General features: G+C 39.3%; 5 protein-coding genes across 5 annotated transcripts; 2 read left to right on the top strand and 3 right to left on the bottom strand.

The window, feature by feature from the left end:
* Nucleotides 1–38,376: 38,376 nt before the first annotated feature.
* LOC110925566 lies at nt 38,377–40,062 on the bottom strand. Its single transcript, XM_022169495.2, has 2 exons — nt 39,555–40,062; nt 38,377–39,150 (listed from the first exon to the last, which is right to left on the bottom strand). Exons 1-2 carry the CDS (start codon nt 40,021–40,023, stop codon nt 38,417–38,419), a joined length of 1,203 nt encoding a protein of 400 aa, XP_022025187.1. The 5' UTR covers nt 40,024–40,062; the 3' UTR covers nt 38,377–38,416.
* Nucleotides 40,063–42,910: 2,848 nt separating this feature from the next.
* On the top strand, nt 42,911–44,988 carry LOC110921304. The gene is made up of 4 exons (XM_022165597.2): nt 42,911–43,167; nt 43,322–43,392; nt 43,632–43,715; nt 44,756–44,988. Exons 1-4 carry the CDS (start codon nt 43,053–43,055, stop codon nt 44,777–44,779), a joined length of 294 nt encoding a protein of 97 aa, XP_022021289.1. The 5' UTR covers nt 42,911–43,052; the 3' UTR covers nt 44,780–44,988.
* An 84-nt stretch (nt 44,989–45,072) lies between these two features.
* On the bottom strand, nt 45,073–46,332 carry LOC110921303. The gene is made up of 2 exons (XM_022165596.2): nt 46,016–46,332; nt 45,073–45,933 (listed from the first exon to the last, which is right to left on the bottom strand). The coding sequence occupies exons 1-2, from the start codon at nt 46,232–46,234 to the stop codon at nt 45,169–45,171; spliced, it is 984 nt and encodes a 327-aa protein (XP_022021288.1). The 5' UTR covers nt 46,235–46,332; the 3' UTR covers nt 45,073–45,168.
* Nucleotides 46,333–53,262: 6,930 nt separating this feature from the next.
* LOC110926426 (probable arabinose 5-phosphate isomerase) lies at nt 53,263–55,203 on the bottom strand. The gene is made up of 3 exons (XM_022170193.2): nt 54,358–55,203; nt 53,762–53,985; nt 53,263–53,685 (listed from the first exon to the last, which is right to left on the bottom strand). Exons 1-3 carry the CDS (start codon nt 55,006–55,008, stop codon nt 53,529–53,531), a joined length of 1,032 nt encoding a protein of 343 aa, XP_022025885.1. The 5' UTR covers nt 55,009–55,203; the 3' UTR covers nt 53,263–53,528.
* Nucleotides 55,204–69,352: 14,149 nt separating this feature from the next.
* LOC110923417 (F-box/kelch-repeat protein At3g06240) lies at nt 69,353–70,739 on the top strand. The gene has a single exon (XM_022167516.2). The coding sequence runs from the start codon at nt 69,465–69,467 to the stop codon at nt 70,596–70,598; it is 1,134 nt and encodes a 377-aa protein (XP_022023208.1). The 5' UTR covers nt 69,353–69,464; the 3' UTR covers nt 70,599–70,739.
* Nucleotides 70,740–72,089: the final 1,350 nt, after the last annotated feature.

Genomic DNA, 72,089 nt, shown 5'->3' with positions numbered 1-72,089 from the left:
ACGGTCCGTAAGCCAATCGAAATTTTAGCTATAAATAGCCGACCTTGGCATTAGAATTTTGATGTTAAAACGTCGATCAGATACTGTCTGTACGTCGTGTTATATCCGATCAGTTCACCACACACACACACGATCACGAAACGCTGCCGCAATCAGGGTAATAACTCGATCGCTATTACGATTCAACGTCCGATCGATTATAACTATCCAACGATAGTCCGGGTGCTGCTCAATTGAGCTTGTACTTTGATTATTCGTCGTGATTTCGACTTGAATATTTGAGTGCTGTTCGAATTCGGACTATGCTCTGTTATTCGTTGTGAATCCGATTGAATTATCGAGTATTGCACTGATTAATCGTTGTGAGGGTTTAATCTCGTGAATTGACGTAAATGCTGTATTAGTTACTAACCTGCCTGTGTGTGCATTGTGTTAAACTAGGTGTAATCAAGGCTAATCAGTAGGCTTATCTATTTGCTCGTTAATCTGCAATGTGAGTCATTCTTCTTTTTAACTGTTTTCTCACAGTTTGTGAGTAAGTATTACAAAACTTCAAGTTATTTTCAAAGGTTATAATTACAGGGATTAAGTCTTTGTAATCACCAAATTACAGCTGGTATGTGGGGTATTGTGCACATTACTATTTTTATTACTCTAGGTGAGTGAGCCGTCACTATTGGGGCGACGGGACCCAATAGTGGTATGACCACAGTCACAGATCCGGTCGAGTGACAAATACCCATTGTAATTCCCCTTAATATTGTAATTTATAACTAACGGGTCGTTTTAGAAAAACCGAATGATTCACTCAGTATTTCCCCGCTGACAAAACCTTTTTCAAACATGTTTCAGGTGATCTGTGTGATCCAGGAAAAGTGCAGTAAAGCACTACAAGCTCAAGGAAGTGGCTCAGTATGAATAAATCAATAAAATATGTTTTGAAAAATAAAGATTTCTGTGTGAAATCAACTTATTGTAAATTATGGGATTTATCCCTTAAACTTTGTGTAATATATTAAACGAGCTTTTTACGGTGAAAAGATCCTGTAATAAAAGACTTCCGCTGTCACATAAATTAAATACCACGGGTACCACGGGAACTGCCTCGCGGCCCCCGACTCCGTCCAGGGTGGGTCGGGGAGCCGTGACATCGGGTCATGATGTTTGTTGTGATGATCATGTGTGGTCTCGAGTCGAGACTAGGGGTTCTCGACTCGCAACCTGTGTCGCAATCTATGTTCTCGAGTTATCATGTTTACGGTCTCGAGTCGAAACCAAAGGTCTCGACTGGACACCTGCTGATCCTTCACAGTGTACTATCCAATAGAGTTTTGATTTCATGCAACAATTGTGTACTATCCACTAAACATGTTTTCTTGTCTAGTTATTAACCAAAATGGATCAAACAATCAGATTTCAAATATTCATAACACATTCATATCATACTCAACAAGTTCTTCATATATTCAAGTCATGTTCATGTTGATCATCAAACTTGTTCATCATATTTTAGGGTTTTTTTAGCATTAATCATAGTCATAACATGAATAACCATCAAAACACTTGAACATACTCATCTAATGGTTTCAAATCATCACATAACACCTCAACTCGACTCTACACTAATCCGATTAACATGATACTATCTAATACACATATGCAAGCCGGTTTCATGAACATTAACAACTAATGGTTTAAATCTCATTTAAACACAAGATATCATTAACCCATCATGCAATATATCCGAAATCAAGACATGTTAACCGATTATCATCATCATACACATTAAGAACATCATCATGCTATTTCATCAAGGCAAGTAGCATCATTAGTCACATAAACACCTAGTGAGCATCTAGAAACACTAACCGATTGTGAAAGGCACCGAGATGGTAAAGAAGATGAATAATATGGAGTGTCCGAGTGTTGGTGACGAGCTTGACCGAGTTCTTGTTGATTCCGATTTGATCCGAGAGATAGGAAGGGAGGTGATGCTTGATTCTCTAGGGTTGAAGGTTTCTCTAGAGAGAGAGTGTGTGGGAGAAGGTGTGTGTGAGAGTGAGTGTGTTGTCCAAAGAAATGGCAAACATGGCTATCCACTAAGGTTATATATCCGTTCTAAGTAGTGCACCCTAAAGGGCTTTCGGTTGGGTTAAATGAGGTGCGTGGCCCATCCGGCCCACTGTTTCATTGTTCACTCGAGACCGCATGGTCTCGAGTCGGGTTCTTGGTTCTCGGCTCACTTATACATATATATATATATATATATATATATATATATATATATATATATATATATATATATATATATATATATATATACATACTATACATACAAGCACACACATAATCACATAAAAGGTTCACTTATATCGTTAATCACACAACATGTCAACTAGTTACATAACGTTCAACATGTTACAACGAAAGGTTCTAAATTTCGAGTTGTCACATTTACTGGTTATATTGCTGACATAGAGGAACCTCTGGAATTCCAAGCTCCACCGCTGGAAAAAGCAAAACCTAAAAAGAGAAGAAGATATGTAGGATGGAGGAAAGTGCGCAGAAGAAAGCCAGCCACTAGGAAACTCCCCAAAGTAGAAAACCCTATGGACAAAGGAAAAGGAATCGAAACCGGAGAAAGTTCTAAGCCATCAGAAATAGAAATCAGGAAAGATTTTAAACAAAAAGGAATAGAAATTGGAGAGAGCTCTAGGCAACCTGAAGAAATCACCTTTCAAGACGAAATAGACCGTCTACTAGCAAATTGTGATGTCATTAGCCCTATCCATAATAATCCATATCCTTACCCGGCCGAAAACCAACTTCCTGTAAATCTGGAACCAGCTATTCCAGACCCACTAATCCACACTCGACCTTTAGGCCAAATGGAAGAATGGTGGACGAATGACTGGCAATTCCAAAATATGATCAACAGTCCTTATTCCTTCCTCCCACAGTTTGATCCAGAACCTATCCCCAATCCTCCAATGAGCAACGAAAACTTAGCCGAACTTCGTCAGTTCGGTGAAGAGCTGATAGGTACAGGGAATAGGATCCGGGAAATGGGGGGAACAAATCTCCTGGAAATACGACGAAAGGGAGCGTCGCTACTAAACTGCCAGTTAACCAAAGAATAGTGGGGTTGGGAAGTATGTCTGTATAATAACAGTAGTAGAAAAATATAACTCTGTAAAATGGGAAATAAAACATTGTAAGATAAACAGTGTGTATGGATGCCTATATAATCTGTAAAACAAAATAGAAGTCGAAACATCGACAATTTTGGCTATATATATGTGTGTGTTGTGAAAAAGATTTATGTGATTACTTGCCTTTGTTTACAATCATTTGATACTAATAGTTATATCTATAATAATTATCAGATGGAAAACGCTAGTAATGAACCAGTTAATGAAGGGAATCAATCTGAGCAAAATCAGGAAAACCAATACATGACTAGACAAGATATTGAAAATATCATCACTCAAGGTATAGCTAATGCTATTCCTGCAATCATGCCTGCTGCTCAAAAACCGGTTGAACCGCAACAAATTATCCTTAGTAAACGTACTCAGGAAGACAATTTTAGTCATAGTGTAAATGGAGGCGGCAATCATGATGATAATAATCCACGACAAGCTCCACTTCTTAAGAAAATGAAAGCTGCAACGCCTGGTTGCACTTACAAAGAATTTCTTGCTTGCAAACCCGCTGAATTTGCAGGTAACGAAGGAGCAACTGCAGTACTGCGTTGGTTAGAGAAAACCGAAGCAGTAATTGCAATAAGTAAATGTGTCGAAGAAGATCAGGTTATGTATGCGTCAAATTTGTTCAAAGAAGGGGCACTAGAATGGTGGAACACCGTATTACAAGCAAAAGGAAGAAGGATGGCTTATGCTATGAACTGGGAAGAATTTAAGAATCTTGTAGAAAGAAAATTCTGTCCCGAATATGAAAAAGAGCAAATGGAAAATAAGTTCCTAAGCCATCGTATGGTAGGTGTAGAGTGTCGCGGTTATACTTCGACATTCTTTGAATATGCTAGAGTAGTACCAACACTGGCTTCGCCAGAACCGGTACTCATTTCCTGTTATGTTTGGGGATTAATTAGTGAAATCCGTAACATCGTTAAAGCTGCAAGACCTCGCACTATTGACGATGCTGTGGAATTAGCTAATACCCTAACTGATGAACTGGTACGTGCAAGAGAAGAAGATCGAAAGAAGGAATTGGCACAAAAGATTACTCAAGGATTTCGTTTGGGTAATAATAATAATAGGTTTAAAAAGAGAGGAATGAGGCAATCCGCAAATCCGTCTTTTTGCAGAAATTGCAGAAAAAATCATTTTGGAAGATGCAATGTAACCTGCAACTTTTGCAAAATGATAGGACATCGTGAGGAAGATTGTAGGAAAAAGACCAGGGTCTGCTATAATTGTGGAGAAGCTGGGCATTTCAAACCCGAATGCCCTAAATAGGTTAAACCAGCAGATAACAAAGGCAAACCAGCTGACGGAGCTACTAAGAAAAATGCTAGAGCATTCCAGCTGACCACCCAGGAAGCAGAACTCATCCCAGATGTAATAGCTGGTATGTTCTTAGTTCACGACGTTTATGCAAAAGTATTATTTGACTCTGGTGCAAACCAAAGTTTTGTCAATACTTCATTCTGCCAAGCTCTTAATTTACCCTTAACCACCCTTAGAAAAGTGGCTCAATGTAAATAAATAAAGAAACATGTTTTGAGAAATAAAGATTTCCCAGGGAAATCACGTTATTGTAAATTATGGGATTTATCCCTATATTATATATAAACGAGTAGTTTTAATATTAAACGATCCTGCTTAAAAAGACTTCCGCTGTCATTTAAATAAGATACCACGGGATTTCCTGCCTCGCGGCTCTGGACCGTGTCAAACCGGGGCTGAGGGCCGTGACACCCGGTTCGTGCCGGGTTTAAGATTAATAGACACACACACACCACATAGTATAATCCCGCGGCGGAAAACCAGTTAGTATACCTTAATAAATATGGACACATTGTCGGGTGTACGCCTACACCCGCGTGTCAAGGTCGTGGCCATTTCGTAAAATGATGCCAAGGATATCCGGGACATGGTCATTAAACTCCCAAAGGCGTAAAACAAACAAGACCAATTTTCAAACGGGTCACATTGATAATACCCAACTACTAATGAGTTAGGGTCAATTGCCCGACCAAGCGGTATTTTATATACCGTACCCTAAGCCCGTATAAGGGAAAATAAGTTAAAAGTATTTACCTTAGCAAATTTATACAATTTATCCCAGCCGTATACTACCAAGCAAGTACAGATAGCTTTTACTGTGCTCCTAAATCTGGAACGAAGGTTTTTAATAACCTATTAGATTCCAAACGGGTCTTTAATCAAGCCTAAGCTTAGACCGGTTAGCTTTAAGGAGGATACGGTTCAAAACGCATGTTAAAGCGAGAACTGGATTAGAATGTGGTTTAGACCCGACAATCTTGAATACTTGTGTCATTAGGGTAAACTAAACACATTCTGGATTTTGAGATAAAAATGATAAGGTTTGACCCGTTTCGGCTAATTTATGCAAATTAGCTACATAAGCCGATCCGAACGCGAAAAGTGCGTAACGGGTAACCAAAAGAATCATGAACAGGTTTCCTAAGTTAATATGCCTTAAATATGTTGTGATATCAGTAGGATATCTTCCGTTATGCCCAAAACGAATTTAAAACCAATTTATGTCCCGTAGGGGTATTTTGGTCATTTTAAAGGTTATAAGAGAGATTAAATATTATTCTGAGTTACAGGTCTGATTTAATCAGTAAATATACTTAATTTAATAAGTTATAACAGTAGGGTATCATATATATGTGAAATTTATTAATTATAACCATACTATGCACCGTAGGGGCATTTTGGTAATTTCACATAGGCTTAAAAAGGTCAAAACTGAAAACCTGAGTTTAAAACTTTTCCTTACTGTTAAAATATAAAAATTTACTGAATATATCAGTAGGAATCAACCCTTATATGTTTAAAATAGTTTTGATACATACTATGCGTTAAAAACGCTTAAAAAGGCGATTTGGAGCCATTTCCGGGTTTTCAAAGGAAAGCTGATGTTTTTATTATTCCAGAAGGCTCAAAATATTTTATTTATCATATTAGATCAGTAGAAAAAAGTTTGACATCAAAAGGATTTGTAAAACTCATTTTATAGCCCAAAAGGGCAAAACCGACAACTACTGAATCAAGCTTAGAACCCTATGTTATGCTCAGCCTAAAATTAAATAAAAATCTTCAAAAATCCCAAAATATTATTTTATATCAGTGGATAAAAAGTTGGTTATTAAAAATTGGGTTTAGATAGGCTATACGCTAATTATGCCGTTTAATTAATAAAAAGCTTTTCATTTACGCTAATGAGCATAACTCCTAATCTAGACCTCAAACTGATGTCAAATTTTAAGGAAAAGTTTATAAATCAGCAATAAAGATTATTGTTTTCTCACATTTTCAAATTTCTCGTTTTAGGGTCAAGAGGCACAACGGTCAACATTTAGGCATTTAACGGAAACATGCATGAACTAGGATTTCTATGGAACCAAGTTGTATAACCTTGGAGGGTTATACAAACTTATAATATGGTCCTAATGGAATCCTAAGGCATAACTAAACTAAGCTAAATTGGGTCAGAACTGAAAGTCAAAGCAAAAGTCAACTTTTGCGACTTTCGGTTCCGAACCGAGCATATACTTAGAATTGTCGGGTTAAATCATGCTTAGGCATTTTCAACTAATACTTACCAAGTTATTAAAGTGAGAAAACTGATTTTATGACTTTTATATAATAGCCATGTAATTATTTAAAACTAACCCGTTTGACTTTTATTTGACCCGACAATTAAACAAAGTAAACGTGGTAATTAGGAGGTGCCCTTTTGAGGGTTAAACACCTACCTATTTACGGTCACGTAGCCATGTCCGTTACGAACCATGGCTCAACCGTTTAAAAGTCAAAGCGTTTATCGAAGACGCTTGACTTTCGGTTATAACCGTTAAAAATTAAACTAAGCACGAAAGGACACTTACAAAGGGTCCAAGCAAGGAGGTTTGATCCTATATTCTCAGGTATGAAGAGCAAAGTCTCCAACTTAGAGAATTCAAGGATCAAGTGTGGGTTATGAAGGAAAATCAAGTGGGTATTTATAGGTTTTTGAGAACCGTTAGGATCGTTTCTCGTAAACCGTGATCAAATCTGAGCCATACACCTCATACCCATGGTTTTATAAAACAATGGGCAGCCCCTAGAAAGAATTATGTGAGTATGAGCAAAACCACAGCTGGTTTTTAAGTATTTCTGGAACTGGGCACTGTATACGGTCCGCACGGGACCTGGTATACGGTCCGTAAGCCAGTACAGCAAACCAGAACCTTTCAATATTGACATAACAGGCCCCTGCACATGATAATTGCCATTTCTGACATGTGTAAGGCTCGTTAAACCATTTTTAAGGCTCTATAATTATGTCTAACATGAAACATGCTAAAAAATATGCCGGATGTCGGTTCGTTTGGTCGTACGGTCCTGTTGTTCGGCTAATTACGACGAAACACGGTCGGACGCTAAAAACGATCCAAATTACGCGACGAATGGAATTTTATCAAGCCAAACACTAAAATAAAATATTTTGGTGCTTACATAAATTTTTGGGTGTCCGGGGATATTCAGAAAGCGAGATATGCGCGAAAGTGCAAACTTGTGCACTTTTTGACACTTTTAGTCCCTGCATGACATAAAGTTTATTTTTGCGCACCAAACACCTCTAAACCTATATCTAAGCTATATAAAGGATAAATAGGGTATGATTAACTTATGGACATATTCCGGAAGGTCCGTTATCATACGAATCGACCTACTTTTCCAGTTTAGTGACATCCAAGCTTTCCATGGCCCATAATGTCGTTTAGTGACATCCAAGTTTTCCATGACCCTACTTTTGCAGTTTGACGCAAAAGTTGACGCTTTAGGTCCCTCTATTGCGCAAACTTGCGCATCTAATCATTTAATAGCATTGAAGCCTCATCTAATACATATTAGGCATTCTTGAAAGTATTATTATTAAACATCACGATGCTTCGGGTTCGCTAAAAGGTCATTCAGAGGTATACTTAAACATATTGACACTTTTAGCCCCTCTAACTTGCGAAGTTGCGCGTAACTTTACTTATAGGCATAAAAACCTTAGATGGCCATCATTTGGCATTCCCGAGAGTATAATTACATATTATGAAGCTCCCGGTTTGTTAAAAGGTCACTCAGAGGTAAGAAAACATGTTGACGCTTTTAACCCTTTATTGCGCAAACTTCTAATTAATTACGCAAATGGCTACACTTAATCATCAAGTGGCACATTTGTGAATATAATCATCGTGAGAGGTTATTTAGAAACCTATTTTTGGTATGCTAACACTTCCAATCCTTTCATAATCAAAGTTTACGATTTTTCGAAAAATTAGTCCCTTAAATTCGATATTGGACTTTATTAGGGTTTATTACACGTGTCAATACATCATTGGACGTGATTTTTACGAGGTGTTACATTGCATAAATGTGAAATAAATGGATTCTTGCTTGTCAGAATCTTTGTTTTATTTATTTTCAGTTATAAATGTCAAAATCTTTGTTTTATTTATTTTCAGTTATAAGGAAATGGTGCTGCTAAATGTACTTCCATTTTATTTATTTTTACGGGTTACACTTCCCCTTAAAGTTTGTAAATAAATACAATTAAACCTTATATTTTCTATTTATTTAAAATTGCATTTTGAAACATCCCTAATTTTTCTAGACATTTATTCACTTTCCATAACTTAAATTTTAAATATATACGGATTATACATATCACCAACTTACATAAAAAAATTTTGCACCGCTGACCGAAAGAAAGAAGGAGATTGATTTTTTACTTTCATAAAACTTATAATTGGTTGATTAAGGTGCTGTTTGTTTTTGCTTCAAACATCTGCAAGGAGCCTATATCTTCAGGCGGGTAGACATAAGACCCTGAAGACTGTTTGTTTTTTTTTTCTAAAGAAGATCTGAATATTGCTTTTATTAGCTTAAAAAAAAGCATGTATCTAATGTCTTCACAAACATTCAGATCTTCAAAACCATCTTCCTCCTCTCTCTCTCTCTCTCTCCCCTCTTTAACCTAGCACCACCACCACCACCTCCACCTCCCCTCCTTCCTCTCCGCACACCCATCTTCCTCGCACACCCATCCCCTCCTCTGGTCTGACCTCCGGCAACCGGAGATGGATCCCGGCGCCCCTCCCTTTGGTCCGATAAGCACCCCCAAACCCCCCTTATTCTTCTGCTAGCATGTCACACCCCAACCAATGGCGGAAACATCGGGATGAGACGAAGTGTGAAGATTGCTCGAGACATCATAACACTATTTGTGACGATAATTAAATAATTCCCATTTCATTTCATAACTTTCAATTGTCAACATTACATAAACTCAAGTAACAACAACTTCAAAAGAAATACATGATAACATAAGCAAAATTGACACTACATATTAAACCTAAACGTCTATATGTGTATCTAGGCATCAACACTACTTCATTTCATAGCATCATCGTCCTCAACCTGTAACATGTTTAAAATAAAGTTCAATGCAAAAGCAAAGGCGAGTATACAAGTTTGATACGTACATAGCAAAAGATAAGTTTGAACAATTCCTCATAGCAAGCATGTGATTCAAGATAAACATTTAAACATGGCATGTGTCTAACATATCAAACCAAGAAAACGCAATATGCTCATGACATAACCGATGATAAAGGGCGGGTCGTTAATCCTATAGCGCTACATATGCCACGGTTAGGCTCGTACGAAGTTAATGATAAGTTCAACACATAAGTATCACCCAAGTTTAAAGTATCAAGTAATCAAATAAGCATGCATGTAATAGGAATGTTCATGTATTATGATAAAGTTTGTGTGTAAGTTTATAAATAACATGTTACACCCCAAAAAGTGGTAAACGAAAAAGGGGTCAAGTATACTCACAAAGTTTGCATATGCTTTCCAATTATCCAATTATTGACGAGTTGATGAGGTTGGAAGATTGAATGTGTAGGGTTAAAGTTCAAGTATGCTTAGAGTCGAGATTCGGTATTCAAAACAACATAAAAAGTAAGATATGTGAATAGCATGTGAAAATAATCATCTTCAACACTTAACACTTGTATGACACTTGGTAACCACAAGGGTTATGATAATGTTTTCATGAGTTGAACACCCATAAGAATCACAACAAGGTTTAGGTCTTAGGTGATGTTCTACTACTTTAACATATAAACATGAGTTCAACATCAAAGGTTCGAATGAGTGTATATATATATCTAGGTTAAGTACTACATATTATTTAGTCCAATAATTCAAGTAGGAGGTAGAAGATTAGAATCTTCATTTAGGCACCTCGTGTTATCATAGATGTCATGTATGGGGTAGGAAGGACATGCTTCCATTTAGGAACCCCTTGAATGTTCACCACTTCACTTGGTGTAACAACAACCAAGGAGGGTCACGAACTAGGATTTGCACAATAACATAAACAACCTAACTATAGAGAAATCATCAAATCACGTGAGGATTGTATGTAGGAGAACCCAAGTTGTTCCCTAATCACTCATGTATCAAAGGCTATGTTTGACATGATTTGTGGGTTGAAACCCTAGACAAAACACCAAGTTTATGAGGTTTAATCCTCTGATTTTAAATGTCTCAACCTTGTTTTTAAGCTTAACCAACCGTGGGATAAGTTGTAAGCATTAGGACATAGGTATGAGATGTGTTGAACACAAGTTACATAGGTATAAACAAGTTTTTGATGAACACAAAAACAAACAGAAAGTTTATGGATGATTTCGGGGCATTTCCAGGTCTGATTTCTCCAAGGAGAAGTCTAGGAATCAAACCCCATGATTATCCAAGTAAGTAGGAAAAAGAATCAAGTGATTTCGTTAAGAAATGAGTGAGTTATGCTCATTTTCGTGAAGGGGTGTCAATATGCTCGAACCCTTGCTTTCAGCTACGGTTTGGAGGAACTTTTGAGAGTTTTTAGTGTTGCAAAAGTGGAAGGGAGGCTGGTTATAAGTGGTATTTATAGGGGGGAGGATTAGTGTCACACCCCAAAATACCACCTAGGGAGCGTCCCTGATAGGCGTGTGACGTACTGACAATGAGCCACTAATTACATTGAACCCACAATTTTCAAAATAAAATTCTCAATTGTTAATAACAATTCCATCACAAGTTTATACGAAATTCATTATGTTCAGCGGAAGCAAATAATAAACCATAATTAAGTTGTTCGAAAGCCAATGTGTAAAATAAACAAATATTCACATGAGTCCCTTCAGTCGACCCATGACCACTCATGCTCCTCCAGACAGCAAGTTCCCAATCCAAATACCTAACGACCTGCGAGCATGCAACAAGTGTATCAGACAAAGCTGGCGAGTTCACAGTTTTAGAAAACGTTTGTTACCAGTTGTATGTAAAACAGTTCAATAACCAATGCAAGTAATATTGTTAATATCTCAATTCCGAACAAGACGGCTCCTGAAATACATGACTGCCCTTCCCACGTACTCCTATCTAGTACTGGGCCACGACTGGGTCATTAGTTCACATCCGTCCTCTCTAGGAGCGGTGTGAGGGTGCCAAACCTAAGTAGCGCTACCAACTAATACCCGTTACCCTCCAGGTAACATAATAAGGGACTTACAAAGATGATAGGTGAGAATATTAACCAATATACCCGTTTTTACCCAAAAGACTTATCCCTCCACGGGATATCCACTGACTGTCCCCAACCACTGGGACGCATGCTCGAATGTAGTGAACTCACCTTTGGTTTGCTCGGTATGTTTAGTTACTTGCTTATAGTTGGACACCCGAATCCTAGTATGGTTCCAATGCCAGTCAGTAACATATACACATAAATCACATATTTTTATTACAAGTAATGAACAAGCATGGCACATATTATCACCCATGTTATAACCAGTATGTGAACCATAAATATACTCACATCTCCTATTCGTATCTCCCCATGGCTTGCATCAAACAGCTCAGTTGGCATTTAAGTAACATGCAGGTTCACATAACACACCATAAACATTCGAAATCACAAGTATCACCGACTAAACAACACTTGACAACACATTACACTATTAGAATTAAGGTGCGGCCCACTAGTTTCAAGCCCAGCTAGGTGTTGTAACCCGTTGTGCGGCCCAACACAGTAAGGCCCACTTTTGCGATTGCGGCCCAAGGTGAAAAAGGGCTTCGGTGTTGCGGCCCACTCCGGGGACATATGATTGGGGTTGGGCCATTGAAATCGGTAACTAAATTATGTGGCTAGTGCCACCTTCCCACGGCCCAACTCATTTTACGTGGCCCCCTATTAAATTGTATGCCCCATAATGTGCATATGTAGATGGCCCACTTTTGTTACATCTTTTGTACCATGTAGTTATATGATTTGATCAGTAAGCTGAACATTCACAATGCCAATTAATATCAAGATTTATCAAGTAACAAAACCTTAAGATTCATACCAGTTATTATAACACATTCATCATTCAGTCTCAAAGTCCGAAACATCATTTTACGAGTCCGCAGTAACATACCACAACATTCCGTTTAACATACAATACCCCTAAATCTTTGTTAACTACCACATTCGATCAAGCATCAATTCAAAGATTTCAAGACCTACATGTGCTCGCATACAACTATTGCTTAATCGAATCCATTCCCCTAACAGTTTCTTGTTCGCCAACATATTAAACCCTCTAATCAGATATGGTTATCATGCATACAAGGTTTTCCAAGTTATGACCATCATAATAGTCTATCACTAACTAATCTGATTGAAAACATAATCACCCTCATTTACATGAATAGGTTTCAAACACCACATGCTCACAATCATTTCTTCAAGCATATGCACACATTCACACGCATATACTGCACATGCATGGCACACATTTCCAATATCACATGCACACAATCGGTTCATCATTCCTATGCACACATTCCTACACATATTGCACATGCATTTTATCAACATACTCATCATAGTAAACCCTCTAACTTGCCACCACATAACAAATTCTAATTACCAACATACATATACAAACAATCCCTTTACACAAGATAGTAATATTCATAGCCGATACATAAAGGTATGTCATGTACTCACTATCATGTATAAACAAACAACACAGACCATTGATATGTTATTCGGCCCACAACACCTTCACCATAGTTAACAACCATTTAATTCCACATAACATTCTAACCAATTGATTACATGACCGATACGTTTACAAACTTATACTGCTCGTTTAATATCCTAATCATGGCATTCAATCATAATTTAAAACTAACATAAATCAACTAACCAAGAGGGGCTTGAATAGGGATGATGACGATCCGGATAACCCTTCTGCTGTCGCTATTTTTTTTTTGGGTGAATAAAGGGTTTACAAGGAATCAAGAAATCTAGTGCATGTTATATGTAAATAAGGGGCCTGGATGGGGCTCGTATTGGGCTGCAGATCAAGGTGCAAGTAATTAGAGGATTTGGGCGGAAAACTTGATGTGCGGCCCTAACATAAAACTAATGTGGTAACCGGCCCAAATTTTGAGTGTGTGTACATTAAACTGTTGGCCCAAATACATGGAATACCAAAGACGGCCCAATCACAAGGATGGCCTAGTAATACACTCAAGCATAACCCGACACGTTTACGTTAAATAATTAATCGTAGCAAAAGTGAAGGAGGAATAACGAGGAATCAAGATTACAAGACTAACCTTGGAAGTTTGGGTTGTCACATCATCCCCAACTTGAAAGAAATTTCGTCCCGAAATTTAGCACGTAGTTACTGAGGAAACTAATTAGGTTGCATGGTTTCCTGGTTTTTCCTGTGGTGTCACATCATCTCCCCGTTGGTTTGGAATTTCGTCCCGAAATTCCGCAGTAGTTTCAGCCTCAGTAGTGGTTTCATTGTTCTCGAACAACTGGGGATATTGGTGTTTCATTTGGTCTTCTCGTTCCCAGGTAAACTCTGGGCCACGACGGGAGTTCCAACGAACTCGAACGATAGGTGTCCTGGTGCGTGTGAGAATCTTGACCTCCCTGTCCAAGATTTCCACTGGTTCTCCGACAAATCGCAACTGATCGTCGATGGTGAGCTCCTTGAAAAGGACTATGAGGGTTTCATCTGACAGACACTTCTTCAGATTCGGCACATGGAGTACGTTGTGAACTCCACTGAGTTCTTCAGGTAGATTCAATCTGTAGGCCACCATGCCAATTCTCTTCGTGATTTCAAAAGGTCCAACATATCGCCGGTTGAGTTTGCCTTGTTTACCAAAACGAACTACACCTTTCCAAGGTGAGACTTTAAGTAGTACTCGATCTCCAACCTGGGACTCGAGTGGTTTCCTGCGCTTATCAGCATAACTTTTCTGACGGTCACGAGCTGCCGCCATTCGTTGTCGTATCTGAGCAATCTTATCGGTTGTGTCTACGACGAGTTCTGGGCCAATGATTTGGCTGTCGCCAACTTCTGCCCAACACAGAGGTGATCGGCACTTCCATCCGTACAATGCCTCGAACGTAGCAGCCTGGATGCTGGTGTGGTAACTGTTGTTATATGAAAACTCCACTAAAGGGAGGTGTCTTTCCCCGCCGTTGCCAAAGTGGGTTACATATGCTCAAAGCATGTCTTCAAAAGTTTGGATGGTGTGTTCAGTCTGCCCATCCGTTGGTGGGTGATATGCTGTGCTCATGTCTAGATGTGAGCCAAAGGATTTGTGCATTGCTTGCCACCAATCAGATGCAGATCGTGGGTCGCGATCAGAGATAATGGAGGTTGGCACATCGTGCCTAGCAACCGCTTCTTTTAGGTAGATGACTGCAAGTGTAGAAAACTTATCCGTTTCTTTGTTGGCTAGAAAGTGTGCTGGTTGCGTGAGACAGTCAATGGTTATTCAGGCGATAAAGTTTCCGTTTCGAGTTATAAGTAGACTGGCGACCAAATCCATGGCAGTCTGTTCTCATTTCCATGTAGGTATTGTTGGTTGCTGATACTTCACCTTGACTTTGCCACAAGTCAATTCATCATTCACATACTTAACTAGGTGAGCCTTCATGTCCGATCACCAGTACAAGGTTTATAAATCCTAATGTCTCTCATCATAACCCAGACGATTAGAATATCGAGGCCGGTGCTTACTCAACATAAATTTCCTACAGTCACTGTATAATGAGATCCACACTCGTTCCATGGGGTAACGAGTATCGTCCAACCTGTCAAAGGTTGCTTCACCATACCCCGCATGGGTTCAACTTGAAAATCCTCCTCCTTTAGCTCTCCAGTTTGAACAGAGCAAGTCTGATCAGGTATGTTAGAGTCGATAGCGAGTTGCAGAGCTCGTGTATGTTTAGGTTTCACAGTCGTACTCATTCAGTAGTTCCATCCAGCGATGTCATTGCATGCTTTAGCTCTTTCGAACATCGATTCACGGGAGGCCCTTGTGATCGGTATAGGTAACGCATTTGGTACCGTCCAAGTAACGCCTCCAAGTAAATCCAAATACCACGGTTTCCACCGCCGGTTGTGTCGTGTAGTTCCTCTGGTAACTCTATTACGTAAGTCATCACTCTCTTGTGTTGCGTCGACGTGTAACTGGGACTCTGATTCGAACCACAAGGATATACCACTGAATCACCCACACCCTCTGGTAAGGACGATGCTCAGTGCATTGCAGAGTTGGGATTCGAGAGCTGAAAAGACGTCCTCCTGTTCTGTTTTTCACGAACACGGCACCCTGCTGTGCTAGAGAGATTTAAGCTGCGCGACCTTCGAAAATCCTGTGATTTATCTGTGATAGTATCAAGCGAGACCAAGAAATTGCTGTATCCTTGAAGGACTCTTCGGTGTCGATCAGTTTCCAACCAAGAAAGATCTTAGCGAGATCCACGTACATTCCCACTTCGCTGATTATATGCCCAAAAGGTACCTCTCGAACCCAGAAATTACATTTATCAAGACTTTGCACAGATTGGATCCTCCCTTAGAAGTTCTAAAATAAGATACAAATGCCACCCATGGCGTTCCATTCTCCTGGTCAGGATTCAGAACCTCGTCAACAAATACGGTCGATTCATGTAACACCTCGAATTCTTGTGTCCAATGATGTGTTAACACGTGTCATTTGTTTACACGTGGCATCTATAATAAATAAAGGACTAATTTTGACAAACCTTGAAATTATATAAATTCGAGGGTTATAAATGTCAACAAGGGTAAATATACTGTATAGTAACCCTAAATAACGCTTGAACCTTCAAACGAATAAATCATAGATCGTACGGAAACGAAACGCGGAAGAAAGTGAGAGATTACGAGCTACAGGGGTTAACTGTGTCAACATGTTTAATATTACCTCTGAGTGACCCTTTAACGTTCCCAAGGCTTCGTAACAGTATTATACGCTCACTAGAATATACTGTATAAATTCCGCGAAGTTCCGTCTTAAAACGAAAGAGTTATACTCAAATTCGTATGAGAAGGGTTAAAAGCGTCAACAGTGAAAGTTAAGGCTTTCCAAATAATTAATAAACTAACCGGGGACTTTATAATGCGGGTAAATAACACGAGACCCCTATCGGTAAATAACCGAGGGCCAAACCGCAAAGTTACCCCTTCAAACCCGAAAGGTCAGGTAAATCATTACGAAAGATTTCGTTATTAATTACCAGGATTTCGTAATCATTTCAAAAGATTTTAAAAATCTGAAAAACAGGCCCCACGCGACCCGCATTGCATTTGTGGTTAAGTTGAGGCGGGCCGCGAGCCTCCTCTTTTACTCGCCTGGTATTTAAATCCCAGGCGGCCCGCATTAGAAACGCATGGAACTCCCATGCGGGCCGCATTAGACGCCCAGATGCAGAAAGTTGTAACTACTTGCCTTTTGGAGCATTTGAACGACCAAACATCAATCAATGAGGCATGGGTGCCCCCTACTCGACCCATACACCTTAGGGACACCTGCCCATGATCCATGATCAAATGTAGGCTGAGTTGTGATGATCTTGAGGTCCTTTGAGCACTATAAATAGCAATGTTGAGGTTACAACATTCACACAACTCAAACACTTCCATCTGATCATTCCAAGAGCTCCCTAGCATTCTCTTCTGTTCCATAAGCAAGAACACACTTCTGTAAGTCGTTCACAACCATTTTGGTCATACATTTCCATAGTTTTAGCCTATAAACACAACCGTCGTAACTAACGGTTGTCAATACAATAACTTGCAAATGGTTCAGTCTTATGACGAATCAAAAGTAGTTTTGAGTAGGTAATTATGTGGGTAATAAACCTCTAAAAGGGTTCCCCCTGATCACCACTCTAACTATGTCAAATATCGAGTCAAACGTGCGGTTAAAAAGTCAACAGAAAGCTATTTTAGCGATTTATGCATAATCTGTAATGTATATGTTATGAAACCTGTTTTGACACTTATAAAATATGATATTAAGTATATAAACTTGTTTGCGCTCGTTTGAATCGATCATTTGCTATATTGACCCGGTTCGGAGCCGAATGTCGCAAAAGTTTGACTTTTGTTTTGACTTCAGTTCTGACCCGTTTTAGTGAGGTATAGATATACCTTAGGACTCTCTTAGGACCAGGTTACATGATGGTATAAACCTCTGTGATCGGTTCATGAGTTGCCCGAGTCTTTTGCGCATTTCCGTCATTCGCCTAAAAGTTGACCGTAACGGCCTTTTAAAATTAAAACGAGTATTTCGGACACGTGAACGGACCAAAACCTTGCTTATTAAATTATAAGCATGTCCTTAAAGTTTCACGTCAATCCGAGGTCTAGAATGAGAGTTATGCTAATTAGCGCAATTTAAATAAACTTTTGTAATAAACGGCGCAATTAGCATAACACCTATCTAAACCAAGATTTCGTCACCAAAACTTTTACCCACTGTATAAAATAATATTTTGGGAATTTTAAAGATTTTTAATAATTTTTACCTCGCCCATAACCTGCGGTTATGGCTACGGTTCGGTAAATACCGAATATGCCCTTTTCGGCCAAAACATGAGTTCTACAAGGTCTTTTGACCCGATTTCAGTTGCTACTGGTTTTAAATAATAAATAAAGTATTTTAAGCTTTATGAGCTGTTCGGGAAACTCAGATTTCCTGTAGAGCTCGAAAAGCCCTTTTAAAGTCTTTAAAATGACCGAAAAGCCCCTACGGGGCATAATATTAACTTAAACTCGTTACGGGCGTCACGGAAGGTATCCTACTGATACCACGACCCATTTAAGGCATATTGACTTAGGAAATAAGCGTGCGACTCTCATGGTTAACCGTTTCGCCTATTGCGCGCACGGTTCGGCTTATGAAACTAGTTTTCATAAATTAGCCGATACGGGTCAAATTATATTATTTGAACCCCAAAATCCAGAGTGTGAACCATTAACCCATATAAAACAAGTCTCTGAACTTGTTGGGTCAGAATCACACTCCATTCTCGGTTTTCGCCTTTTCGCGCGATTAAACCATATCTATATATATCGGAACCAACCGGTCTAGGCTACGGCCATTATAACGACTCGTTAGGATTCTAAGAGGTTAATTAAAACCTTCGTTCCAGATTAGGAGCCCCAGTAAAAGCTATCGGTGATTTAATCCAAATTAAGGAAATATACTTGCAAAGGTAAATACTTTAACTTATTTCCCCTATATGGGCTTGGGTTACGGTATATTAATACCGCTTGATTGAGCATTATATTCTTCCATCGCTTAGGTGGTTAATTAAATAATATGATCGGCTCATTTAAACAGTTTTGTTGCTTATAAGCCTTTGGGGGGTTTAATGACCGTTGTCCCGGATATCCTTGGCATCATTTTACGAAATGGCCACGACCATCGACATCCCGGTGTAGGCGTACACCCGGTATAAAGTGTCGACATTAAATTAAAAGACGTAGCCGTTGGTTTTTATACTACGGTTTTACGCAAACGTGGTGTGTCTATAAATCTTTAACCCGGCACGACCCGGGCTACTGAACGCATAAAAGAACATGTAAAACGTTCACAAGATTTTATTATAATTTTCCCAAGTTATAAAAGAGTTTGTGCCTTGTGCATTCAAATCAATTTTAATAAACATTTTCAAATGTGTCAGTTGAATGTATTTACCAGTATAAACTGACGTATTTTCCCCAAAAAGATTAAGTGCAGGTGCTAGACGAAATTGGCTGGTATTAGCTGCCTAAGCATCACGAATAGTCTCGCAAACTCGATGCCGTATCTGAATGAACAATATTTATTTATTTTGATCCGCTGTGGATACATTCGACTTCTGTAATACATTTGATATTACAATCAGAGGTTGAAATATATTTATTTATCTTTAAGCTTCCGCTGTGCATGATATAATTGTGTGGTTTGACTTTATTGTTGCCAACATCGTCACGGTAATCCCCCACCGGGCCCACTGGTGAGACACGTGGAAATCCGGGTGTGACAGGTTGGTATCAAAGCCAACATTGAGTGAATTAAACACTATCTATTGTGTTTAATCTCAATGACACAATTGCACATACTTGAGTCTAGACAAGAACTTAGGACAAATTCAAATTGTTATTCCAATTTTGTCTTTTTATTTTATTATTGGAATTTAAAGTTTTATAAAGCAGGAAAATGCCACCTGTTATATTCCGAGGAAGAGGAAGGGGAAGAAGAGGCAGAGGAGAAATCGTGACACATCACGATAACGAAGCTGGACCATCAGGTACAAGACATCCTTCGATGACACGGAGCGAAGAGCCACAACGACGAAGAGATCTTTACGAACCCGTGAGGCATTCCACCTCGCACAGCTCGACGCCATCCTACCGGCACTCATTTGGACCAAACTCAGAGAATGATCCCAATAACCCACAACCTTCCTTCATACCTCTACAACGTTCGATATCACACCGAAATTACGACGACCCTACTCCCTACTACATAGGTCAGTTTAATCTAGCTGACTACATACAGGAACCTTCAGGTTTTGTTCCATTAGGGCCACAAGATCACTTCTCCGAAGACCATATGGATGAAGATACTGATCCAACTGAACCTGCCCGTGGTACGCCCACGCACCCGATAGAAGTCTCTGATGGGTCATCCTTCCATGGCACGCCCTATCAAGGACCTGACAGTTTCCAAGCGATGTTTGACCGACATGAGTGGTACTACACACCACCTCAACAGACATCTCAACAACCGAGACATCCACAGGATCCCTCTGAGGATTCACGCTTTGAGGCAGTTACGCCACCACCTCCGCCACCGGCGCAACCAGTAATACCTGATCCGCCAAGGCGTAGGAGGACAAATGCTCGTATGTCTACACGAGGAGGAGGGGGTATCCACTTCAGCACTCCTCGACATTCTAGTAGTAGCCACTATCCGCCACTACAAGAAGAAGGACCTTCAAGTCCTATACAGGAGGCGAACTCCGCACCAGCTGCACAAAATTCGCCACCATTTGGGTATGACCAACCCATACCTGCTTACACGGGTCCAACGGCTTACAAACCGTTCGAACCATCACAAGCACAATACAACTACGGCTATGAGCGCGACCCATATGTGGTGTCGGCAAGATATAATGTGCGCTACCCTGACGGAGCACATGGAAACATGGGACCACCGGACTACTCAGCTCATGGGTATCCAATACCTCCCAGACCTCCAGTTCCGCATCAAGCGCCACAACCACGTTTCTCTCCTCCTGAACAGGAAGAAATACTCCATCGACTAGATCGTGTGGAGAGAGAGTTCGAAGAAGAGAAAAAGAGCCACCGAGGATTTCTCAAGGGCTTGGCTAACCTACTAAAGGGCAAAAAGAAGAAACGTGACCATTAGCCCTTAATAGTTGTACGAATGTAATTTCTACTTTAAAATAAGTCCCTGTGTGGACAACTTATCGTATTTCAGTCCCTACGTGGACTTAACTTTAGTCCTTACATGGACATCTATCTTGTATTAGTCCCTGCGTGGACTTGTCACTTATTTTTAAACCTCTATGGGGGTATGTACTATTTGAAAGACCCGTTTAGGGCAATATGTAATTGTATTTGAGATTATGGAATGTATGTTATGAGTTTTGATAATATGTAAAAAAAAAAAAATCAAAACCATTCCTTTTATATTGATCTGCCTAAATAAAGAATCTTAAAAGGTGAAACCTAGCTTGGTGTCTTTTAAGATCCAGTCAAGATGGTACGACCTAATTGAAAAGATTCTGATTCCCTGTTAACCTCTGTACGCATGTTAACAATCATGGCAGATGTGATTCGTTAAAATCACGCACGTCATTCTTATACAATAATCCTTTAAGGATTTCAAAACCCAACTAAATGATTTATAAATCGTGGGTTAAATCACCAATGAAGGTGATCAATATTATAAAAACATCCATTAGTGATGTAGTGCCTACGGGCCAATATTATTAAAACATCCATTAGTGATGTAGTGCCTACGGGCCAGTATTATTAAAACATCCATTAGTGATGTAGTGCCTACGGGCCAGTATTATTAAAACATCCATTAGTGATGTAGTGCCTACGGGCCAGTATTATTAAAAACATCCATTAGTGATGTAGTGCCTACGGGCCAACCTTATTAAAACATCCATTAGAGATGTAGTGCCTACGGGCCAACCATATTAAAACATCCATTAGAGGTGTAGTGCCTATGGGCCGTAATAATTGTCTTATAACGACAAAAGGCAGTGGTGGTCTATGACTCCCTGTCAGAAAGAGATAAAAGAACTACGGTTCAAACCTCTATGCCTTTGATTCTCCGAAATCTCGGCTAATATTATAAAACATCATCATGATTAGGCTTTATGCCGCCAATACTATTTATATAGCTGAAATAGGATATATTCAAATCCTAATATGTAATGAAATAATAAGTTAACCAAATATGGTCTCTGTACCATGGTTGACAAATTGTCATAAAAGACAATTATATAATAATCTCCTGAATAAAATTTTGTTATCTTCTGTAACAGATTCAAGTTACAATGGCGGATCCCAATGGAGAGAATAGCCATACTAATGATGACGAATACGACAATACGCCAGTACAATTGACAGGCGCACAACTGAAGGCTCTGATTGACAATGCTGTTCAGGCAGCTATTGATCGTCAATATACTGAGTCCCAAGGCAGAACCGTGTCAAAACCACCCTCTAAACCAAAGACACACTCCAAACCACCCTCTGAACCCAAGAAAGATGACGACAAACACTCGTCCACTGAGCACAGCGTTCATCGCGATAGAGAATATACTGATGCATCAAATGCTAAGGGTTGCACCTACAAATACTTTGTATCTTGTAAGCCCCGGGAATTTACAGGGGAGAAAGGTGTTGTTGATTGTATCACCTGGCTAGATGAGATGGACACTATTGTGGACATCAGCGGGTGTGCAGCGAGGGATGTGGTGAAGTATGTGTCCCAGTCTTTTAAGGGCGAGGCCCTGGCATGGTGGAGGGCGTTGGTGCAGGCATCTGGTAAGTCTGCTTTATACAAGATGACATGGGAGGAATTTATTGCTCTCATTAAGGAAAACTACTGCCCTCAGCATGAGGTTGAGAAGATCGAGGCTGACTTTGTGTCACTGGTGATGACGAACCTGGACTGCCAGGCATATTTGACGAGTTTCAATACAATGTCTCGTCTGGTCCCGTACCTTGTGACCCCAGAACCTCGAAGAATCGCCCGTTTTATTGGGGGCTTGGAGCCCGCAATAAAGGCGAGTGTAAAGGCATCCCGGCCGACGACCTTCAGGTCAGTTACTGACCTCTCCTTGTCTCTCACCTTAGACGTTGTCCATCTGAGGACACTAAGGAACAAGGAGGCTGAGAAGAGAAAACGTGAGGATGATACCTCACGAAGATCAGGGAAGAAGCACCGTGGAAACGGTGAAGGCAAAAGAGGGTCGGAGGCAAAGAAGGATGGGCAAACTGGTGAAAGGCCCAACTGCAAGATCTGCAAGAAACCCCATTCTGGGAAGTGCAGATTCGCATCAAACTCACAGTCGCAATCAAAGACTCCTTCCTGTGGACTATGCAAGTCCAAGGATCATAAGACTGTGGAATGCAAGAAAATAAAGGATGCAACCTGCTATGGTTGTAATGAAAAGGGGGATATCAAGAGCAACTGCCCAAAGTATGCCAAGAAGGCGGAAGAGACAAAGAAGTCAAATGCGAGAGTTTTTCGCATGGATGCAAAGGAAGCGGTTAAGGACGACAATGTGCTTACAGGTACTTTCCTCGTAAATAATATATTTGCAAGAGTACTATTCGATTGTGGCGCCGATAAATCCTTTGTAGACCAGAAATTTTGCCAACTACTAAATATGCCTATCAAAACCCTTGATGCGAAATACGAAGTAGAGTTAGCAGACGGCACGATAGAAACCGTCTCAACTGTTCTAGAAGGATGTGAAATGTCCATTAGGAACCATTCTTTTCCTTTGTCTCTACTTCCCTTCAAATTAGCGGGTTTTGACATTGTCCTAGGCATGGACTGGTTATCCCATAACCAGGCCCAAATCATTTGCGGCAAGAGACATATAGTGCTAAAGACTCCGAGTGGTGAATCTCTTACCATTCGAGGGGATACGCAGTACGGATTGCCCGAAGACGTATCTATGCTGAAAGCTTCAAGATGTTTGAACAGAGGCTGTGTAATTTACATGGCTCAGGTGATACTTGAAGAACCGAAGCCGAAGATCGAGGATCTTCCTGTCATTTCTGAATACCCCGAGGTTTTTCCCGAAGAACTACCTGGTTTGCCACCAGATAGACAAGTGGAGTTCAGAATTGACATCATTCCTGGAGCAGCTCCGATAGCAAGAGCACCTTACAGATTAGCTCCGACGGAAATGAAAGAACTGAGGACCCAGTTGGATGAACTGCTGGCGAAAGGTTTTATCAGACCTAGTTCATCTCCCTGGGGAGCTCCTGTCCTATTTGTAAAGAAGAAGGACGGATCGATGCGGTTGTGCATCGACTATCGAGAACTAAATAAAGTTACCATAAAGAATAGATACCCTTTACCAAGGATCGATGATCTATTCGATCAGCTGCAAGGAGCAAGCTACTTCTCAAAGATCGACTTAAGGTCGGGTTATCATCAACTAAGGGTCAGAGATGAAGATGTACATAAGACTGCATTTAGGACTCGCTATGGTCATTACGAGTTCCTAGTGATGCCTTTTGGGCTCACAAATGCACCGGCTGCGTTCATGGATCTCATGAATCGCGTCTGCAAGCCGTATTTGGACAAATTTGTCATAGTCTTCATCGACGGTATCCTTATATATTCCAAGAACCAAGCAGACCACGAGAAGCACCTTCGTTGCATTCTCGAATTACTACAGCGTGAGAAACTCTACGCCAAATTCTCGAAATGTGAATTCTGGCTACGAGAGGTTCAGTTTTTGGGACACGTTGTGAGTGAGCGTGGTATTCAAGTAGATCCCGCTAAGGTAGAGGTAGTCATGAACTGGCAAGAGCCAAAGACGCCTACCGAAATCCGTAGTTTCCTGGGGTTAGCAGGATACTACCGGAGATTTATTGAAAATTTTTCGAGGATTGTTGCGCCCTTGACTTCCTTGACCAAGAAGAAAGAAAAGTACATTTGGGGCCCAAAGCAGCAAGAGTCCTTTGAAATACTGAAGCAGAAGCTGAGCAACGCACCTGTGTTGACATTACCTGAAGGTACTGATGAATTCGTAGTTTACTGCGATGCATCACACACGGGCATGGGGTGTGTGCTTATGCAGAAGGGCAAGGTGATTGCCTATGCTTCAAGGCAATTAAAAGTGCACGAAAAGAATTACACCACCCATGATTTGGAGTTGGGTGCCGTTGTATTTGCACTGAAGTTGTGGAGGCACTACCTCTATGGTATTAAATTTGTGATTTATTCTGATCACAAAAGCCTCCAGCACCTGTTCAACCAGAAGGAGTTAAACATGAGGCAGCGCCGTTGGATGGAGACCCTGAATGACTATGATTGCGAGATCAGGTACCATCCCGGCAAAGCGAATGTAGTCGCTGATGCCTTGAGCAGAAAGGAAAGGGTAAAACCCATTCGAATCAATGCCAAGAGCATTGAAGTCAAGAGCAATCTAATTGAAAAGATATTAGCTGCAGAGCGAGAGGCTGTGTTGGAAGCTAATTATCCTAATGAAAAGCTGGGAGTAACTGAGGAGCAGTTGACTCTTAGCAAGGATGGAATCCTTAGATTGAACGGACGTATATGGGTTCCAATTTATGGAGGACTACGAGATGTTATCCTCCAGGAAGCCCATAGTTCCAAATACTCAGTCCATCCTGGTGCTGACAAGATGTACCAAGACTTAAAGGCAAATTATTGGTGGATAGGCTTGAAAAAGTCTGTAGCCGCCCATGTAGCAAAGTGCTTGACTTGTGCTCAAGTCAAAGCCGAGCACCAAAAGCCGTCTGGCTTGCTACAACAGCCTGAACTTCCCGAGTGGAAGTGGAAATGCGTAACTATGGACTTCATAACCAAGTTACCCAAAACCAGGAAAGGAAACGATACAATATGGGTCATAGTCGATAGGCTGACTAAATCAGCTCATTTTCTACCCATCAAGGAGACGTATAGCTCCGATATGTTAGCCCAACTTTATGTTGATAAGATTGTAGCCTTACACGGCATACCTGTGTCTATTATCTCCGACAGGGATACTAGATACACATCTCATTTCTGGAAAAGTTTCCAGCAATCTTTGGGCACGCGTTTAAACTTTAGTACGGCTTACCATCCACAGACGGACGGTCAAAGTGAGCGTACTATACAAACGCTTGAAGACATGCTTCGTGCATGTGCGATCGATTTAGGTGGTAACTGGGATAAGAATCTACCTCTGATCGAATTCTCCTACAATAATAGCTACCACACCAGCATAAAGGCTGCGCCTTTCGAGGCATTATACGGTAGGAAATGTAGATCGCCTGTTTGTTGGGCGGAAGTAGGAGAGGTCCAATTAACAGGACCAGAGATTGTTTTCCAGACAACGAACAAGATTGTCCAGATCCGAGAACGTCTCAAGGCTGCCCGCGATAGGCAGAAAAGCTACGCTGATCCAAAACGTAAGGATCTTCACTTCGAAGTAGGTGAAAAAGTGTTGCTTAAGGTATCACCCTGGAAGGGAGTGATGCGTTTCGGCAAGAAAGGCAAACTGAGTCCGAGATACATAGGACCTTTTGAGGTCATTGAACGGGTCGGGTCAGTCGCCTATAAGTTGAACTTGCCTGAAGAGCTCAATGGAATTCACAATGTGTTCCACATCTGCAATCTCAAAAAGTGCTTCGCCGATGAATCATTGGTGATTCCACACACAGATGTGCATATAGATCAGAGCTTAAAATTTATAGAGAAACCTTTGTCGATTGAAGATCGACAGGTGAAGAAGCTTCGCAGAAAGCACGTACCGATTGTAAAAGTCAAATGGGATGCTCGTAGAGGTCCTGAATATACGTGGGAAGTCGAAGCTACAATGAAAGAAAAGTACCCCTATTTATTTGAGTAAATCTCGGGTCGAGATTTATTTTAAGGGGGTGAGGATGTAACACCTCGAATTCTTGTGTCCAATGATGTGTTAACACGTGTCATTTGTTTACACGTGGCATCTATAATAAATAAAGGACTAATTTTGACAAACCTTGAAAGTATATAAATTCGAGGGTTATAAATGTCAACAAGGGTAAATATACTGTATAGTAACCCTAAATAACGCTTGAACCTTCAAACGAATAAATCATAGATCGTACGGAAACGAAACGCGGAAGAAAGTGAGAGATTACGAGCTACAGGGGTTAACTGTGTCAACATGTTTAATATTAACTCTGAGTGACCCTTTAACGTTCCCAAGGCTTCGTAACAGTATTATACGCTCACTAGAATATACTGTATAAATTCCGCGAAGTTCCGTCTTAAAACGAAAGAGTTATACTCAAATTCGTATGAGAAGGGTTAAAAGCGTCAACAGTGAAAGTTAAGGCTTTCCAAATAATTAATAAACTAACCGGGGACTTTATAATGCGGGTAAATAACACGAGACCCCTATCGGTAAATAACCGAGGGCCAAACCGCAAAGTTACCCCTTCAAACCCGAAAGGTCAGGTAAATCATTACGAAAGATTTCGTTATTAATTACCAGGATTTCGTAATCATTTCAAAAGATTTTAAAAATCTGAAAAACAGGCCCCACGCGACCCGCATTGCATTTGTGGTTAAGTTGAGGCGGGCCGCGAGCCTCCTCTTTTACTCGCCTGGTATTTAAATCCCAGGCGGCCCGCATTAGAAACGCATGGAACTCCCATGCGGGCCGCATTAGACGCTCAGATGCAGAAAGTTGTAACTACTTGCCTTTTGGAGCATTTGAACGACCAAACATCAATCAATGAGGCATGGGTGCCCCCTACTCGACCCATACACCTTAGGGACACCTGCCCATGATCCATGATCAAATGTAGGCTGAGTTGTGATGATCTTGAGGTCCTTTGAGCACTATAAATAGCAATGTTGAGGTTACAACATTCACACAACTCAAACACTTCCATCTGATCATTCCAAGAGCTCCCTAGCATTCTCTTCTGTTCCATAAGCAAGAACACACTTCTGTAAGTCGTTCACAACCATTTTGGTCATACATTTCCATAGTTTTAGCCTATAAACACAACCGTCGTAACTAACGGTTGTCAATACAATAACTTGAAAATGGTTCAGTCTTATGACGAATCAAAAGTAGTTTTGAGTAGGTAGTTATGTGGGTAATAAACCTCTAAAAGGGTTCCCCCTGATCACCACTCTAACTATGTCAAATATCGAGTCAAACGTGCGGTTAAAAAGTCAACAGAAAACTATTTTAGCGATTTATGCATAATCTGTAATGTATATGTTATGAAACCAGTTTTGACACTTATAAAATATGATATTAAGTATATAAACTTGTTTGCGCTCATTTGAATCGATCATTTGCTATATTGACCCGGTTCGGAGCCGAATGTCGCAAAAGTTTGACTTTTGTTTTGACTTCAGTTCTGACCCGTTTTAGTGAGGTATAGATATACCTTAGGACTCTCTTAGGACCAGGTTACATGATGGTATAAACCTCTGTGATCGGTTCATGAGTTGCCCGAGTCTTTTGCGCATTTCCGTCATTCGCCTAAAAGTTGACCGTAACGGCCTTTTAAAATTAAAACGAGTATTTCGGACACGTGAACGGACCAAAACCTTGCTTATTAAATTATAAGCATGTCCTTAAAGTTTCACGTCAATCCGAGGTCTAGAATGAGAGTTATGCTAATTAGCGCAATTTAAATAAACTTTTGTAATAAACGGCGCAATTAGCATAACACCTATCTAAACCAAGATTTCGTCACCAAAACTTTTACCCACTGTATTAAAATAATATTTTGGGAATTTTAAAGATTTTTAATAATTTTTACCTCGCTCATAACCTGCGGTTATGGCTACGGTTCGGTAAATACCGAATATGCCCTTTTCGGCCAAAACATGAGTTCTACAAGGTCTTTTGACCCGATTTCAGTTGCTACTGGTTTTAAATAATAAATAAAGTATTTTAAGCTTTATGAGCTGTTCGGGAAACTCAGATTTCCTGTAGAGCTCGAAAAGCCCTTTTAAAGTCTTTAAAATGACCGAAAAGCCCCTACGGGGCATAATATTAACTTAAACTCGTTACGGGCGTCACGGAAGGTATCCTACTGATACCACGACCCATTTAAGGCATATTGACTTAGGAAATAAGCGTGCGACTCTCATGGTTAACCGTTTCGCCTATTGCGCGCACGGTTCGGCTTATGAAACTAGTTTTCATAAATTAGCCGATACGGGTCAAATTATATTATTTGAACCCCAAAATCCAGAGTGTGAACCATTAACCCATATAAAACAAGTCTCTGAACTTGTTGGGTCAGAATCACACTCCATTCTCGGTTTTCGCCTTTTCGCGCGATTAAACCATATCTATATATATCGGAACCAACCGGTCTAGGCTACGGCCATTATAACGACTCGTTAGGATTCTAAGAGGTTAATTAAAACCTTCGTTCCAGATTAGGAGCCCCAGTAAAAGCTATCGGTGATTTAATCCAAATTAAGGAAATATACTTGCAAAGGTAAATACTTTAACTTATTTCCCCTATATGGGCTTGGGTTACGGTATATTAATACCGCTTGATTGAGCATTATATTCTTCCATCGCTTAGGTGGTTAATTAAATAATATGATCGGCTCATTTAAACAGTTTTGTTGCTTATAAGCCTTTGGGGGGTTTAATGACCGTTGTCCCGGATATCCTTGGCATCATTTTACGAAATGGCCACGACCATCGACATCCCGGTGTAGGCGTACACCCGGTATAAAGTGTCGACATTAAATTAAAAGACGTAGCCGTTGGTTTTTATACTACGGTTTTACGCAAACGTGGTGTGTCTATAAATCTTTAACCCGGCACGACCCGGGCTACTGAACGCACAAAAGAACATGTAAAACGTTCACAAGATTTTATTATAATTTTCCCAAGTTATAAAAGAGTTTGTGCCTTGTGCATTCAAATCAATTTTAATAAACATTTTCAAATGTGTCAGTTGAATGTATTTACCAGTGTAAACTGACGTATTTTCCCCAAAAAGATTAAGTGCAGGTGCTAGACGAAATTGGCTGGTATTAGCTGCCTAAGCATCACGAATAGTCTCGCAAACTCGATGCCGTATCTGAATGAACAATATTTATTTATTTTGATCCGCTGTGGATACATTCGACTTCTGTAATACATTTGATATTACAATCAGAGGTTGAAATATATTTATTTATCTTTAAGCTTCCGCTGTGCATGATATAATTGTGTGGTTTGACTTTATTGTTGCCAACATCGTCACGGTAATCCCCCACCGGGCCCACTGGTGAGACACGTGGAAATCGGGGTGTGACAATTCATGCGATCCCTGAAGCTGCGGGTGTGTTGATCAACTCAATGGTCATGATGTACAAAGTTGAAATGACTGCATTGCGTTCGACATGTTGTTCTAAGAGCATTCTCCTCTTGGAGTTCCATCTGATAATAGTTCATTCACTAGCCAATCCTCGAATGGAAGCTTGTTCCTCGCAACTGGTTAACAGGGTGTTACTACATGGTCGAAGCGAACGGTTCCTGACTGTCACCTTGTTGAGTTCTCGGTAATAAGTACACATTTCCAACGATACAACCTATCTTCCTGGGTATAACTGGGGCTCCCCAAAGCAAAAACTAGGTCCGACAAAGCTCCTGTCCAACAGTCCATGTTGCTGATTTGACAACTCTCGCAACCCTCCTGGTACAAGACGGTAAGAGATATGAAGAATCAGGGCTGCCTCTGGCGAGAGATCAAACTGAGAGTCTATCTAATAGTTGTGGAAGTAAACTTGATAGTTCCTCCCGTAGCATACTGGGTGGAATCACGAACAATTGGTGGATCCTCGATCCCCTTTTCCTTAGCCATAACATCAGTAACGAGTGATATCATAGCGGGATAATCCTTCCGTGGACACTTCTGGCCTTTACTGCTGAATTGATGCTAACCTCTGCACCACTCTGACGCGTTAGAACAGATAACAATCCTCCATTAGGAGAGGGATACGTAGAATCTTCTCTTCACAGGGTACATCTATCAAGAACAACAGAAGAAAGGTCGATGTCGAACACTTGTCCCACCAAGTCGAGTTTGCATCCCAACGATCATATGAGGTTTCCATTATCTTGCCATCAGCCGATTCCACAACAGGTTCGGTTTCAAGAAGCATCAGGGTTAAGCAGAACAGTGGCGAAGTGATTAGTCACCAAGAACACGTAGGCCACCATGTTGTTATAATCCCGGTGTCGCCCACGCCAATCCCTAATGTCCCTCCATGAGCATCATTTCCCATGTTGTTATACTCGTTGCGAGGATTTCCTGTACGGTCGTCGTTCCCTTGGTTGTTGTCGTGACTGTTGCCTCTGATGCTGTTGTTTGAAACGGAGCTCTACGACCTTTTACCGACAGGGCCCACCTCTTCACATTCCATGGTACGTGCTACGGTACTACTCACTGTGCTGTCCGTTACACATTTCCGCACTGTGGTCAATTATCATCGATTATGTCCCGATTGATTCGTAAGAGTTGGCTCCCACGAGCCGCTGGCTAGGGTTAAAGATCCGATTGGCGCCAAATTGCTGATGTTCGTTGTTGGTAATCAGGGTCGTCCAAATACTGAAGTCGATAAAGCACTACTCTCAGGCTTTTGTCCATCGATGCTGCAAGTTGCTTGAGTAATACACGGTCTGCTACGAGAGTGTTACAGGAGTGGTTGCACTTCGGGATCTAAGGCGTCAATACATTAAGTTCCAGCCAACAGAGAAAAGAGAGGGAGGTATAGACCAATCATTTGACGTTGCAGTCATCCAACTCAGGGATGTTCGTACAAGCACCTAACAATCTACACAGTTCGCTAGGCATTCGGATGGGTATTTAGATAGTACTCGATGGCATATGAACGAACCGCCGGGAGCTCGTATGAGAGTTTGAGATTCGTAAGGATTCAGAAAGGGGTGAAAAGATCATGTTCGAGTAGGAGACAATCACTGCTATGACTCCTATAGACTGTTGAGTTCTAACATAACATCAATTAACAGAGCGAAACCCTTCTCACACTCGTTAAGCCTCACTAGGACTCACATGCACTCCACATTATTATTATGTGTGCACCCATAATAATAAGGCAATTTGCATGCTTATCTCAGTGGCTCTTAACTCGCGCTAAAAGGTTCCCCGAATTCGAGCAATAAGATCGATGACGCCACAACATAGATCATGAAAGTTCAAGAAGAGTCGCACTCTTAAAACACATAACATGGGTTGGTAACATAGAAGTTCATACTGCAGTGCTAAGTGTGCATTTACGTGTGACATTATTCATAAGCAAACACTGGATATACTATGCAATAGTAAACGAGAACGAACCTTGCAGTCTAGAGTTGAGTGTCATGGTCGTATTCTTGTTTTCAGAACTGTTCGGTTATAGTCTGGTTTTATAAAAACGTTTTAAAACCTAGTTCACTGTAACCAGTGGCTCTGATACCAAACTGTCACACCCCAAAATACCACCTAGGGAGCGTCCCTGATAGGCGTGTGACGTACTGACAATGAGCCACTAATTACATTGAACCCACAATTTTCAAAATAAAATTCTCAATTGTTAATAACAATTCCATCACAAGTTTATACGAAATTCATTATGTTCAGCGGAAGCAAATAATAAACCATAATTAAGTTGTTCGAAAGCCAATGTGTAAAATAAACAAATATTCACATGAGTCCCTTCAGTCGACCCATGACCACTCATGCTCCTCCAGACAGCAAGTTCCCAATCCAAATACCTAACGACCTGCGAGCATGAAACAAGTGTATCAGACAAAGCTGGCGAGTTCACAGTTTTAGAAAACGTTTGTTACCAGTTGTATGTAAAACAGTTCAATAACCAATGCAAGTAATATTGTTAATATCTCAATTCCGAACAAGACGGCTCCTGAAATACATGACTGCCCTTCCCACGTACTCCTATCTAGTACTGGGCCACGACTGGGTCATTAGTTCACATCCGTCCTCTCTAGGAGCGGTGTGAGGGTGCCAAACCTAAGTAGCGCTACCAACTAATACCCGTTACCCTCCAGGTAACATAATAAGGGACTTACAAAGATGATAGGTGAGAATATTAACCAATATACCCGTTTTTACCCAAAAGACTTATCCCTCCACGGGATATCCACTGACTGTCCCCAACCACTGGGACGCATGCTCGAATGTAGTGAACTCACCTTTGGTTTGCTCGGTATGTTTAGTTACTTGCTTATAGTTGGACACCCGAATCCTAGTATGGTTCCAATGCCAGTCAGTAACATATACACATAAATCACATATTTTTATTACAAGTAATGAACAAGCATGGCACATATTATCACCCATGTTATAACCAGTATGTGAACCATAAATATACTCACATCTCCTATTCGTATCTCCCCATGGCTTGCATCAAACAGCTCAGTTGGCATTTAAGTAACATGCAGGTTCACATAACACACCATAAACATTCGAAATCACAAGTATCACCGACTAAACAACACTTGACAACACATTACACTATTAGAATTAAGGTGCGGCCCACTAGTTTCAAGCCCAGCTAGGTGTTGTAACCCGTTGTGCGGCCCAACACAGTAAGGCCCACTTTTGCGATTGCGGCCCAAGGTGAAAAAGGGCTTCGGTGTTGCGGCCCACTCCGGGGACATATGATTGGGGTTGGGCCATTGAAATCGGTAACTAAATTATGTGGCTAGTGCCACCTTCCCACGGCCCAAATCATTTTACGTGGCCCCCTATTAAATTGTATGCCCCATAATGTGCATATGTAGATGGCCCGCTTTTGTTACATCTTTTGTACCATGTAGTTATATGATTTGATCAGTAAGCTGAACATTCACAATGCCAATTAATATCAAGATTTATCAAGTAACAAAACCTTAAGATTCATACCAGTTATTATAACACATTCATCATTCAGTCTCAAAGTCCGAAACATCATTTTACGAGTCCGCAGTAACATACCACAACATTCCGTTTAACATACAATACCCCTAAATCTTTGTTAACTACCACATTCGATCAAGCATCAATTCAAAGATTTCAAGACCTACATGTGCTCGCATACAACTATTGCTTAATCGAATCCATTCCCCTAACAGTTTCTTGTTCGCCAACATATTAAACCCTCTAATCAGATATGGTTATCATGCATACAAGGTTTTCCAAGTTATGACCATCATAATAGTCTATCACTAACTAATCTGATTGAAAACATAATCACCCTCATTTACATGAATAGGTTTCAAACACCACATGCTCACAATCATTTCTTCAAGCATATGCACACATTCACACGCATATACTGCACATGCATGGCACACATTTCCAATATCACATGCACACAATCGGTTCATAATTCCTATGCACACATTCCTACACATATTGCACATGCATTTATCAACATACTCATCATAGTAAACCCTCTAACTTGCCACCACATAACAAATTCTAATTACCAACATACATATACAAACAATCCCTTTACACAAGATAGTAATATTCATAGCCGATACATAAAGGTATGTCATGTACTCACTATCATGTATAAACAAACAACACAGACCATTGATATGTTATTCGGCCCACAACACCTTCACCATAGTTAACAACCATTTAATTCCACATAACATTCTAACCAATTGATTACATGACCGATACGTTTACAAACTTATACTGCTCGTTTAATATCCTAATCATGGCATTCAATCATGTTTTAATAAAATATTCGTATCCACTTGGTGCTAGTCAAAACTACACATAAACAAGATCGATTCACAAGAGTTAACAAGATAAACAATTAACAATTTAAAACTAACATAAATCAATTAACCAAGAGGGGCTTGAATAGGGATGATGACGATCCGGATAACCCTTCTGCCGTCGCTATTTTTTTTGGGTGAATAAAGGGTTTACAAGGAATCAAGAAATCTAGTGCATGTTATATGTAAATAAGGGGCCTGGATGGGGCTCGTATTGGGCTGCAGATCAAGGTGCAAGTAATTAGAGGATTTGGGCGGAAAACTTGATGTGCGGCCCTAACATAAAACTAATGTGGTAACCGGCCCAAATTTTGAGTGTGTGTACATTAAACTGTTGGCCCAAATACATGGAATACCAAAGACGGCCCAATCACAAGGATGGCCTAGTAATACACTCAAGCATAACCCGACACGTTTACGTTAAATAATTAATCGTAGCAAAAGTGAAGGAGGAATAACGAGGAATCAAGATTACAAGACTAACCTTGGAAGTTTGGGTTGTCACAATTAGGGTTTCAATGGGTTGGGCTTTGGAAGTGTTTAGAAGGGGTTACACCTTGAAACTAGCCCACAAAACCCAACTATATAGGGCTGAATTTTGCTGAATTGGGGCTGCCATATTTCTTTATTTTTTTATTTTTTTTAAAACATTATAATCAGCAATTTTGTTAGTTAAGTTGTGTAATAATATGCAACAATGTTTCCCCTAACTGGTAACAAGGTGAAATATGAAATAAAATATGATTTAACTAGGTAAAAAGTGTAATGTACAAGTATGTAACATGTTTGTAAGTGACAAGTATATGTCACATATTAGATGATTAACCGTTGTATAAATAAGCATATTATTAGGGGTTTTTAGGTATCAACAATTTAAGGACAAGCATGGACATGCATCGTGAATAAGTATCGTATAAGTATGAATTACAAATAAGGATTCGATGTACAATGAATTCGAACGTATGAACATGTATGAATATGTAGATGGTGAATTTAAAGAAATACGAATTTTATTTATGATCCAAGTCTCGGATTTTACAACGAGAAGACGACTATAATAATACAAGATTTCCAAAAATAGCATTACAAGGCGAGCTTTCTAATTATGGAAAGTACGTAGAAGCAGGGCGTTACATAGCACCCACACCCCGGCAACCAGAGATTTTTAGAGAGAGAAAGAGGCGGAGAGAGAGGGGGGCGACGAGATGGAGCGGCCGCAGTAGTGGAGACGTCGGCGGCATGGTTATTCCGCCCGAAGAATATTCCGGTAAAACACCCTTTATTTTCTTTCATTTACTGATGATGATGAATGTTGCTGCTACTGTTGATTGTAAAACACCCTTTACTGATGTTGATGAATAATGTTGCTACCGTAAAGGTTTTTTGCTGAAATGGGGGGTTTTGTATGTAGCTTGAATGTAAAGGTTTTTTTTTTTTTTTTTTTTTTTTTTTTTTTTTTACGGGTTTGAGTGGTGGTGCTGGTGGTTTGGGCAGTGCAGTGGTGGTGGTGGTGGTGGTGGAGGTGGTAGTTGTATTATGGTTTTTTTTTATATTATACAGACAATATCCAGTTTATAAAACAAACAGTATTATATTTTCAGCTTGCAGACCTTCAGACCACATCTTCAGTTGCAGACATAAAATCAGCTGAAAACAGACTGCAGACAGTTTTTGTCTGCAAAAACAAACAGCACCTAAGCCTTCTCAATATATATTCTATCTTTTTCAGTTTGATGGATTTTTTGCTTATATGTTAAGCCTTGTTTCGTTTCTACCATTGATGGTGACAACTGTTTACATAGTCCAAGTTTAAGATGTCAACTTTAAGTGTTCTATTGAAAAGTTAACCCTGGGCTTATAGCTCAGTGGTTATGGAAATGAGGGAAGACTTCTGACCGAAAGGTCTCGAGTTTGATTCTTGATCCACCCGGGTTTTATCGGCTCTGCATTGTCGTGCCCTCGGGCGGGTGCAGGGTCGGGTTTTCCCCGGAACTGGTGGCATGGTGGGCTAGGGGCTCCGTGCGTGCAGGTTGGGCTGCCGCGAGCAACCTTTCAGCCAATGGGTGCCGCGTACAGAGTACCCGGCGATTCTTATGTTGGACGTTAAAAAAAGATGTTCTATTGAAAAGTGCAAAAATAAATATGGTATTCAAGATTACAATACTATTGTGAGTTATGTTTGAAGCCACCAAGGTGTACCTACAAATCCCCAAAATGCCTTCATCTATTTCGTTTGTTCCACAACAGAGGGCCCAGCTTCAAGTGTGCTTAACTTACGCAATGAGTAATGACCATTGAGTTGCAAATTTAGGGTTCATAAATTTAGTAGAACATAGAGTGTTGGTTGCAGTGACGGAGCTAGCACAAAAATTTAGAGGCATCTCATTTTTTTTTTTTTTTGAGATCAGGGGTATCCTTTGTATAAAACCGGAATTTTTCTATTTTTTTACATTATGAAAACAGTACGGAGACGGAGTTGAGGAGTAGCTCGTGCTACCCATTCTAATACACTAGCTCCGCCTCTAGTTGGTTGTGAATTCATAGTGTAAATGGTGTATGGAATGCATTTTTAGAGGTGTAGAATTTGAAAAGTTTTAAACTAATCGTTTTGGAAAGAGGGTATAAAAAATAAAAATAGATGTGCATTTAGCCACACCCATAAAGAAAATGCAATGGAAACCAATCTTCCAATCATGTTTTTAGCCATCACATCACTTATTTGCATTATGTCATATAATTGTGTCCTCCAAAATTAACATTTAAAGTTTGAGGCATAGCATCACATGATTGTATAAATCAAGAATACATAGATGTGTACATATTTGTCAAATCTAAGGGGTTTAAAGGCACCTTAGTCACACGACTATGTAGAACAACTCACATAGTCGTGTGATGTCAACTTGTAAATTCTGGTTTGCATATTTCTATCAAGTTGATTTGGTTTAAATTTTTTGTCTTTTTATATACTAATTATTTAGTTTTATTAATGTGTGTTGTGGTATATTTTTTCTAGGTAACACAACCATTTTTTTTTGAACGGCAAATTTGGATCACTGACGGACCACTGGAGTATCATCGTGCCACCAGCAGAACCACCCGATCATATCCATCTCCACTAGGCAATAATACCTATACACCAATTCAGGAGGAAACCCAATAAATCTGGGAAAAAACCCCTTTGTGGGAATCGAACCCATGACCTAATGGTCATAAGTCTTATCCCACCACCAAAATACCACTACGCTATAAAGAACCTCGAGATGTATCAGGACTTCAGGATAGATGTGTAAGTTTTTAGTTTTTACTTAATTGTATGGAGCACTTTGTTTATTTGTTTAACCACGTTATGGTCACCACTTGCAAGCTCTTTCAGGAGTAGTATTAATTAAATACAAACTAAATTTTATCTAAAAATTGTTGGTACCATTTAGATTTCGCCATGTGGCACCCAACCTATTTTCTTAGATCATGTGTAGTCATAAAGCCCTCAAAGGGGCGTTATGCGCCATGTGGCATGCCACGTCAGCAAAGGGGCTTTATGGGGCTTTATGCAATTTGGGGCCGTAGTCATAAAGCCCCTGTGTAATCATTACTCTTTTTTCATTTTTAATTTTTTAATTCATTTTGTAAGTTTTTTAAAAATAAAATTCATTTCATTAAATAAAAAAAAGTACAATAAAATAAAAAAAAACATGAAACTAGAAAAAAAAACATTAAACTAGCATAAAAAAAAATTACACAATCAAAGATTATATTTTTTTTCAATCCGCTCCTTTTGAGCCAACGCCATTTTCAAAGCTTTTCCCGTTAAGTGGTCATGCGGTTTGGAGTAGAAGTCAAAGTCGTTAGCCCATTGTCGATCCCGCATAATCTCCGTAACTTTTTCGTTCTCCTCCAAACGTTTGTTACCGAGTTCGTGTATGTCTTGAAGCCGCTTGTTTATCTCCGAAAATGCGTGACTCATATCCGTTCCCATAGACATCGACGAGGACTCGGGTTTTTTCGCCCGGCCTTTTCTTCCGGGCGGTCTTGGTAGCTCCTCCACCGGCTCGTCATCCGGAATATCCTCGTCCAAGCCGATGTTTCGAGCGTCGGAGGTTGGCGTTTCGGGTTCACCGGACTCGTTTGTTTTGGACCTCTTTGATGGCCGTGTATTTCCCGAACGACCACTAGGAGTAGTTACGACGGCCCATTTGGGGCTATGGCGAAGGATTTGCCAACACTTCATGTACGGGAAATGGCCATTAGCCTCCGTATACTCGACCAATGCCTCTTGCGTAATGTCTTCATCGCTACTTCCACTTTTCCATCCGGAATACAAGCGTTGGTACACGGTTTGAAAGTTTGTGCACCTCTTGTTTATATCGGTCCACTTCCCCGATATAGAGTCCGGTAGGCGGTATTCTCCCCTACCCATGAGCTCGAAAAAGATTTCTCGTACTCGGTTCCAAAATACGGTTTTACTTTGATTGTTTGCTACACACAAAACAATATTAAATGTTAGCTCAAAATATAAAAAATAAAATCTGGAAATAATAAAAAACAGAAAAAAAAATAAAAAACAGAAAGTAAATAAAAACAGAAAATAAAATCTGGAAATAATAAAAAACAGAAAAAAAAAAATAAAAAACAGAAAGTAAATAAAAACAGAAAATAAAACTGGAAATAATAAAAAACAGAAAAAAAAACATAAAATAATAAACATAAAATAATAAAACAGAAAATAAAAAAAACTGACAATAAAAAAAACAGAAAAAAAATTTAAAAACAGAAAATAAATAACCGAAAATAAAAAAAACAGAAAAAAAATATAAAAAACAGAAAAAAAAATATAAAAACCGAAAAAAAAATATAAAAACAGAAAAAAAAAATAAAAATACCTATGACCGGGTCCTCCGAAACATCGATGAAAGCGCGGGTTAACGCATACTCCTCTTCGGGCTCCCACGTTTGCACATTTTTTTTCGTTCGGGTGTTGGTTTCAACTTTCTTTTTATGTGCCCGTTTTGCTTTTCCTTTTCCTTTTTGCGTCTCCGGTTGCGTATCCGGTACCTCGGGTTGCGTCTCCGGAACAACATCGGGTTCGCGTAGTGGGGAGCCGAACGCTTGAGCCGACCCAAACGCTTGAGACGACCCCATCCCATCCATGTTTTGACTTGGGTTCCACCCGTAGAGATTAGGGTCCCATGATAGCGGTTGGTTCAAAAGATTCATGAACCCGGGACTTTGTTGATTGTAGTCGAGAAAACCGGAGCCGAAAGGATTGGGTCTAGTGGGAACCGGTGCCACGGGACGAGTAGGATTGCCACTAGATCGCGGAGGAATGAAGCCCCGGTTGAATGGATTCATTGTATAAAATATGAAGAATTGTAAAAAAAATTTGGGAGAGATGAGAGTTTGAAGATGTGTGGTAAAAAATTTGGGAGAGATGAGATTGATTTAAAGGAAAGTTGAAAATAAAATGAATTTTTTTTTTTTTTTTAAGGAAAATGACCGTTACAAACGGTCAAAAAAATTCAAATATTTTGTCTTCACGCCGCTATGTTTATCGCGCCGGTAAAAAAATTTGGAACATAGCGCCCAGGGGGGCGGTGTTCCAGGCGCTATAATGGCGCTATGTTGGGCTAAAGCGCCCCATTACAGGTGACCTTAAGACGGGTATTTTTGTACATATGTTGAGATTTACTTTTAGGAAATCCCTACAATCATGTAATCTCATTGACTGGTCTTTTACATTGATTTATTTCTCATATTTTTTATGAAGAAATCGTTTTTTCGGTATAATTCTCCAAACATTCATCATCTTCTTTAAATGATTACAAAAATTCCGAAATGGAAGAACAACAATATAATCAGCACATTACAAATGAAGGGGAATGTTCATTTGAAAAGAAAATTTAATGTGAGAAGAAAAAGAAGAAATGACATATTAGTAAAATATTATTTCATTTATAATTCATATCATTAATTTTTAACTCTTTAATCAATTAGTCAACTAATCATTAATTATCCTACATATAATCTACAAAACCTACACATATCAAAATTTTTCTACATATACACTACACATTATAAAATTTTATCCTACACAGTAGAAATTTATCCTACACACCTCGAAATATATCCTACACAATACACAACTAGTAATTTATTCTACACTTTAAATTAAGTTGTTTTTTTTTAATTTGGAAAAAAATATATATTTTGAAAAGAAGTTACAAATTTAATTTAGTTAGTTAATAAAGGAGAATAATACAAATTAATGATTTTTGTAAGTTTACCAATATACCCTTATATTAAAATTAAATGCAAATATTAAATGAAGTAAAATGAATTGGTTGAAACTTCTTTTTTTTTTTTTCTTATAAAAAAAATCTTCTCATTTGAACCCTCCACTACAAATGAATGTGCTAATTATATAAATCGAAGTGCTAATATCCCATTTTATCTAAAATGCATGTGGTTTATATATAAATGGATGTGCTGATAAGTGCTAATATCATGATTTATAGAAAGCTAGGATTTTCCAATCCCACGTTGCGGCCGAAATCCATATACAAACCTTGGTTTAAAAAAGCGGGAAGCGCATAAAAGCGATGAGTTCTAAAACTGAGGCGCAAAGCGCAAAAACGGTGAGCTTTTCGTATGCAAGGCGCAAAATGATTATATGAATGTTAAATTATTTTATATATCTCATAAGTTTTTAGCATCTCCGCTTATGATTTAGCTATAATGAAGTTTATATATGCTTTAAAATGAAAAACAAAACATAAATGTACCACATAAAAATTAAAAAGCCTATTCTACAACATTCAGCTGCATAGAAACATCCCATGTACAAAAGCACGCGCCTCACCTGCGCCTAAGGTCAAATTTTAGCCTAAAGAGCGCCTCACCTGCGCCTTTTGTACACTCTGCGCCTTATGTCACACAAGGCGTTTTGGTTTACGCCTTAGGTCACCTCGCGCCTAGGCGATACAAACCAAACAATAAAAATCATTTTTAAAACCCACAATGTGCAGTTCTGATATTAATCTGTATATGTGCAGTTCTGCTGATAGTAATTTATTTATGTTGGATATAATTATGTTTGTAATCAAAACCCACAATCACAAAAGAATAGCACATCTGGTTGAATATAATGAACTAATAGGACATCAACAAACTGAACTTTCTAGCACGTCCATTCATTCATAAAAACAACATAACCAAAATCATACTACAATAACACATTTCTAATACTAATAAACAACTAATATAAAAAAATCACTTTGCACTGTGATGGATGAAATCGTAGATAGAAGACAGTGGGGTGGAGGGTTTTGGGTCTCGTTATGCTAGTAAGGAGAAAGTAATAATTTTAATTAAAATATTTCTTTTAAATGGCAAACTAATCCTCTGAATCAACTATTGGAATGTTTTAATTACCCTACCGTTTGGAATTATCCCTACTTTTGGGGGCTTTTTGTTGACTATTTTTAAAAACAAATGTACCTTTTTTATTAACCATCACAGTTACTTAATTGACCCTAACATTATTAACACGCATTAAAAATTATAAGGGGTTGATCTGTAATCAACACCAATCATTGATTTAAAATATAGATGGTTCAAATTTGTTCTTTTACACTTGAAACCGTTTATATAAGATTTTTTTAGGGATAATCACCAAAATAACCATTGAATGGTAACTTTTCAAAAATAGCCAACTGAAACGGCTCCACGAGCCTTTTCACGAGTTCCGACACGGCTTAAAAGAACTTTCCTCAGTAGCCACTCACCTTTTGTCACGTGTTAATTCTAACTTTTAGAGTTTTTTTAAGTTATAGAATTTTTAGAATTCATAGTAGGGGTTAAAGTTTTTTTTTTTTTTTTTTTTTTTTTTTTTTTTTTTTTTTTAAGTTATAGAATTTTTATAATTCTAACTTTTATTTTAGGAAAAATTACAAGTTTTGTCCTTTATCTTTATACCACTTTTCAGACGGTGACCTTTTTAACGAATGTTAACAGGATTTTTTAACTGGGTTAGGTGTAAAGGACTAAACTTGCAACAAAATACCTAGTAAAGGACACCGCCTGTCAACATTCGTTAAAAAGGACACCGCCTGAAAAGTGGTATAAAGATAAAGGACAAAACTTGTAATTTTTTCTTTATTTTATTGGCCAATCCAAAAACTCAAAGGGCATTTAGAGACAATCCAAAAACTCAAAGGACACAACTCGCAACTTTCGGCAACCAAAAACCATACGACACCGTTTATGTTTAGGCATCCGCCCCTTCTTCTATTCCACCAGCAGACACTTCCACTTTCTTCCCCAAACACATTTTGATCCCAACCCAATCCATCCGAAAACAAACCCTCACTCACACCTGCAAAATGGCTACAACCTTAGCGGCTCGTCAAGCGGCTAACATCCTACGCCTCTCTTCTTCTAGATCGGCTCCTCAAGCCGCTTCTCTTATCCCGCGCCGCGGCCTCGCTGGCGCCGCCGGTAAGCTGTAACAATTATCACCTCTTATTGTATCTTATAAAAAACCCTAGCTTGTGAATTTAATTTGTTGTCATCAATCTCGAAAGATTAAATTGTTTTCACAAATCTATACCACAATAGTCGTCATTATGTAACGTTTTTTATATGTTTACAGATCATCATGGACCGGCAAAGGTGGACTTCTGGAAAGATCCGATGAGCCCGTCTAGGTGGAAGGAAGAGCATGTTAGTCTTCTATTATTATTGTTAATAAATTTGTTTTCTTAATTTTTAGGGTTTTTTAATGATTTTGGAGAATGATTTGTTTGGCTAGGGCTGTTTGTTGGATTGTATTGTGATTTGTTTTTTTGGCTAGGGTTAGGGTTAGTTTTTGTGTGATCGTTGTGAGTTGAGAGTATTTAGATGGTTGTTTTTTTAGCTTTTTTAAATTTGTTTTGCTGATTATGTGAATGTATTTTTTGTAGTTTGTTATTATTTCTCTAACTGGCTGGGGATTGGCGATATTCGGTGGGTACAAGGCGTTTTCGGGAGGGAAGAAGAAAGATGAGGTATAGTTTAGTTTGCTTGAATTCATTTGTTGCTTTATTTTATCATGCTAGTAACTTAAAATGTTCATTGGAATGGTGATATTGTTTTTGTGCTGAAATGTTGTAGAACATGATAGAAATTTATTTTGTTAAATACCACATGTTTCTCGGGTTGGTGGTTTTGGTTGATTTTCAGAAATGGGAAAAGTTATTTCTTTGCTTTTCTTGTTTTGCTCATGAGTAGTAAATAGCTCAGATGGTTGTTTTTTACAATCATACAGTTTTTTTGAGAGTTCTTGGAGACGTCGTATTAGGGTTGTGGACTTCTTTTGTAGTGTATAGATCGGTCTTAGATTTGTTTTGGGGCTTTAGCTTTTTCGATATATTTGCTTGTTTTAGTCTTGCCTTAGTGCTATATGAGCGTACAGACCTTTTTAGAGGAGTGTATAATTGCTACTGAATTTTTGCTCTTTTATCTGTTGCTACCATGGTTTTAAAATACGTTTGAGGCGTGCGCCTCAAGGCGCACCTCGAGACGAAACGGCCAAAATCCAGTCTGAGGCGCGCCTCATGGTGTTTTAAATGTATATGCGCTTCAGAGGGGCTGAGGCGCTAAGAAAGTTGCGCCTCAGGTGTGCCTTAGGGGATTTTGATAGTTGTTTTTGATGTTTTTGACTTTTTGTGTCAATTTCAAGCATTTCACGTCTTTTTTAAGTGTGTTTTTGATGATTTGATGAATCTAATGTTGAAATTAGTTAGTATTATTATTTTTATAATATATGTAATTATTTATATTTATTTATTAATACCGCCTCGGCCTTACGCCTTGTTTCGCCTCGAAACTCTCCCCAGACCTTATCAATAGCTATGCTGTGAGTGAAAAATATGTTGGCTACGTTTGTTTATTTGTTGTACAGTTTCCTTAGGAACTCATTTGCTGCTAATTGTGCTACGGATATTATATACATTCATCGACCCGGCAAATAAAATCAACTTTCTCACGAATGAGTTCTTTATTTTAAAGGATCATGCTTTTCATATACTTCTTGTTTGTGTGGCAGAAAAAGGCGGAAGCAGTGAACTAAGAGGTTGAAATTTGCTGCAGAAGCTTTTTGCTAATAAATTTTTTGAATGGTTCAATGTAAGGTTTACTTGAAATCCAACTATCCTATTTGGGGACAGTTTGAATTCCTCAAGTGTTTTCTAGTTTCTAGTTTTATATTATGCCTTTCAATCTTACATTTTGCATAAAGACATCACATATTTGAATAACAACCAACTTCAGTCGCGAGTATTTGTGCTGCTCATGCTCCTAATTATGAATTATCTTGAATTTCTGTTGATAGATTTGATAATTAGAGTTTCGAACAACAGCAAATTACATTCAAGTTCAACTCTCATGACTACATGAAATCAGATAAACACAACAAACAAATTACTTTTAATCGAAAAACTATCTAAAGATATGGTTAAATCACTCTTCTTTTGCTTCCTTGTAATCTTGATCTTCTGCTGAGCCATTTCTAGCAGAATTCATATCCACTTTTGTCTCTGCTTCATCTTCATCCATCCTGTCAGCTTCATAGTTTGGTCTACCAGACTTGAATCGTGCGACTTCTGTCGGACCCTCTTCTGTGTTTGCTTTCACTTCACCTCTTTCATCTTGACCGTTACTCTTGTCCCTTTGGCTTTCAGTTGCCCCTATAAAGAATCTCCTTCCTTTCATGGTTAAACCGTCACCATTTTCTTCAGAATCCCACTTCTCCTTTGTGGCTAGTGTACCATTTACGTTGGACTTATCAATCTTCGCATCACCATTATGCTCTTTTTGAAGTGCTTCTGAAGCTTCATCTTTTGGCTTTTGAACTTTGACATCTGGGTTTTTATTCTCTTGATGATTCGGCTTTTTCCCATTGCTCAACTGACCAGACGACACACTTCTTTCGGTCACGTTGAGTCGATAATTCAACGTGTCATTAGAACCGACTGACCAGATTTTCGGAGGCATTTTCCGGCTGTTTTTCAAATCCTTGATTTCAGTTTCTTTCTGGTTGATCTCATTCTGCTTCTCGTCAATCGCCAACTCCAACGCTCGGTGTTCATCTTTCATGGAACCAATAATTGATCTCATTTCCATCATCTTGTTGGTGAGTTCAATCTTTTGGGTTCTAAGGGAGTATAACTTTGCATTCAAATCTTGATTCTTCCTTTTGTTTTCTTTTGCATATTGTCTTTCCTTCTACACAATCATATAACATATTTGTTTAAAATTCACAAGGTTAATCAACATGAAAGTGAGTATGAACTATGAAGTTACTAACCTGCAAGAGAAGGTTAAGAGAGAATATTTGGCGATCTTTATCTTTAATAACAAGGTTAAACAATCTTCTGTCTTTCACCTTTTGAACCACCATCACTCCAATTACTCCCATCAGAATGACCACTGCCACCATGGCCATTTTGTTTTTCATCATCCACCCGCCACCGCCGCTGCTACCGCCTCCGGTGCCGTTGTTCTGTGGGTGTCCCTTCATCCCCATTGTGTGTGTTTGTGGTGGATGGGTGGCGGATTACACAAGGTTAAAAGGTGTAGGGTGAGTGAGTGAGTGAGTAGGGAGATGCTGCATGGGAATTGTGCCCCAACTAAAGTTCTGAGTTTGTTGTTTTTTTTTTTTCTTTTTTTAAATTATGAAATTGAAGTTAGGGTTTGAATGCCTGCAGTTCTGCATGTCATCTAATTGGTGCCTACCAACTTTTATTTTCTTTATCACCTTTAATTAATAACACTAGCTACCTCCAATGACTCCTATATATAATTTACATTCCACTATAACCCTCAACCATTTAAGAAGAATCACTCGTGACCCGCCTAAGACACTTTGATACCGCTCGGATACAAGCCCTTTGATACATTACACACAAACTGCTTGGATTTTTACTTATGTCAGTTTATTGTTACCACACCTAAATGTTTTAATGTGTTTTATCGCTACATATTAATTTACCCATGATCTAGTGGTATGGTGTTTGCCTTTCACGAAAGTAGTGTGGGTTCAAACCCTTGCAACTACAGGATTATGTGGTTTTTAGGGGTAAAAAATTGGTGTTCAAGAAAAGATTTGGATAATAATTTTTTGTTATGTTGTAAAAATCAATTTTGATTGGCGCTTATAACAACAATCACCAAACTAACTAAATCCCACAATAGCAAAGCTATTAGTAAAGTTTGGGAGGGTGACGCTTATCAGTCAGTTAAAATCATCATCATCATACTCTAAATCCCACCAATAGCAAAGCTTAGATAGGGTCTGAGGAGGGTAAGATGTAGACAATCTTACCTCTACCCCAAAGGAATAGAGAGACTGTTTCCAATGAGACCTCAGCTCCATACCACTCAGTTAAAATATGAGATTATATTCTGATGCAACGTAGAAGCCCGTTCTCTGCTTTTATATTAAAATATTAATATATGATTTTAGCAGTAACTGTTGGAGTAAGTTTACTGTATTAAAAAGTAGGTAGGTGGATTTTTAAGGGCTCAAGAAACCTCGGTTAACATCAACGAGTCATGACTCATGAAGTCAAGCTCAGAATCAAATCATGTTACATAGCCTTAAAACTTTCATGCATACCGGTCACTGTGGGTGGTTTGTAGTCACTGTTGGATTCATAAATTTGTAACCTTATTATATTTTATTATATAGTAGATTTTGAGTTTATTTACAAAATGGAAGTGGCTGTTCAAAGAGAGAGAGAATTGGTAATTTTGGATCAAAGAGGCCCAAGTTCAATACAAAATAAAATAAAATAAATTATAGGCAAATTGGATTTAAATAATCCCAACTTGCTCAATTTGGCCGATAATAATCCCAACTTAGTTATTGGCCGATAATAATCCGAACTGGTCAACTTTTGGCCAATAATAGTCCGCCGTTAAAAATACCTTAACAGAGTTAAGCTTTTTTTTTGAATTACAAACCGATGTTTTATAGATTTTGATCATAACGAGGATACAATTCGATTTATGTAAAACTAACCTCGAAACGGTGCTTCAAACGACTTGATTTTTGTTAATTGGAAGTTTAAACACCCGAATTGAAGCACCGTTTTCGTTGTTTGGGGCAGTATTTCGAGGTAAAATTTATATCAATCAACTCGTATCCTCGTTCTGATCAAAATCCATAAAACATCGGTTTGTAATTCGAAAAAAAGCTTAACTCCGTTAAGCTATTTTTAACGGCGGACTATTATCGGCCAAAAGTGGACCAGTTCGGATTATTATCGGCCAATAACTGAGTTGGGATTATTATCGGCCAAATTGAGCAAGTTGGGATTATTTAAATCCAATTTGCCTATTGTGAGGGTGGTTTGTATTGAGTTGTTCTTAAAGCTCATTTGTTTTCCATTTCATTAGAGAATTTAATCTGACATACTTTGCGTCTTTCCATTTTGGCCAATCATTTATGTATTTTCATTCATAGGCAGATCTTAAAGCTTGATCCTCGTCATTTCATCATTTCAAGCGCTATATTATATACACAAGTATAACGACGTCGATTTTGTTTCGATTCCATACATATCTTAGACATGATACAACTTATCGAGATCTCTTTATTTTCAGGTACCTGAGGTTCTTCTTGAACCATCATGTCTACTGTCTCTTCAGGAGATCTTATTACTATAACCTCGACTTGACCATCTTAATTATTTGCTCCAATTTTCGAGGAATTGTCTTACTGGAATCGACTAGTCTACCACGCTTCAGGCGTGCAATAGACTCGTTAGAAAATATGTGGTTGTCCTCTTGGGACGTAAATATGACTGGAGCATAAGCAGTTGATTATGTGACTTACTTAGTCACTCTATTTAGGTCAGTGAATTTGTCTGGTAATTTGTTTTTTAATATTGGTAAATGAGTTATTCTTTGAACTTTTGATTTACCGTTTATAGTCTGAGGATCAAGATGACATAATAATTCGTTCCACTTTTCACTTTCCAACTGCTTGTTATCCCCCCCTAATGTTGGGAACATTCATTCACTAAAGTGAAAAAGAATGAGCCATAAACAAATTTCTCACTAATGGCTTTAAGTATTCAATAATAGATGATTATTTATACCCAACATATTCTCAAACTTTTTTAGAAGTCTCATCTTTGTGCGGTGTGGTGGATGAGTTTCAATATATGTCGCACAACCAAAATCTTTGATGAGACATCTTTGGTTCCTGACCAAAAACCAACTGTATGGGGAGAACTATAACTTATTGGCTTGATGTGAGTTAATGGTACTATATGTAAAATTACATGTACCTAAATGAATTTCTGCTCCTCTCATGATCATTGGCATTGTAATCAATAATAGATGTTTAGTGATCATCTCAACAATAACACTTATTCCAATGATCATTAATAACTTGGGAATCAAATTCATTATTACCAAATAAATATACTAATCTGGATTAATATGCTTGTTATCACATTAGCTAAGCCACAATCACACAAACTTCATGTTGCGGATTTGATAACCATTTAGACGATGCATCGATTTAAAACACTAAATGGTATCATATTTGGATATATGTGTCCTTTCTTTATTCCAGAATATTTAGGGATTCACACCCTATCTTGGTTGGTAAATAATTACTTTCTTCTTGAGAGCAAAGACATCTTTAATTGTCAGGAAGAATCTTTCAGTTCTTCATTGTGTTTCACATCATCATTGACTCGGTGTGGTCTAACCGGTCATGCCAATCAAATATCATGATCCATAAACGTCTAGTTTATGATTGTAGATGTATTACTTGCACATATGTAATACAAAAGTAAGATAAGAGAGAATATATTATAAGTTCAAAGTTCAAACAATCATGTTATAACTAGTCTCTTTATTTGCCATTTGTGGTGTTCAATCTCATTATTTACATAATCACGTTGCACTTCTGATGGTCGGTCTCATTATTATAACTTCCTCAATATGTCCATGATCACTACCTTTTACAATGATTAATATGTAATCACATTCACTTAAGGAAATGTGATAGAATCTGAAAACGTTCATAGATTTTCATTCTTTGCTTAGTCACACGAGTATAAAAGCACTTCAAACCTTTCATACTCTTTTTATGATATTGCTACTTCATAAGCATATCTCACGTGTGACAACTAAAAAGAATTTATAAAGTTTTCCTCATAAACCATCTCCTCTTACATGATATCAATTGAGAAATTGTGTATCTGATTCATATAATGTTTATCAGTCTAAAATCTTATGACCTTGTATGAATTGATAATGAGATTTATGGAGTATGACACATTAGGTGTCATATCTAAGCACATGTATACTCTATCATGAGAGTGATAACAAAACAACTAACTTTGGTCTTTTATTTTTATTTGCTTTATACTATAATTCCTGTACAAATATTAAAAAAAAAACATCTTGTACAAGTATTCAAAAGGATCTTGAAGACAAAACTGACATGTGATAAAAGACACCACTTGAATGTATGTAATACAAAACTTTATGAAATAAGATATTTTCTTTCATCGATTACCAGCAAATATATATAATCATGTATAACCAATAACAAGTATATATCTTATAAATTTATTCATTGTACTCTTATAGTATAAGTTGTGATTGTTTTCATAAATAAGCATCAACTAATAATATCAACTTAATAATATCAATAAACAAATGCAAACAATATAGGTCATGATAGATCACAACTAATAGCAAACAATAAAAAAAAATCGCGACTGATTGCTATCACAACTAATATCACACTATTGTTCATTGATAGATCAATGGTATGGATATTGTACAGATTTTACAAACATATCTTTGATCATATAAAACACACATAGTAGAGAATAATGTTGGCTTCAATAATCAACAATTTATATAAAGCTACTATCAACTTGAATATACCTGATCCAAAAGTAGCATCTTGTAACCAATCTTTATACGATAGTTGGTTGATTTAATCTATTTAATATATTGCAAATTTGAATAACAATCAAAACTAAATCACAGAGGATGTATAATTTTGCAATTAAGGAAATCAAAACATTTAGTGGTTCGTTACTTTTACATTTAGGATATTTTAAATAAGCCAAGTAAAGGATTACAAAATAAATTAATTAAATCACCAATGGTTCATTATGCCGTTTAACTATCAAAAAGTTTAAATATATATTGTATCATAGTCAACTATAATTTGGATTAATCTCAAAACATATTATGTACGACTTAGATTTCCCTTTATAACTTTAACAATGTAATTCATCGTAAAAAAACTTAGAACAAAATTAAAAGACTATTCAAAACAATTTATCCCATAGTAATAAGTCAATTACAATTTAAAAACAAAAATTGAGATACTGAAAATTTTATTATAGATAAAGATATATCAATAAAGCCAAAGTGACGGCATGCCATATTCTAATATGTAACCCTAGCCACCAAAGAATAAAAATAACCTTCGCTTATTAAAAAACATAATATTTCTTCCTACATCAAACTTGGAGTTGTTGTCATCAAAATCCACAGAACATACTATATTTACATACTATAGTAATTATTTCTTGAACATACTATTCCGAAGTCTTATTGTTTCCTAACGTACTAGCAAAAAGAATTATTATTAATTATATTGTTGAATGATTGTAAGTGTTTAACCAGATATATACTACATTCGTTTTTTATCCATGCAAATCTCATCAATTTTTGTTATCATACTTGGATGTAATATTCAGTTAGAATGGATGATAAAATTGAAAAGATAAACTGAACAATCAAAAATCAATACGAATTACTAATACAAGATTAATAATTAATAAATCTCATGAATCAAAATTAATACTTACTTTTAGGAATCGGTTTTGAGAACTTTGATTTTTTTACGACTTCGTGGATGAATTGCCAGAATTCCGCGCTTAGAGTCTCGTGCTGATAACGTGTTGTGAAACTAGCCTAATAGCAAAAAGAATATAAAGAACAATATGGAGAAAGAGATTAATCTTATTGATTGAGATGTCTATTACAAGAGATACAAGAGACTATATATAATAGAGGAAAACTTGTGAAACAAGCCTAATCTATTTTAGGTGTTGATAACCACATTAATATTAAATATATTCATAACAAGGAACACTATTATAATGGGTTAGACACATTCTTACTCATACGTGCATTAAAATTTAGTTACAACAGTGAATCAAAGCTCAAAAGTTGGACGCATGATTGAAATTACTATGCCGCATTGTTGCAAAAAAAAAAAAAAAAAAAAAAAAAACATGTGGGTTAAAATCCATTACATGAGTCCGTCAAACCTGCAAGTTTTTATGCAAAGTTTTCAATGTTTTGAGTAACACTTCTAAACCTTACATTTATTATAATCCAACCTGCTAACATAAAAAAAATTAAAAAAAAAAAATTGAAACGTCCACTTGTGTGTATTAAAAGATTTTATCGTTTACGTGGTACAAATGACAACCTTCACTGCGATCCACATTAAGAATGTGTATGATATTTTGGTAAAAAAAATAACATCTCTTAGACCATGTGTAGTGGAAGGGGAAAATAATGCCCCCAAGTGTGGGCATTTTACGCCACGTGGCGGTCCAGTCAGCAAAGGGGCATTATTGGGCGTTTTAGAAAAATGGGTGTAGTGGGGATGGGGCATTATTGGGGCATTAAATAAAAAAAAGAAAAAAAAAAGAAAAAATCTTATTGGATAGGACAAGGGAGATGAAATCTGATTGGACAAAGACAAAGGGTGTTGGGCGTGGTTTATAAAACGCCAAAGGGGTTTTTTTTGAAATTTTGCTTAAAAAAACGCCCCATGTAGTGGTGCATGGGCGTTTTCGAGCGTTTTTTTTTGAATTTTTTATAAAAAAAACGCCCCACTACACAGGGTCTTATTAGTACTTGCCGATAATAATTTTTTTTGAACGTCTAAGTAAACCCAATGGGCCACCCACACCTATGAATTTTGCTTCAGGCAAGACTTAGGTGGGAATTTTCCCACGTAGTTAGTCGATCAAAGGGTTATGGTTGCGGAAACCAAAGAAAGTCGGGCTTTTCTAGTACGAAATGAGCCACTTCAAATTTCACTTAGAATTTCGGACTTCAACATCTGAAGGTCATAGGGCTGTTAATACACCCTAAAGATCTAAAGATCATTGGCGTTACCGATATCATTTGGAGTAATAATCATAGTTAATGTAGCACATGCATTCCCTCACACCTGTTAATCTGTTATTATCTTTTGGTTCCTATCACATGCCTGTGATGTGGCTGTGCTGTAGTGTTTTGTTACTTTCTCATTAATATGATAATAATTTGCATACATGTGCACCAAGTTCTAAAATAACCAATTACAACCCTTGTCCCTTCTTAATCCCTAAATTTAAATCCTCATACACCAATCAATGTTAGCTTTATGATTGCAAGCATACCACCTAGAAAGAGTTCTATTTTGTTCAAATAGAGAGGAGCGCGTTCAATACAAAATCATTTTATGCGAAAAACCTTAAAAACCATATAGACATTCTACACAATGTATAACACATAAAGCAGTACACACGTATATTTATATGGTTCTCGCAATTCTTTTAGCATAAAGATAAGCAGCGTACAACCACCAAAAAGCAACACGAGCCTTATACATAAACAATATTGATCTACATGGGATAACATACAATCCTAGGGGAACAATGAAAAAATGAAGCGAATAGTAATACAACCGTTATGATGTATATGATGAACATGAATAATCTTTCTTATAGGCTACACAGTAAAACCGTAACAGAAATGAACCGATAGCAGCTTCAAAGACCGGCAGACACCAGTCCATGCAGCGTCACAATACCTATCAATGTGTTATCTTCATTAATCACAGGCAAGAATTGAACAGGGGATGGAGGAGCCTCCATCTTCTGCATTGCTTCAACCGCCATTCTTTCTGCAGTTATAGTTCTCGGGTTCCTGTTATTATTTGTAATGTCGTTTAAACCGGAATCAAAGCAACAAGAAAAGATGGAATCTAGTGAAAATTGAATACCTGTTGCACATTTCACCGACGGTGAGTTTGAAGATGCCCTCTTTGCTGGCTTTGAGTGTTCGCCTGAGATCGCCATCGGTGAATGTGCCAATGAGGTGGTAATCATCATCAATCACCAGAAGGCACCCGCATCCTTTACTTGTAAGCTCGACTAATTGATCCATTATTAGATCCCCTTCTTTACAAACTGGAAGTTCTTCTTGCTTCTTCATTACATCCTTCACCTGCAAATCCATATTTATCGTATACTCATTAGTGCTATCAACATTTAAAGGTCTATAGGAAAACATGACGTATTAGTTGTACAACTAAGAAAAACCTTCAAATCAATGAAAAGTATAAACCAGTTTGATCTAAAACATGGATTACTGTTTAAAAGCAAAAAAAAAAAAAAGAACCGAATCGAATTTGACTACATGAAACCAGATCTAACCCAATTCTCAAAAACTAGCTAATCACAGGTGGGGAAATAACCTAAAAATTTAAAACCCAACCCACTGTAGTTTCATAATCAAGAACCCAAGTTCAAGATCAAATCTTTCCCACATCACCAATAAAAAAATATCATAAAAACACAAAAAAAACCAAACCCTAACCTTAAAGATCAAACTCTTGCCAATCCGTCCAGCAGGATGATTCGCAGCATACCCTTCTTTCGTCAAACACTTTGCATCCATCATCGCAATCGCCACCGTACACCCAAACACCATCTGAATCGCCGTAGAAGTCGTCGGCGCCAAATCAAACGGACACAATTCCCGTTCCAACGGCAAATGCACATTCAAATCACACAACCCCATCAACGAATTCCCTTCAACCGACGTAACCGATATCAAAAACGCCCCTTTCGCTCTCGCACACGGCACCAACCTTAACAATTCTTCCGTGTTCCCACTCTTGCTGAACATAACTAACACATCCTGTTCGGTTAATATCCCAATGTCGCCGTGAAGAGCGTCTGTTGGGGATAAGAATTGGGATTTGATGCCTAAAGAGACGAGGGTTTGTGAAATGTTTTTGGAAACGAAACCGGATTTGCCGACGCCGGTGATGAAGATGGTGCCGGTGGAGTTTAAGAGGGTTTGGGTGAATAAGTGGGCTTGAGAATGGTCGAGTTTGTCGAAGAAGTTGTTGAGGTATTTTTGTTGGGATTTGAAGAGGGTTTTGAGTTTGATTGGGTCGACGAGATTGGGTTGTTGTTGTTTTTGTGACGGTGGGTCTGATAGGAAATGTGGGAGAGATCCCATGGTTTTGGGGTTTGGTGAGTGGTGATTGGTGGTGATTGGGTTGCCGGAGATGTTTTCCGGTGGTGGTGAATTGTGGGTGTTGAGGGATAGCGAAAAACGCGGTGACAGACAGGGAATAAATGGATTGATGGAGAGGTTATGCACCGACAGTTTATTTTTGTGAATGAGTTGTGAGTTTTGGCCCTTGGTTTATCTTACATGTTACACCTTTGGTATTAACAAGATTTTATATTACTTTCTGAAGAAACACTGACCTATACAGTGGTTTTGGACTAGGACTTCAATGATTAGTGACCCGCACGCTTGGCTGCAAAACAGAAACACCGTTAGGACTCGTTATAGGAATGGGGTTATTCCTGTAACCACCCTCCGGCGTGAGAATAAGTCTCGGTTTATGGGAGTAAAAGAAATTAAGGGGAGGAAGTTATGTGAGAGCAAGATGATCATACCTTATACGTTTACCTTTATTTATAAGTTTTCCATTAGGGTTTCCCCTAACCTAGGATATATTCCGATAAGTTAGAGATTTACATGATCTTCCCAAAAAGTTGGAGATTTGGTTGTGTAACTTCCATGCAGATATGGAAGGTTCTAGAATAATCATTTACATTTATATTAAAATAATAGGTTGTAACCGGGTCGGGTTGACCGTTGCGAGTCACACCTCGTCATGTCCCCCCAGTCCGAGTTCATGGAATGAAATCCATTAGCTCGGACTAAGAGGGAAAAAAGGAAAAGTTATTATACTATGTTTATTGCCAAATACGTTGGGCTTAGTGCCGTTACGTTTTTGGGGAAATGATGGGAAAAAGATAGGATGTGACAGCTGGGTCATCATTGAGATGACAACTGTTTTTACCCTGTTTGGACACGTATTTCCGCCCGTACGTCTTTTTTGAATTTGAAAAGTTGCTTTTGTGTATAAATAACACCTCTATACGTGAGAGTTCAAACCTCTTTCCCCCAAATCGTTCTCTTATCATTCTTTTCAAAAAATGGCCTCGAAACCTAGTGAATCGTCTTCTTCTGCCGCCGCCACTACCGACGTGCTGTTCTGCAAGTGGGGCGTAACGTCGTACAACAACCTTGTTCAAGATTACGGTATTCGGGCCGAATGGAACCCTGTACTGCCGTCCAAAACGGATACTGCATTCCCCTTGAAGACGGGTAAAATCACGTTGTTTAGTGATTTCTTCAAGTTCTGTAATTTCCGGTTGCCCGCTACCAAGTTTCTCAAATTAGTGCTTGACTTTTACCGTATCCACATTTCTCAATTACATCCTCTTGGCCTGGTGAAACTCCGCCAGTTCGAATTTGCCTGTATTGCCCTAGGTCATATTCCGGAACTGGTTGTGTTTAGGGCTTTCTTCGTGCTTGTGTGGAAATCCCCTTTTTTCACCTTCGATCGGCGAGATACTGATGTGTCCTGCCTTAGGGACATTCCTACCAGTTCTAGGGATAAAGAATGGAAGAAAAAGTTTTTCTATATTGATGCCTCTGTTATCCCTGGTGAAATGCATTGGATGGAAAAGGGGCCAAAAGACAAGGTCAAAGATGAAGGTCCTTCAGAGGACGCATATGTATCGAACGCTTTGTACACGAAAATGTGTGGCCGTCCCTTCGAGTGTACAGTTATCCCTGAAGGTGCTTTGGTGATGGCCGGTATGAGTTTGTTATGGCGAGATATCCGGCGATACCCCTCGTTTCAAAGGGATGATGCAGGTATGTTTGACTACCCTTGGTTATATTTGTCTTTAATTTCGAAAATGACCTATATGCATTCCGCAGGGGAATGGAGTATGTTTGATTTTGTTGATCCCCCGCGGCACTTGGCGTTAAAACCTGCTGACCGCGTGCTGGATGAAGGGGAGCTGGACGTGCTAGGGATGCACCTTGAACAGTTTATTTTACCCGCTGTACCAGCGGATCCGGCTTCATACATTTCCCCCCCTATCAACTCCTTCAACTACCAGTGCTCCTGTGGTGGAGAAGAAAATTGCTCGGATAAAGCTTACCGGAAAGAAACATACGACGACTAATGCTGCTGTTGTTTCTACTGAGGTAACCACCTCTCTTGGGCAGGTTGTTTCACTGTCCGCCGGCCTCACTAGCCCTGGACGTGCCCTGAAAAAGAGGAAAACGTTCGTTGTTCCTACCCTAAGTGCCTTCGAGGCGATACAAGCTGCTCATGCTTTTCCAACAGGTATAAATTAACCGACTTAGCACGCCGTTATAGGTGGAAAATTTCCTGGTGCTAAACCCCCGCCTTTTTGTTATGCAGGTACCTCTGCGGGAGTACCTCCTATGGGTGTTGCACCAACGCTCATGTCAACTACGCCGTTGTCAGTGCCCAGCTCCAGTCTTAGCGTATCCACGAACCCCAAAACTTCGGCTTCCGATACTGCTGCTATTAGCTGTGCCATGCCGCTTCTTACTCCTACGTTATCGGTGGCTGTGACTATTGATCCTATTGCTACACCACGGACGTGTGGCGTTGATACATCTTTGTCTGACTCGCCCATAGGCATTTTTTCCGATGCGGGCAAAAATGTTACTGCCGTGTCAGTGGCACAGGAGGTGACCAGCCTTGGTGGTGCAACTGCTAGTGATGGTGGGGGGTCAAGCAGCGGCATTGCTGATGACGGTGTCCGTCTGATTGATGACCTGTTCTTACCAACCGTTCGCTGGGATCCCAATGCTCAAGACAAACGCTATCAGCCACACTGGAAAATCGCGGAATCTTCAAGGCCAATTTTCCCCCCTGTGGTTCAACACTGGGTTGAGCGGGCGTATCCCCCTGCCGAGGCGGCGTATGTAGAGGGTTTGAACAATGAAGATCTGATGAATTCTTCGATATCTGATTCTGTGAGCCTACCACGAAGGCTGATTGAAATTCGTCGTAGGTGGATGCATGATAACACCCAACTTCACCAGGCGCGGGCTACTATTCAAGAGCTGAGCGATGACAAGCACCGCTTGGAGAGTCAATTTCAAACTGTGGGGTTAAGGGAAGCCAGGTATCTGTCGGAGAAAAACAAGGCTGAGGAAGATTTGAAGAGGGTTACTGCCCATCTTGCTGAAGAACGGATTATGTGGGCCCGCGATATGGCGGAGAAAGATCGAGTGTTAGCTCAAGCTAAGAATATACAAGAAGAGCTGGAGCGTAAGCCCATAGCGGAGGCCCAAAAGGTGAGACTCGAGTTATCGGCACAATTGGAAAAATTCCGTGTTGACACTGATTTTGTGTCTCAGGTTCAGGAACGGTACCAAGGCTTGACAGCCGAAGTAGAGGCTTCCCATACCAAAGTCCGGCTTCTTCAGGCGGAGCTGGAAGAGCGAGAGGGGAAGGTCAAGGAGCTGCAGGACCATTGCGATTCGCTTGTCACTCAGAATAGCAAACTTGCTGCATCATCGACATCTCAGTTGAAGGAGGTGGAAAATGCGTTGGCACAATCTAACGCTGAAGTGGATGATTTGACTAGCCAGCTGGCGGCTGTTCGTGGTGACAGGAATTGGTTGATAACCAACGGGCTGGTGGGGGCGTTTGAGTACTTACGCGAGTCGTCCCCCTTTACCAGTTTGATTGATCGCTTATCTGCGGCTGCTTATCAATCCGGGCATCATGATGGTGTGTATAAGGGCTATATGGATTGCCATCAGTTAGATAAGATATCGCTAGACTTTCATGCTGTCAAGAGTAAACTTCAAACTGATATGGCGAATGCCCTAGAAGCGGCATACACCGAGCCGCTGCCTGGTTATGGCGATTTGATGGACAAAGTCAATGAGGATGGGATAGAGTCGCTACGTTTGATGCTGGACCCCGCGGAGGAGTCTGAAGAAGAATGATAACTTTGTTTATTTGTTACTTGTTATGTACTTTTGTTGCCTTGCAAATGACACTATTTGACTTGGGTTTAGTGCCCATATATGTTTTGATTTGACAGCCGTTTTAATGCTAATGTCATAATTTCTGACACCGCCGTATTTTGAAAATATGGCCCTGTGACGTGTAATGATTATTTTCTATTAATGCATCCAACGTCATCACTGTCAAAACTTTTTTAATCTTTCTATAAATTTGCCTCCCTTTTCCTTATTTGATAGTTTGGACCAGATGGAGATAAAACGGTATAGGCAAAGGCTCACCGAAATTTTCCGAGTGCTTGATGCTGCCGACGGTTTGCTCCAGTTACAATATCCGGTAACAAGGTCAATGCTTCGGAGGAGGAGACCAGTTCCCAATGTTGTTCCGGCCCGTGCTAATCGGGCATGTCAGAGCATTGTCATCGAGGACCCTCGGCCGGTGGATCCCGGAGTGCCTCCTTATCGGCGGACGTCCTAACGGGTCTTATTCCGGTGGATCATGATCAACGATACCGCCTGACGTACCAACGTCGCTCTGGTGATCACCCTAAAAAGCAACAGATGGACGGGTCAGGTATGGTGGTTCCGGTGGTTGGTGATGAATCATCTGGCAACTTGGCAGTTGATCCAGCTGCATTTGTTGATGATGGTGTGGTGGTGCATACCCCTGCAGTGGTGATGGCACCTAACTTCCATCAGTAGATATTTTGAACATGTTCTGTATTTTGGTTCCCATGTCTTGGTTTTTAACGACAGGGACAAGTACTTGGTTTTGTTTGAGATAGGTTATGTGTATGTAAGAATGCCTATCTGTTTTGTGGCGGTGTATGTATCTATTACCAAGATACCCGCTGTAAGCGCTTTATTTGTTAACCCTATGACATATGCAAGTGAAAGTATTTCGTGTTTAAGGGTGTTGTTTGTATTTTTACCGTTTTATGCATTCGTTGTGCGATGGTAACTTAAAACAAAATTAAATGTTTTTTATTAAACTTGGACTGAAGTAAAAACGAAAAGACACCGCTGAGGGTGAGTTACAATTCTGAACTGCGAAAAACTGTTAACTCTTGCTGTTAGGAGCAAGGTTTTACAGGTAGCATTTTCTTAACTGGGCGATGTTCCAACTGCGTGGTACTGGTGTGCCATCTAGTCTAGATAGGCGATAGGCCCCTTTGCCCAGATATTCTTGGACGACATAAGGGCCTTCCCAGTTTGGGCCCAGCTTACCCGAAGGTTCCATCCTGCTTGCTTTGTTGTCACGCATGACGTAATCTCCTGCTTTGAAGTTCTGTTTGGCCACTCACTTGTTATAATACTTTTCTAATGCTTTCTTGTATTTTGCTTCGCTGATGGCGGCTGCCTCGCGCCTTTCTTCCAATAGGTCCAGGCCTTCCCTTAGAGATCTGTCATTGTCATCGCCTGTGTTGAGACGGCGTAGTGACGGTAATCCCGCTTCAGCGGGTATCATTGCTTCCGCTCCATAGGTTAGGCTGAACGGGGTTTCGTTGTTGCTGGTTTTGGGCATTGTTCTATGTGCCCAGAGGACATTTGGCAATTCTTCCACCCAGGAGCTTCCTTCGTGTCCTAGTCGTTTCTTGATGCCATCCAGCAAACTTCTGTTTGTCCGCTCTACCTGGCCATTTCCTTGCGGGTGTGCGACCGACGTGAAGATCTGTTGGATGTGGAGATTTGTGCACCATTCCTGGAAAATTCTGTCTGTGAATTGTGTTCCATTATCACTCACCAAGTAGAGTGGTAATCCGAACCTACACACTATGTGTTCCCAGAGGAATTTTTTGGCGTTGTCCGCCGTTATCTTGGCCAAAGGCTTGGCTTCCACCCATTTGGTGAAGTAATCAACCGCCACAATCAGGTACTTTAACTTTCCGGGGGCTGGCGGGAAAGGTCCTACGATATCCACGGCCCATTTCTGGAAAGGCCACGCCGCTGTCACCGGCACTAGGCTGTTTTTAGGCCTTATTGTTTGAGGAGCGAATTTCTGGCAGCTGCGGCATTTTCGTAGTTCCATTACGGCGTCTTCGTGCATCCCTGGCCAGTAATACCCCGCGCTATGGATTTTGGCTACTACTGCTCGAGGTCCGGCGTGTATACCGCACAAACCCGCATGGATCTCGCTGATGAGGTACTTTGCCTTTGTTGGGGAAACACATCGCAGCAAGGGGCCCAGGTAAGATTTTCGGTATAGGACACCATTGTTGATTTCGTACTGCAGCGCTTTCGTTTGTATCTTCTGTGCTTCGCCCTTGGCGGGAGGTAACTCCCCTGTCTCAAGGAAACGTAAAATCGGAGTGTACCAGCAAGGGTCTTCCATTGTAACGGCGGAGACATTCCGTGGTTCGATTGAGGGTGTCTGCAGCGTTTCGACTTTGACTTCCTTTTCCATACCTGAGGTGGCGAGTTTGCTGAGAGCGTCTGCTATCTGATTCTTGCCTCTATGTACATGGTTGAGCGTGACGTTGTCGAAAGAAGCCATGAGTTCTTTTGTCTTCTCCAAGTATTTCGCCATTGATTCATCCTTGGCTTCATACGTCTCGTTTACCTGGTTGTTGACCAGCAGCGAGTCAACGTACGCGTCTACCCTTGCGGCCCCCATGGATTTTGCCATCCTTAGACCTGCTAGTAGTGCTTCGTACTCCGCTTCATTATTAGAACATTCGAAATCGAAACGTAAAGCGTACATCAGCCTGATTGCATCTGGACTTATCAGCATTAAGCCGGCGCCAGATCCCTTTCCGCTAGATGATCCATCAGTGTATAGCTTCCAAGTCTGCCGGGCAGTGCTGGATTCCGGGATGTCCTGGACGACTGGGTCCACAATAGCTTCTCCTTCCGGTATTTCGGCCAGAAAATCAGCAATCACTTGCCCCTTAACTGCCGTTCGCTTGTGATATTCAATATCCAAGGCGCCGAGTTCAATAGCCCACTTGGCCAGCCTGCCGCTTTGTCATTCTCCTCCTTGACCACTGGCGGGCCTTGCTTGATGTCTCGTACTAAGTGTGCCAACTTACCTGACTTCACAAAGTATTCGATCTGCTTCTTAAGCTGAAAACAGTCGTTGGTGTCATGCCCGCTTCCTTTGTGGTACTCGCAGTATTTACTCGTATCCTTGTTAGGGTTGTCTTTCAACGGCTTTGGTGGATTAAGCCTGAGGTTTTCTGAGGCTAGAATTTCAGCCGGTGTCTTGCTTAAGTTGGGATATTCAGACTGAGGTTTCGACGGCTCGTTCCTTGAATAGGAGTTTCGGTGCCTGTCGTATCGCGAGTCTTTGTCGTTTCTCTGGTATCGGTCCCCCCTATTTTTGCTTTTGGATCCCCGGTGATCTTTTTCCTCCTGATTCTTTAGGGCTTCTTTCTTCCTATTGGCTGCGTGACTGGCTGCTACCGCCTTCTCTTGTATAACGTATACTTTGGCTATTCGAAGTATTTCGTCTATGGTTGGGGGTACACCATCCCTTCCATGCAGCGTTCTCAATAGCTTATCGTCGTTGACTCCCTGGAGGAAAGCTCCACAAGCCAGATCATTCTTCACGCCTGGGATCGCCAAGCTTTCTTTGTTAAACCTGATAATAAAATTTTCTACCGTCTCATTGTCCCGACGACGGATGTGGAGGAGTTCGTTTCTATCTTTCGTATGTCGGCGCTGCTGACTAAACTGTAAGATAAACTTTGATTCCAAATCTTCAAAGCTGTCTATTTCGCCTGTGGGCAGACTGTCCCACCAAACTCGGGCCGCTCCCACTAGAGTTTGTACGAACATTTTGCACCATAGGGGCATGGACCAACAGGCCACTTCGCCGGCGCTCTTGAATAAGTTGAGATGATCATCCGGATCGGCGAGACCATCGTACTTGCCGACCGTTTGGGGCATTTTGGGTTTTTCCTTGATAGGAGCCTCGGCGATCCTACGAGTGAATTTGGACCGGAACGTCGCGTCTACCGGCTTGTACGGTTTGGTAAGTTCATCTTCTTCCACATTTACCGGCTGTGCCGGTGGAGCGTCCGTACCCGGGGCAGGTCCCCCTATTGGGTTGGAGTTTCCCAATGGGGTTACCCGGGGCCTGACCGCGTTTCCTCTGTCGTACATGGGCTCAGTCGGAGCTTGGGTATACATTGGTTGTGGAGTTGGGACATTCCACCATGGCGGCATGTAAGCCGCGTATGGCGATTGAGTGCTTCCTTGCGCGGTTCCCTGGAGAGGGTACGCCGAACCCCCGTATGAGGGTAAATACCCATAAGGGGGTGCGTAACAATACCCCGAGAAGTATACTTGGTTTCCTGGTGTGACAGGGGCATTCATTACCCCGGCTGGCATGATGACCGGCTGGTGCGGCGGGGTAGACAATGCCGCCGTGAGCGCCGCTGAGTATAGCGGCGACATTGAATTGGAAACCAGCGGCTGATAGTATTGAGGCATACTAATCTCTGACACGACGGTGCTGGGGCTCGCCGATGTAATGACAGGGGTGGAGAAGAGGCGTGAGGCCTGTGCATTAGTCGTTGTTGCCGGGGTGAACATATTACTGCTAGCTCCCCCCAGCTCCCTTGACTGTAGTTGTGAGGGCATATAGAGAAACGGACTCGTAACCACAGTCTAGGAAGAGACGGTGGTGATGTTGTCAAAGCCTGGAGGTGGACCCTCTGCCTCAAACTCCGGATCCAGCGACCTCGTAACGGCTGGGGAAGACTGTGGTACGGTACCGAGGCTCGCCCCCAACGTCAAATTATTGTTTATCACCATTTGATCTGCCACGTTCTGATCACTTGCCATGAGGTTCTGTCACTAAATAGGTCCCACGGATGGCGCCAATGAAGAAACACTGACCTATATAGTGGTTTCGGACTAGGACTTCAATGATTAGTGACCCGAACGCTTGGCTGCAAAACAGAAACACCGTTAGGACTCGTTACAGGAATGGGTTATTCCTGTAACCACCCTCCGGCGTGAGAATAAGTCTCGGTTTATGGGAGTAAAAGAAATTAAGGGGAGGAAGTTATGTGAGAGCAAGATGATCATACCTTATACGTTTACCTTTATTTATAGGTTTTCCATTAGGGTTTCCCCTAACCTAGGATATATTCCGATAAGTTAGAGATTTACATGATCTTCCCAAAAAGTTGGAGATTTGGTTGTGTAACTTCCATGCAGATATGGAAGGTTCTAGAATAATCATTTACATTTATATTAAAATAATAGGTTGTAACCGGGTCGGGTTGACCGTTGCGGGTCACACCTCGTCACTTTCCTTCATAAGTATTTGTGTGCTCGGCATTCTAGCCATAGCTCGGTAGTAGAGACTCTTACCTTTTGGAGAAAAGGTCATGGTTCGATCCTGACATCAAGTGTAATTTAGTATTTATTGTGTAGTTTAGGGTTATGAGTAGGAACGATATAATCTTTGTCATATAACAAAGTATCTGTTTACTTTATTGGTTTTTTTAATCTATTTAAATTTAGAGAATTAGACTCGTTTATTTTATGTTGTAGATTTATTAGTACAAATCATTAGCCTCTCAAACTGTTATCACAGACTCGTAGTTTAGTATATTTATAGTATCGTCGTATAGGTGTAAACGAGTCATACTACTTAAATTGATGTTTTAAAAGTTTGAATCAAATCAAACTTAAATGAGTTTGAGCTCGACCCTAATAATTTGTAACCCAAAGATAAATTAATTGAACTGTTATTAGATTTTATATTACAACGATTAGGTTCTCTACAAATATTTTAAGATATTGATAAAGTGACAACGTTAGTATCATTTACTTTTTTATTGTTGAGTAGTTTGTTTCCATGTGATCATAATCAAGATCACTGTTTGATTTTGTGTGTATGTGGTTAACTAGAACTTGTTAGTTTGAATTTCTTTATAATCATTTGTCCAAGAACATTATGGATGTGTTTAATTATTCACTTCTTGTGTTGTTTGAAAAACGAACCTTGATAGCCATACAATTGTACCATTTCCAACTTTAGATAACTTATTAGGAAAATGAACAAAACTATAAAATGGGATTTAGGGTTTATTATTTACGGAGTTTTTGATTATTATTAAATGAAAAGAACTATGTTCTTGGAACCATTGGTTCAATTTATCGTCTTTGATTAATCAATCGTTCTTGAGTCATTTGATTGTACGCGAAACTGCATCATTATGTATATGTAGAGATTAGCATTTTTGTTTCATTGTGAGTTACTTGTTACTTTTATCAAACCAAAACTTGAACTGATCACTTATTATTGTCCTGTATGTTAGTGTTATGTGCATTCTTGTTACTTTTTAGTTGCACATTGTTAAACTCTAATAGCAAAAGAGTCAGAAAGCTATGGTTCCAAACTCCATGAAAAACTCTAAAACATCTAAATATCATTTCTAAACCCGTACTGGTAAAAACCATCACCATAAACAAATTTATTATATACTATACACAAAATATTACGAAAATGCAGCGATTAAATGTCATTTATAACACTTAATGGTTTAAATTGATTGATGATATTTTGGTAGGTAGATGTTGATGCATTGGCCAGTTGTTAAGGGTGTACTTACTTTGGACCTAGTTTGTGTCGGTCATGATCATTGCATTTTTGCTTTAGTCGGTTCATGTTTGTATGGTTAGGTCCAGCACCCCGCTAGCTTGTTTTTACAATAAATTTATTGTTGTTAAAACAAGTTGGGATAATTTTTTTTTCTAGAAGAGCATTTTAGACTGTTGATTTTTATGTTAAAACAAGTTGGAATATTTTTTTTTCTAGAAGAGCATTTTAGACTGTTGACTTTTATAAAAATGGAACCACGTGCACTGGCGCTGTGTACACTCCCCTCCCCCCTCCATGCTCAAAACCTACAAAAGTGTTGCCACCTGTGACCCTGCCTGCTAAATCGGCTATCTCCATGCCCCTTGTCAGGAGTGCTACTGCCGGTCTAACCATCTCAAGTTCAAGACCAGTAGTCACAAATACGTTACATGATTTTCAACATGTATTAAAACATGTGTTCTGTGTGTCTATATACATACTAAAATAAATTAAGAACTTATAAAACTAATAATAGAAGTAGAAAATAACTAACATTTGATATTGCACCCATGTATAAAATGGATTAAATCACAAAATTCATACTTTCTGGTTTTTAAAACTATTGTTATGTTTCCAAGACTTGTGAATGTGAAAGCAAATGTGAATATGTCCAATTTTCTTCTTTTCGAATAGAGAATGCTTCAAAGCTTTAACAAATTAATCAAGATATATAAATCTTGTAAATTGATCAGCTTATGTGAGTCAGATATCACTTTCGACGGTTCTTAAATTTTTATTGAACCTCTCATGTATGTCTACATACATAATAAATGAGCAATTTGAGCATTGACAAACCACCATAAACAAATGTTCATGATGCCTAACCACAATTGATAAGAGTTATGCATCAACACACTATTGATATTTAGGTTGGAGTTATGTGACATATAAAAGATGTCGCTTACAAGACTGAAAAGCGATATCAATTGTTGATGTTGCATTGACAGACGACTAACCAACCACAATCATAGATGTGGGATAATTTAATTTAGTTACATAATTATGAGAAACTCAATCTTCTTTTCAATTTACAATTATGAAATCAATAAGCAAATGTCTGGTGAAACAAATTATGAAGTATTTGACAAATATGACTGCACCAGAAACTTTTGTTTATCCCACATCGATAGAGAAACACAATGTGTTCTTTTTTATAAGAAGAGAAAGGTATATGATTGTCGCCGGGCTTGGTAACGCGAGCCTGTGACTCAAGTGAGGGCTTTAAAGCGGGATGGACTGTGTTTGAGCCCAGATTGGTTGGGTCAAGTTGGTGCAATATCTGGCTTGCCCGTTCCAAGTTTGGAGTTGGGCCATGTGGTTTAGGCGAAGGCCTGGGCTACTTGGCTCCTAAAGTTGAGGGCAATGCGTTAGGCTGGTTTCACAGAGCTGCGAGAACCTCACGCTCTAGACAGTGGAAGGATTACATGTCGGTGCACCCTTGGCTCAGTTAACCATCTGGGTTCCTTCTAATGAACTCCCACTTTTTAACATAATTTTTTTTCATATGTTATTATGTTACCAACTAAAACAAACACAGCTAATGCAAAAGGCCATCTATCTGTATTCTGCAATCTGCATTTCTGCTAGAGAATGAGAGACCCACAGCAAGGAGTATTTATTCCTGTATCTAAAGAGGTTCATTCGTTTAGGCTCATCTCATTCCGGTATCTTGTGTTTATGGAGTTTTTGGTCTTTGTTTTCTTGTTTCGCTTGCAGCCAGCAACTTGCCAGGATATCTTTGGAGAACCAATAATATACGAGTAACTTTAGAGAAAAGTTATATTTGTGATAAAATCGCATTTAACAAATTTGTTATCAACGAAAAAATGTTTAGATCGATCGTAGGTAATTCCGCCATGACCTAATCCATTATAACAAGAAATATTAGACTAGTTATTATTGTATTTAAAAGGTATCTATCTCAAACGCTGCCTGGCACATTTGAACCGAAACTAGATTTGATCTATTACCATTATACAATCAGACCCCTGTCACTAGAGAATAGAGATGGACAAAAGAAACAGGTTTAGATTTCCAAACTGGTTCGTATCCCGGCCCGATTTGCACTACCAAACCAGTTCAACTTGACCCAAACCACCAATTTGTATACCGGTTTCCCCTCTGGTCACCCAAATGGTTACAACCAGAACCGTTTAGAGCCAAAACAGTTTCAACCCAACAAGGGCTTTTTTTTTTTTTTTTTTTTTTTTTTTTGCGTACCAGTTTTGGGGGCCGGTTTATGACCCAAACTAGTTTCAATCCGACCCAAATCAAGTTGAATGGGTTCGAATGTTTTTCACCCAAAACGGTTTATGATCCGAATCATTTTCTCCTTAAACCAGTTTTGACCAGAGTTGACCAAACCGAATTGGTTTAGCATCAAAAACACGGTTTGTACACCTCTACTTATCGGAGTTGCTGACTTGCTATGTTCTCGAGTCTAATTTAGCAAGAGAAGTAAAAGGAACTTGAGGAAACAGAGAATAAGTAAACACTTAAAACAAAACTAGTAGGATACCCCACGCTATGCCATTTTGGTTGTTTAGTATAAGATACAGTTTACGGATTCTAGACATGTTTTAGGCTTCTTTTGGGATAGTTTAAGTTGTTTTCAAGGCTTGTTCAGAGTTCTTATAATTGTTTCAAACATATTCAGACCTGTTCAAACGATTTTTTACCATAACTAGTAATTTTTCGTCCGCGCGTTGCGGCGGGACCCAATAACTACAAAAGGCGTATCAGCAACGGCAAACAGATACCGAATATCAAAACATAAAAAAATGACGTGGTAAAGATAGTCACTCCGTCATAAAAAAACGATTTTAAATAACCTAATATATAATAATAGGATCCACACGTCCTACACGTTGGAAATTCGGTTGTTTTCAGTTCAGTGATTACGGTGCTAACACGTTAAAATATGGATGAGCTCGGTACCGGTAACGGCAGCGAAAGTACCGATCCGGAAAATCATCGAAATTAGGTAGCGCACCGAAAATGCTCGGTAAAATACGGTATGGTATTTGAAGGTAAAAATAATACAGGTATGGTGCTAGACCGGTGTCGAACCGAAAGTAACGATTCTGAAAACGCCAAAAGGTGGGTACCAAATTGGTACCGAAAATGATTTGGTATAGTAAATTTGGAACCGATACGATACCGGTTCGTTTACAGGATTTGATACGATTTGCTCATCAATATTCTAAATATCCAAATTAATTTTACATGCTACAATTCATTCATTACAGAAAAAGACAAAAAATAAAGCAAAATAAGTTGTTGTGTATATATAAAACCTCATTCAAACGAAATACAGTTTACTTACTCTGTGTATGAAAAGTAATCTAAACAGTGCAATTACTTGCATTGCTGCGTTGCTACAGGATTTGATGAGCTCGGTACCAACCGGTACCGAAAATACCGTTACCGAAATCCCCAAATGTGGGTACCGGTAACGAATATACCTAGTATGGTATGGTTCGGTACCGGTCGGTACTGATACGGCACCGGTATTTGAGAGTAAAAACCGGTGAATACCTGTACAGAACCGGTGCCGAAAATACACTGATTTGGTAAATTTAAGACCAGTACCTATACCCGATACCATTTGCTCATCTCTTAATGATGTTACTATAAATTAATGATAAATTCTAATTCTAATTTTAATTTAATAATTAATAATACATCACTGTTCATTAAGTTTTCTTTTTATCATATATAAATATAAATAAATAAATTTAAATTTCGTTGGAATTTAACCTGAAAATATTGTTTTTGAAAGTGAGACTTTTGAAGGGAGCCAAGAAGGCCTGACTGGTTTGAAAAGTGAGGTTAGGTGCGTGCTTGGGTGAGTCAGAGACAAAAACTATATAAAAAACACGCCAGTAACAGATGTTGCTTCATCCAACCGCCACGCAGATACGGACTGTTTGCAAAAGTTTATATCATCTCCTCTTTCAAGCCACCTTGCAAAATCATCACCCAAAAAACAATGTCAGATCTCTTTCCTCACGACCTGCAACTCCAAATCCTCAAACGTCTCCCTCTTAATTCCCTTCTCAAATTCCGTACAGTCTCCAAATCTTGGAACTCCCTCATCACAAGCAACCATTTCATCTCTTCACACCTCCAATCAATCACCCATAACAATCCTCAATCCCTATTCATCAGGTACTTTGATCGAACACGCAAAATCGAGCAATACATCACAGCAAAAGACGATCAAACATTCGGGATCCACTTTTCCAACATTGACTTCCAACACGCGAGCAAAACTGCATATTTTAGGATTGTTGGTTGTTGCAACGGTGTTGTTTGTTTGAGTGATGATTTATTTGATTCCATGTGTATGGTTGTTTTATGGAACCCGTCCATTCGTAAATCGGTACGGGTTTTGGTTCCGGATTATCAACAGAATTGTGTCTGGCCGCGATTTACTGTGTTAGGGTTTGGTGTTTGTCCGGTGACTCATGATCCTAAGGTTGTTAAAATTGTGTTTGTTAATGCCTTTTCGGTACCGGATCAAATTACGGTTGAGGATCCACCGTTGGTCGAGGTGTTTTCGGTTAACTCGGGTGGCTGGGGAAAGCCTTTTGGTCAGAATCGCAATCGTCCATGTAACAAGATTAATATCACTTGGTCTCAAGTGTGCTTTAATGGGGCAATACATTGGGTTGCTTACGATAGGCGAATTGAGGCAAGTGGACGGTGTATAATCGTGTCGTTTGATTTGGTACATGAGGTGTTTGATGAAATGCCACTGCCGGATGCTTTAGCGAGTCAAGATATCGGAAACTTGGCTATGAGTAGTCGTAAAGGACAACTTACGATGCTCGAGTATGATATGGAAAAGGGGAAAGAAGCTTGTGGTGTGTGGGTGATGAAAGAGTATGGTGTGCCGGGATCATGGGAAGAGATGTACGTTATTCGGTTACCAGGGATGTTAAGAAGGGTTGTTGGGTTTAGGACGAATGGGGATATGGTGTTGGCATTGAAGAATCATGAGCTGGTTTATGTTGAATGCACGGGGAATGTGAAGAGTCTTGGTATTTATGCGAATATACGCTCGTTTTTTGTTGGATCATACATGGAATCCCTGATTTTGATCAATCAGCTTGATCAGTAGATGTACTAGTTGATTCTCATAGCAATGAGGCATTAATTTGGCTTACAGACATAAACACATGATACATAAATACAGTTGTTTTCTTTGTGTTCTCAGATACTATATGCAATTTTTCATTAAACCTTGTGATACCCTTCTCTAGTTCTCTATAGGTTGGTTCTCTGTAAAGTGCAAGTCTCTGTTCACTCCAAAATAAGTACATTACCATAAAAACACACATCAAGACATGTTAACCAAACTGATGATGTATAGTGTTGGCACAACAGCAACTAACATAATACAAAAGGGGGGCATACCATAAGAAAAGCTTCTTTGACCAGTTGGGTAGAACAAGAAAACAACAGTTGCAACTGCAACATCAACATGAGCTAAATAAGCAACAACAATCCAAAGTCGAATACTCAGACAGAAACTAAGCTCCCACGGTGCTTGTTTTTCCGCTTATGAAGCATGGTTAAGCGATCCGACTCACAATGGGCTTCTTGGATTCGATGAATTATCCGAAGAGGATCGTTTAACTATAGCAAGAGAGCGAAATAATATGTGGGAGACCTTCTAGCAAGGGAGTCGCATTAATGGACGATGTGACTAAAAGGAAGAGAAAGCTATAATACAAATTAGATTCACACTAGCAACTAATCCAATATGCACAAACCCAATCTTAGAACAAATTTGCTTGCTTAGTCGGCTTCCCTGCAAAAATTTAAGTTACATAACTGAACCCAATCGTAGAACAAATTTGCTTGCCATGTAAATTTCACATTTACCATCAACCAAATCACACATACTATGTGATACACTAATGTATGAATTTGGACTTGAGACATGATCGTTTGAAGTTTCTAGTTTTAACTAGGGCTGCCAATTTTACACGAATACACAACACGAATCTACACGAAGTTAACAGGTATCGTGTATGGCCTTAACAGGTATCGTGTACCAAACAGGTAGACACGAGATTACCTGTTAATTTTCGTGTATAAACAGGTTAAATACCTGTTTACCTGTTAATACCCGTTAGTACAGATCTATCTATACTATATAATAAAAGAAACCAATGAAGGGACACATGTCATTCATTGAAGCCATTAGTTAAAAGATAATTATAAAATTAAACTTAATATAAATTTAAACAATTCGTATAGAAGATAATCTAATATTTTAAAATATTTATCAGATTTAATAATAATAATAATAATAATAAATTATTATAATAATTTATAACGATAACTCTTTTATAATATTTAAATAATGATTAAAAAGCTTTTTATTTTGATATACTCATATTAATTAATCAATTGATTTAATATTAACATATTAAGAAACAAAATGACTATTCGCTTAAGAAAAAAAAATAAAATAAAATGAATCAAAGGATAAGCATCGAATTACCGTTATTCTTTATTATTTTCATTACTTTGATATGAAAATATAATTTAATAAATATACTTAATCATATAGTAAGCAAATTTATTTGAGAAATAAGGAGGT

The sequence above is a fragment of the Helianthus annuus genome, chromosome 17 (genome assembly GCF_002127325.2).
Source record: "Helianthus annuus cultivar XRQ/B chromosome 17, HanXRQr2.0-SUNRISE, whole genome shotgun sequence".
NCBI lineage: Eukaryota > Viridiplantae > Streptophyta > Magnoliopsida > Asterales > Asteraceae > Helianthus > Helianthus annuus.
The sequence above is the reverse complement of the archived record's forward strand: the minus strand, read 5'-3'. Positions and strand labels throughout refer to the sequence as shown.

What these genes read in the sequence shown, in the direction of transcription:
- LOC110921304 (XM_022165597.2), top strand. Translation starts at nt 43,053, where the DNA reads ATGGCTACAACCTTAGCGGCTCGTCAAGCGGCTAACATCCTACGCCTC. An exon ending in CGGCCTCGCTGGCGCCGCCG is followed by an intron (nt 43,168 to 43,321) that starts GTAAGCTGTAAC and finishes ATATGTTTACAG; the next exon opens with ATCATCATGGACCGGCAAAG. An exon ending in GAGGGAAGAAGAAAGATGAG is followed by an intron (nt 43,716 to 44,755) that starts GTATAGTTTAGT and finishes TTTGTGTGGCAG; the next exon opens with AAAAAGGCGGAAGCAGTGAA.
- LOC110925566 (XM_022169495.2), bottom strand. Translation starts at nt 40,023, where the DNA reads ATGAATCCATTCAACCGGGGCTTCATTCCTCCGCGATCTAGTGGCAAT. An exon ending in TTCGGAGGACCCGGTCATAG is followed by an intron (nt 39,151 to 39,554) that starts GTATTTTTATTT and finishes TTTTGTGTGTAG; the next exon opens with CAAACAATCAAAGTAAAACC.
- LOC110921303 (XM_022165596.2), bottom strand. Translation starts at nt 46,234, where the DNA reads ATGGGGATGAAGGGACACCCACAGAACAACGGCACCGGAGGCGGTAGC. An exon ending in CTCTTAACCTTCTCTTGCAG is followed by an intron (nt 45,934 to 46,015) that starts GTTAGTAACTTC and finishes ATGATTGTGTAG; the next exon opens with AAGGAAAGACAATATGCAAA.
- LOC110926426 (XM_022170193.2), bottom strand. Translation starts at nt 55,008, where the DNA reads ATGGGATCTCTCCCACATTTCCTATCAGACCCACCGTCACAAAAACAA. An exon ending in GCAAGAGTTTGATCTTTAAG is followed by an intron (nt 53,986 to 54,357) that starts GTTAGGGTTTGG and finishes ATGGATTTGCAG; the next exon opens with GTGAAGGATGTAATGAAGAA. An exon ending in GTCGGTGAAATGTGCAACAG is followed by an intron (nt 53,686 to 53,761) that starts GTATTCAATTTT and finishes AAATAATAACAG; the next exon opens with GAACCCGAGAACTATAACTG.
- LOC110923417 (XM_022167516.2), top strand. Translation starts at nt 69,465, where the DNA reads ATGTCAGATCTCTTTCCTCACGACCTGCAACTCCAAATCCTCAAACGT.